This window comes from Salvelinus namaycush, chromosome 25 (genome assembly GCF_016432855.1).
Source record: "Salvelinus namaycush isolate Seneca chromosome 25, SaNama_1.0, whole genome shotgun sequence".
In the NCBI taxonomy this organism is placed as follows: domain Eukaryota; kingdom Metazoa; phylum Chordata; class Actinopteri; order Salmoniformes; family Salmonidae; genus Salvelinus; species Salvelinus namaycush.
The window spans coordinates 22,507,182-22,568,129 of record NC_052331.1 but is presented as its reverse complement, the minus strand read 5'-3'; the positions used below and the strand labels follow the sequence as shown (position 1 = coordinate 22,568,129).

The 60,948-nt window shown below is 44.0% G+C and overlaps 2 protein-coding genes across 2 annotated transcripts in view; one reads left to right on the top strand and one right to left on the bottom strand.

The window, feature by feature from the left end:
* The first annotated feature begins 921 nt into the window (after positions 1 to 921).
* On the top strand, positions 922 to 30,463 carry LOC120020082 (protein patched homolog 1-like). Its single transcript, XM_038963520.1, has 20 exons — positions 922 to 1,290; positions 3,212 to 3,404; positions 12,430 to 12,619; positions 12,721 to 12,790; positions 12,929 to 13,020; positions 16,512 to 16,707; positions 16,887 to 17,008; positions 18,346 to 18,493; positions 19,349 to 19,480; positions 19,616 to 19,864; positions 20,111 to 20,236; positions 21,377 to 22,265; positions 23,235 to 23,377; positions 23,543 to 23,723; positions 23,907 to 24,187; positions 25,408 to 25,545; positions 25,721 to 25,863; positions 29,086 to 29,464; positions 29,603 to 30,128; positions 30,330 to 30,463. The coding sequence occupies exons 1-20, from the start codon at positions 1,144 to 1,146 to the stop codon at positions 30,362 to 30,364; spliced, it is 4,380 nt and encodes a 1,459-aa protein (XP_038819448.1). The 5' UTR covers positions 922 to 1,143; the 3' UTR covers positions 30,365 to 30,463.
* A 15,776-nt stretch (positions 30,464 to 46,239) lies between these two features.
* LOC120020361 (kinesin-like protein KIF2C) overlaps positions 46,240 to 60,948 on the bottom strand; it is a 21,023-nt gene continuing 6,314 nt past the window's right edge. Inside the window, exons 5-21 of the mRNA XM_038963957.1 lie at positions 60,493 to 60,621; positions 60,158 to 60,250; positions 59,840 to 59,940; positions 56,099 to 56,194; positions 55,949 to 56,003; positions 55,680 to 55,842; positions 55,412 to 55,502; positions 55,265 to 55,328; positions 54,925 to 55,016; positions 54,586 to 54,728; positions 53,996 to 54,200; positions 52,815 to 52,925; positions 50,577 to 50,644; positions 50,394 to 50,487; positions 49,380 to 49,463; positions 46,755 to 46,848; positions 46,240 to 46,623 (exon numbers count right to left, since the gene is read on the bottom strand). Coding sequence (XP_038819885.1) covers positions 46,547 to 46,623; positions 46,755 to 46,848; positions 49,380 to 49,463; positions 50,394 to 50,487; positions 50,577 to 50,644; positions 52,815 to 52,925; positions 53,996 to 54,200; positions 54,586 to 54,728; positions 54,925 to 55,016; positions 55,265 to 55,328; positions 55,412 to 55,502; positions 55,680 to 55,842; positions 55,949 to 56,003; positions 56,099 to 56,194; positions 59,840 to 59,940; positions 60,158 to 60,250; positions 60,493 to 60,621 — 1,760 coding nt within the window. The 3' untranslated portion in view covers positions 46,240 to 46,546. The remainder of the gene's footprint in view (positions 46,624 to 46,754; positions 46,849 to 49,379; positions 49,464 to 50,393; positions 50,488 to 50,576; positions 50,645 to 52,814; positions 52,926 to 53,995; positions 54,201 to 54,585; positions 54,729 to 54,924; positions 55,017 to 55,264; positions 55,329 to 55,411; positions 55,503 to 55,679; positions 55,843 to 55,948; positions 56,004 to 56,098; positions 56,195 to 59,839; positions 59,941 to 60,157; positions 60,251 to 60,492; positions 60,622 to 60,948) is intronic.

The following is a 60,948-nucleotide window of genomic DNA, read 5'->3' as shown; positions in this document are numbered from 1 at the left end:
ATAGTAGGAGGGTCTGCTCAAACCCCATTAGAAGTGAAATGCCCTACACCAGGGCTAGTAGGCCTACAGCTGTCAATGTTGAAGACCAACACCACACACACTCATCACAGCTGTTTGGTAAACTGCACAGCACAGTGGAATTAAACATGTCAGTAAATCCTTAGCAATTAAGTGTAAATAGACACAACCACTGCACACATACAGTACCAAACAAAGTATATCTTGTTTAATGAAATAGTGAGATTTATATAGGCCAAAGTCAAGCAAATGAATTCACTTTGAAGGTGTGAACCATAGTCTGAGAGTTAGAATTGGTTTGAACCTACTTTGAAAGTAACCTTGAATGTTTTACAGTTAATAATACTTGGTTTACTTTATAGAGTTAAAAACTCTCATGCCAATAAATAAGGCTAGTTTAGTACACAATTTAGACTATTCAGTCCCTTGTGTTTATGTGTGAGAAACTACTCGATTAATTTCTACTTTTATTTATATCCGACTCTGGATTAAAAAATAAATGGTCTGTTTTATCAATAGATGGCATGTGTGATTGCTTCTTATAACCGAGATAAGGCAATTGGGAGTGTGCAGAACAGGGCAGGCAGCAGTGTGCTGAGTTTATTGAAAGAGTTCCTCTCTCTGACGCCCCCTCGCTCTCCCCCCTCCCCTCGATTTGAAGGGCTGCCTGGGTGGTCTCCCCCTCTCTCCACTTTGGTGAGCTGTTGCTTAGCAGCTAATAATAGGAGATGTTTGCAAAGTAATTTGCCTCTTCCTTGGCCAATGAGAACCAGAGCACTTTTCCATCAAACCACCCTTTTCAGGATTTGCAGAGGGGCTAACTTCTCCAAATGTTACTGCTACGGGATCAGAGGCAGACTTAGAGATCTGATCGAGACGTTACTACTTCGAAACGTTGTTTTATAAGCTATTAGGACGGATGAAGACTGGAGGATCTATACGGATTTGGGCACATAATGTTGGGATGGAGTTGCAAGACTTTGGCTCAAGGAAAGACTAGAATATATTATCCAAACTTTTACCCGGTGGATGCGCTAGTATTCTATCTTGGATTATTGTCGCGTTTGCTATACTCGCACTGTTTCTCTCTTGCTTTGCTCTGTGCTTTGTTTTCTTGTTTGGACTATGGCCTCGGATCCCAGAGTCCCAGGGTCCGGTGTTTTTGGAGATTTACCCCCAAATTATATGCGTTCTCCGCCGCCAGTAAACTCAGATCTTCTCCGGAGACCCAGCTACTGCCATGCTGCTTTCGCATTAAAACAGATTTCTAAGGTGATGAAATGCTTTCGATGGAATATGCTTACTGTTTCATTCATCGTCTCTGTGAATGAGTGTTATGTTTTGGTACTTTTGCGGAAACTGATGTTACTACTACTCGAATGGAGGAATATCAATTGAGGGAGTTTTATGTCAAAATGTCATACAATGTGATATACACGGTGATATTACACTCTAGTGATATTTCGGTATTACATTGTAACATTTACTGGCACGCACTGATTTTACACTTCCAGCCCCGATCCCCCTATGAATGAGAATAACTTTATCCATTCATTTTTAGAAGCAATACAACTCCAAATAGTTATTTATGCGTGTGTGGGATCTGTTCAACTCTGTTTGTAAGAAGTTAGACTCAGGGTCCCCGTTGTGGGCTAGTTTGTTTGAAAATGCAGTGGGTCTTACAGAGGAATTCACTGATTACGTTTTATCTGACAAAGCATTACTGGACCGCATGAACGCTTGGAAATGTGTCAAAACTCCTAAGTGAAACCAAAACATCTGTCCAGTGTCTGTACTAGACCGGTGACATTGTTTGTAAAGTTTGAAAGGGTATAGTAGAAGGTCTTCAGACAGTGTTTTCATTTTAAATTATAGGAGTAGGGATTTTTGGTAGAGTAACTGCTTATTGTCAAATCCTTGCATAGCCTGTAAGAAGGTATGTAGCCTATAAAGGAAAGTACGGTATAGTCTACATCACTCCTGACTCAAATATGTGCAATCTTGTAATCTTTCAACTTCCATTTAAAACTAGAAGTTGCGTTAGTGCACAACAGCATTAGGTTTCATATTTTTTTACCAGGAGGTTGTTAGGGGCAGCTGGCTGAGTGTTTATAAAATGAAATATAGTAAGATTGGACAAAAATGGAAGTCCTAGTCCAAGTACACAAAAGTGTTCAAATCAAATTGTTTTGGTCACATACACATATCTAGCAGATGTTATTGCTGGTGGAGCAAAATGCTGTTCCTAGCTCCAACAGAGTAGTAATATTTAACAGTGCAGTACTATCTAAAATGATTCACAACAATAAACACACATCTAAAAGTAAAAGAATGGAATTAAGAAATATATAAATATTAGATTGAGCAATGTCGGAGTGGCATTGACTAAAATACAGTAGAATAGAATACAGTATATACATATGAAATGAGTAAGGCAGTATGTAAACATGATAGCCTCTAGTAGATGCTTATTTAATCCTAGTTGATAAGTAGGTAATTGAGGGCCCAACATAAAAAAGGGTAAAGCAATGGCCAGTCTTTGGATTGGAATTGTCCCTCACAGTTGGCACAAGCGAGGTCAGGGTGCCACTCATCACCAGAGGCATGGGGGTTTGCTATGGAATCAAAACCCATGACATCACAATTATGGTTACATGGTTTGTACTTAACAAAAATAAACAGCATAGTTGTCAAATGGGATATCAGGTTCTCTATGCTGTTCTTGTGTAGCCTACTACACATGAATAATACACTATTATCAATTAGGGTTCTGTCTGGTTATATTCTGATATTCACATGGTCTCTAGATCTGACATTAGCTCAGTGATGTATTTCACATAGATATGATTTGCTTACAGGACAACTGACATGAAGACTCTCAAGTAGCTGACTAATACAGTAATGTTGAACATGCCCTTAAGTATGTCACGTTATCACAATGAAAGTCATACTCAAGTTAGCTATCTTATTAGCATAGCCTTCTCTGCCCTTGTACTTGATTCTTAGTAATACTAGAAAGACTACTATATTGAGTTTTTTTAATCTTACAGTTAGATACAATGTAGTCTTCCATTAGTGAGTACTTGTCTATGCCATAGCCATACATTCCATGTAATGCAATATGTTGTTATTAATGTGTAATAACAATGTAATAACACTTTTCTCTCCCTCCATGTTCCTCCTGTCTCTTTAGGGGAAGGCTGTGGGTCAGAAAGCCCCATTGTGGGTTCGGGCGAGGTTCCAGGCTCTTCTATTTTCTTTGGGCTGTCACATCCAGCGACATTGTGGAAAAGTCCTTTTCATTGGACTGCTTGTGTTCGGTGCCTTGTCTGTGGGTTTGCGGGTCGCTGCCATTGAGACGGACATTGAGCAACTATGGGTTGAAGGTGAGTCTGGCGTTTCAGTTTCGGGGTATGGTTTGGGGGGTTGTCTGGGAAGGGGAGAAAGGGGTCGTTTTTTCCCCCAAATGAACTTGTTGTAGACATTTTGCCATCTAAACTACTGAAGGGGGGACAGGAAACTGTATGGGTGCTGTCTGACTGATTTGTCGATCAGTAGTTGAGATGGCTGTTTTCTTTTAGAGACGATCCTCTACAGTTGTTATTCATGATTGTGTGATATATAAAAATATGTTTTTTTTTTCTTTGTAAGTTATCGTAAAATTGAAAGTTGTGATACTTTGTAAGCTCTGCACTTTTGAGTGTGCTGTTTGCTGATGCCAAAGTTGTTTTGCATTGGGAATGGAGAATGGGTCAAGATATTCCTACTTTATTGCACACAAGGAGCTAGCATTGTTGTTCCCTACATATGCAGGCCTTCTCTTGTTCTTCTCATCAGCCTTGTATTGTTTGCCATGGTGGTTCCATGATCCATGTTTTATTTGCCGTCCTTTCTGTGTGCAGGCTGGGTTATCTGTGCATATTCGGGCAGCTTTATTTGGTTTTCACACTGCCAAATTCCTTTTAAGCCCCCTAGGCTTTTGCCGCACTCCTGATCCCAAGAGCAGATGGGCTGTGTGAATCGTTAGCCATCTTTGAGGAGCTGACCCTCCCCCCTAGCTCCCTGTGTGGTCCTTAACTATTCTTGGATTCCATTCAACAATAAAGGCACCCCCTTTCCTACAAAAATATGTTCATACAACTGAAGATTTCCCACCTGTTTTGCACATTCTAAAAAGAGTCACAGCAGTTGTAGTATAAACACTCCCTAAAGGTTGTATCTTTCAGTATCTGTGTATTTTATTCCTTACCAACACTTTGGCTGGGAAGGGGACTACTCACTCGTTGTCAATGAAATGCCTGTGGTCTGACACACTGTGTTTGAGTTTTTTCAGATTGGTGAAGCCAAAGATTTTCAGATTTACTTGTCAGATTGTAGTTGAGTTGTCTGAGTCTGACTCACAAACAAGATGTGAAGTTATCGCAGTGTAATTTGTCATGATCACAGTATTTTGGTAATGTACTGGTGTGTATTTCATACACATTAAATAAGCTAACCGTTTGTCTTCTGAAAGGAGGTTGTTAGATGTAGCCATAGGGTTTGTTATGCCTAATCATGGAGTCATTCTGAGAGTGAAATGCCCGAATGCTGAAAAGGAATGCTGTTCCTTTAAGAGGCAGTGGCCATGTTTCTAAAGTTTCTGCCTGTGTTGTTTCCCCCAATAGCCCATTGACAAAGCTGCTCAGAGTTGAATGAAAAGTAAGTGGTTTGGTAACAAGGAGAGGTTAGATCTTCTCACACACACACACACGCGCACACGCACACACACACACACACACACACACACACACTCACACTCACAAAAGGGAGGAAATATTTCCTAATAGAACAGAGAAGTTCATTGCTCTCTTAGAAAAGATGAGTGTCCAAAGAGCATTATTTTATTCATCAACAACTTACAGTCTGGACTCAAACTTTAAAAATAGCAAGTGTAGAAGGCTTAATATTTTCTCAATACAGAACGTACGTCTATAGGGTCTTCTTGTCAACACATGCAGAGGTGTATTCTGACCGCATATGAGGGATGAGGGTGCTGATATGAGGCCTCCTGGGCTCACACTTGGCCAGCTGGGAGTTCCTGAGAGCATATGCCCCCCATCATATATCCTCAGGCCATATCTGTCCCCAACTCAACCCCCACCCAAATGTCACGTTTGCCACCGTGCTAGTGTAGATGTCCGGCTGCTTGTGAAGTCAGACCACCAGGCTCCTTACCTTAGCATACCCTATACCCTACCTGGCCTACCCCATTCTACCCAACCCTAACCTAGCCCAGGATAATGTGCTAACACTTGTGCCATAGGACAGTAGAAAATAGTGTTTGGGAGAGAATTTGTTTTCTGACCCTGATAATGCAAATCCCTGCTGTACACTGTCACTGCAGCCTCAGCTGGGACTAGTATGTCTGTTCTGAATGTTGATATACTATTGGTGGTATATAAACCAGTAGTTGGTGCTAGTCAGAAACATATGGGAGTAGGTTTCTTCAAACTGAGGAAAGGTGTGGTAGTTAAACATATGGTACCTGTTAAGGTGTACATATGGGGTTTTGACAGATACAAGCCTAAACGGTTCTTTCTCTAGGTGGACAGACTACTTCCACTGGTTGGCTAATATAGACAGAGTGCTGACTAATAATGCACACAAAATTCAGCTACGGAACCTTTTTTTGTTAGTCATATGTTGTTTTCTTTTGGAAATTTTTTGCTACTGCAGAAGCAATGAAGAGCAAGCAACAACACAGGAAAGGGGGCTAGCAGTCATGGGTGGGACCTGGGGAGAATGTGACCTAGCGTGTATTGTCTGTAGGAAGAAAAGGGGAATAATAAAGTGAAGTGTAGGGAGATGAGATGGGGGTGGGGGTGGGGGAGCATTGGGGTTGAAGGTTTTAGGGGTATACACTTCAACATTTTCCCATTCCCTAAAAACAACAGTATGGCTTCTCTCTCAGGACACATTTCTCTCACCAGTTCAAGCAGGACTTAGAAGAAAAAGTATATTGCCTGGGTAGGGAGTTGTTTTTGCTGGATGTAATATATGTTTAGCTATAGCGTTATTACTATGGCAACAGTAGATTACCCAAAAGGTTTGATATTTTGTCGTGGGTAAAATATACCACCAAAGAGCAGCAAAACGTTTTGAATAGAGCATTTAGAGTGGAAAATAAATGTTTACATGTAATGTACAAGTATGTACTGGTAGCCCACATGAACTAAACCCATCCTTCTTGACACAGTTTTGATGATCTTGACAGACATGTACACACAGACAAGCTGTGCAAGTATTAGGAAGTGACTTGGGATTTGTGTTTTAAAAAGAGACTGTGGGGAAAATAACATATACAGAGAGCATGAATGACCTACTCCACATGGCGAACAGTAGGTACCTTCTAGAGCCCTAGTAGCACAAGGGGAACAGTAGGTACCTTCTAGAGCCCTAGCAGTACGAGGAGAACAGTAGGTACCTTCTAGAGCCCTAGCAGCACGAGGGGAACAGTAGGTACCTTCTAGAGCCCTAGTAGCACGAGGGGAACAGTAGGTACCTTCTAGAGCCCTAGCAGCACGAGGGGAACAGCAGGTACCTTCTAGAGCCCTAGTAGCATGAGGGGAACAGTAGGTACCTTCTAGAGCCCTAGCAGCACGAGGGGAACAGTAGGTACCTTCTAGAGCCCTAGCAGCACGAGGGGAACAGTAGGTACCTTCTAGAGCCCTAGCAGCACGAGGGGAACATGTGGACGTTTCAGTGTTTGGAACAGTTATCTAAACAAAAATGCAAGGTAAATGCTATAATTAATCAGAAAATACACAGTCTTCCAGTTCAGGGTCTGCTGCAAGAGAATGAAAGGTCTATGAGGCATTATTGGAGGTGAATGGCAAGCCACAGTGCCCCAGCTAGATAAATAAACTCGAACTGCTGAGCCTCAGACCTCACCAGTAGAAAGAACAAACAAGGCCAGAGTCAACCTGGGTCAGTTGAAAATGTTTATTTCACCCCCCCAACCCTCTGCCTCCCTTCCTTCGTTCCCCCCACACCTCCCACCACTCTGCAATCCTCCAGCCTCAGTCCTCTCCTCAAGGGGCAGACACAAGAGCTGAATGCAAAACCTCACCAGCTCCCTCAATTATGGAAGTCGCCATTAACCGTCCACTGTGGACAGAATTATAATATACAGTGCTAAGTTATATCCTTTTTGGATATTTACAGTATTAAAGCGGTGACTCATAGCTGTGTATCTTTTCAAGTTATGTAGTGTTTATGGGACTTGGCTTTTTTACATGTATAATTACATTTCAGCACTATATGTAACTGTAGACCTGTTTAGCATCCTGTATTTTATGTTGCTTGAAAGTCATTGCAGACACTGGTGTGCATTTTTGGGAGTGCTGAAGGCCTATCTCTGTTACAGAGCTGCAAGCTCAGTCTCACACATCTCCTGTATAATCTCTATTTCATTCACTTGGACAGTTTCTTAAATCCTGCCAAAAGAGATTGTTCTCCTTGGTCAACTTTAAATACAGTGACATCAGTCACCTTTTTGGGTAGAGTTTGCCCATTTTCCTCTCCGCTTGTCCCCTCTGGAAAAAGAAGAATGGAGAAAAACATTTTCTTTGTACTTGGTGTGGGGGGGGGGGATGGTCCTTGGGCTCAATAAATGTATTTCTAGGCTGAATGAGACCAGCAATTTGGGACATTTTTGCCTTTCACCGTGGGATGAATGTATGTTTCAACCACACATTAAGCTGCATTAGCAGCCAGTGGAGTGCCTAATGTGACTATTTTTCGCAGCAGCCAACACTAGGGATGATTAGCATAATTAGTACAGGCAAGCCTATACATATGGAAATGGAAAGTGCCTAAATGCCAACACCAGTGGAAATTTATGTCAATGCTGACAGAAGTATCAAGATCTGAATAGATTGTAACTGAAACTGATTATTTTTGCCTTTCACTTTCAATGGTATTTTTTCAGTTCTTCCTCTCAAATTGAACTTCATTTCTCATCCTCTCACTTTTTTGGGGGGAAGGAATACCTCAGTGTCCTCTCCTTTTACCACCTTGTCCAATTCAGACACTTCCCCCCCAAACACACACACACACACACACACACACACACACACACACACACACACACAGACCGACACACACTGTATTTCTATAGTTAAGGTAGAAAGCCAAGCGCCCCATGCCTGCATTGTTTTATTTGCTGGGAAAAAGTCTTGGTCCATTTGCTTTTGTTGTGAAAGTTCCCTCTTTATTTTTTCATGTTTGTTTGGAAACATCTGAAAGAAATTCAGGAGGGGAGTGACAAAAGCCTGCATTCAATTTCTGCTGCCCTGCCTGGTTTCTCTCTGAATTAGGAGCCTCTCTATCTGCTAAGTAACACATTGAACTGGGATGGGGAGGTGCTACTGAACTTGTAAAAGGATGGCAGTAGAACTAAAGCTTGATTTCAGCAAAGACTTGTTTCGCTCTCTGCCAGCCAGGGCCAAATCTATCCCTCTGGTTTTATACTGCATGCTTTTTTAATGGATAACAAAGAGCGGGGAATGGGCAAGATGACGGACTGACAGTTCCTAAACAGAACCATTCCAGCAAAGTCTATTTTCTATGTGAATGTATTTAAGTGAGGGAGTGAGTGAGTGGCAAGGCTGTGTGCACATTTGAGTTTGTACATCTGTGACTTTGTATCCTAGAAGGTCTAATCTGTGCTACAGTACAACACCGTATATTCTTTGTTTTATTCCTTTGGCGGCTGAGGCAGGTAAAGCATGTCTCTTCCAGCATGTCTCTTCCTTGTGGGACTTCCTCCAAAGCAGCATGGGTCCTTTCAGTGGCCTCCTAATCCAGCTAATCTGGCCCACAACACTTTGAAGGTGGTCTCCGCTAATGGAGACTGGAATTGGACCTAGAGCTTGCATGCGAATGGTGCTGCTGCTGGCTCAGTCCTAATTGTTAACTGGGTTAATAATTGGGTTTTTGTGATGGCGCCTAAAAGTCTCTGAGTGGAGCTGGAGAAGTAGCTCGGCTTCTTGTGTGGGACTTCTTCCTCATTTGATTGGATACATTGTGTTGCCTTTGACAAACACTTTTTGAGTTTGATCTCCACTGTTTACAATCACTTAACCTGTGCAGATGTATAGGCAGACAACATAACAGACAGGCATGGAGAGGATATACATTGATACAGTACAGTATGGTACGGGTGTCTCCTGTAAGGTCTGTGGGGCTGGTCTTTTCCTGGGTGGTGGTGGGCTGGACATGAGGGAGATTGGAGCTGACAGGGTCCATCAGTGGTCTGACACCAAGGAGCAGGGGGCTTCATCTCCTTGGTTAATTACATGCCACTTTCCATACTGCCCACTGATAGGGGAGCTAACATACACACACACACACACACACACACACACACACACACACACACACACACACACACACACACACACACACACACACACAAACAAACAAACAAACAAACAAACAAACAAACAAACAAACAAACAAACAAACAAACAAACAAACAAACAAACACACACGCCAGGCCTGCCTGGCTCTGGGTGGGAGGCCTTCTCCCTGAAACTTGCTACCATTGTCTGTCTGTCTCTGGCCAGCCCCAACCCCCAGCCTTCTTCTGAGAAGAAGTGAGAACCCCATCTGGATGGAGATTAGCTTCAGCTTTAGCATAGGAATGGCTATGGTAGGCAGTCCTCGCTCCACTATGTCTGTGATATAAACACGTTTGACTGATGGATAGTATCCCTGCATATGCTTGCAAGATGAGATGGACCATAACTGGGGATTAATTGGTCTGTAAAGGGGGTGTCACCTCCGGGGGTTGAAGTGAAAAATGGAACAGAGGGAGAACAAATGGAGGTGCTTTTCTTGGAGCGCAGCATCTTGACTGGAGTGGCTTTGTGAAGAAGTATGAGCTCCCTGATCTCTTCAACCATGTTATGTTGATATGATTTACTGTTATCTTATTTCCCCATCCAATATGGGATTGTTGAAGGACACTGAGAGCTACATGTCTTAGGTCTTGACAACTGTCTCTTAATTAAAAGTTTTTTTGGCTTAATGCTAACCCTTCACATGGGTTTCTGCAGGTTTTCAAAGGACCCCAAATCCATAAACTTCTCTATAAATTTCCTGACTGCTTTGGGAAAAGTATTTGGGCGCCTGTCTTTTTAACGGCTCCTGGTTGCAGGCTAAGTGGATCAGAGCAAAGAGTGAAGCAGAGCAGAGAGTGGAGCAGAGAGTGAAGCAGAGCAGAGAGTGGCGCAGAGAGTGGAGCAGAGAGTGGAGCAGAGAGTGAAGCAGAGCAGAGAGTGGAGCAGAGAGTGAAGCAGAGCAGAGAGTGAAGCAGAGCAGAGAGTGGAGCAGAGAGTGAAGCAGAGCAGAGAGTGGAGCAGAGCTAGTGAAGCCTCCATCTGGTGAGTGGTTGAGCTCTCTCTCACAGAGCAGAGCAGTGACTGAGTGTTGGGCCGGAGCCGCAACCAGGGTTCTAGCTGGGTGGTCCAGATGGGCGGAACGAGACACAAATAGCTATAATTTACTTCAGGATCCCTGTAATTACAGGCCCAAAGCTTGAAAGTCAGTTCCTGTAGATGCCCCAATGTATTAAATATGAGCACAATGTCTCAAGTCAAACAAGTGTCTATTCTTAAGTCTGGTTTGATTTTAATCAGAGTTCGAAAACAAGTTAACACGTACTAGTGTGTATGTAACCTGGGTGTTTCAGGTTGTTGTTCATTGGATAGGACAGTTTGTTCATGAGTGGCACCAAGGCTGACTTCAAAAGTGATGGCTTCACGAACTTAAAGCACTTTACTTTTGATTATTTGGTGCATGGGCACATTCTGCTTGATCACAAATTACATTAGCTTACCTTCTTTTATGAATTCACAAGTAGGCTATGAAGGCAAGAAGAAAGGTGTGAAAGATTGTGATGTGTTTCCAAGCCAGTTATAACTTGATCTTACACTTCGAGACCCGTTTTTCTCCTCCCTCAATTAGAGGAGCTGGCTCGGGATTGGGGGAGGTGGTGCGAGGAAGACAGACAGAGGACGAGAGAGAGAGAACGAGAGAGAGACATAGAGAAGCGGAGAGGCGAGGTGGCCACAGCGAGAGCCAGCCTCTGCAGGATTGTCATGTAGTGGAACACGGAGGGGCAGACGAGCCCACTCTGATCCAGAGCGGTGTGTTTCATGTGCCCTTGGCATGGCCACAGATACCCTGCTCACTCTTTTCAGGGCAGCCTCTGGTAATTAGGGGGCTGGACTCCAGAGTTTCCTCTTGGGGCTTTGATGCTTTCATCCCGGCTCTGCATACCACATCAACAGAATTTCTGCCTCGTTGTTCTCCCTCATCCAACCCTGGCACCACCTTTTGTTCTTTCTCTCTCCTAGTTTCTCCCTCTCCTTCTCTGATGGGTTAGTTCTGGTATGGTGGAAGTTTGCTGTAAAGAATGGATAGCATATCGTGCCTTCGTTTTTTACTGAAACCGACTGTCTAGGCTAGAGGCTGTGTTTTTGGCTGTTTCAGTTTCTTACACATTCAAGCCCCAGGTGAAACAGACTGTGAAACTGGGGATGGTGGTGCTGCCATTCTGTGTCGTGCCATGTTGTTAGTGATGGGGTTTGGGCACAGTGAGGAGGATTTCCCTAACAGGACACATCTGCTTCACAGAGGGAGCCAATGAGAAGCTTTGACTCATTTCTCTTGGCTAGACGTTTTGTGTCTGAAGTGCCTTCAAAACCAACATTGGCAAGGGTGTTGGCCAATCTGTGTTCATGTGTATGTACTGCATTCACTACACTCACGCAACACTCATTTCAATGCAGGGAGCCAACTCTGAACTTGTTTGTGTGTGTCTGCAATGCTTGTTGCACTAGTCTGATAATAATATGAGCTGTGCATAGTCATAATCAGCAGATTTCTCCCCGTCTCTCTCTCTCCATTTCTCCACCCCTCTCTCTCGCTCTGCTGTGGTCTCTGTATCACTTGGACCCATGCCAAGGACTCTGGTTTGAACTACACATCTATTTAGAATCTAAGTCTTGGAGAGTCGGGAGGGGTAGGCAGAAAGTTGAAAATGTGAAACTCAGCCTAATTGATGACTTTTTTCCCACTACCCTGGTTGCTATTAAATTAAACTGTGAATCTTAAAACTGTGAGTCTTTAAAAGGGTATATTTCTAGAACTGTACAATCTGTGGACCTTTCTGTTCTTCACTCTCTCTGTTGATTGACGTGTCAACTTGCGTCATGCTTCCTCTGCAGTGGTAATGAGGCTCAGCTGTCTTGCCACATTGCAGCGCAATGAACATAAATAACCCGATAGCTCTTATATACGTGGGAGATGAGATGAGTCTATAACCCAATCCCCCCTCTCCATCTCTCTTCTTCTCTCTTCTAGCCGGTAGCCGAGTGAGTCGGGAGCTGCGCTACACCAAGGAGAAACAGGGAGAGGAGTCTGTGTTCACATCACAGATGCTCATACAAACCCCCAAACAGGAAGGGACTAACATTCTGACCCAGGGTGCTTTGCTGCTTCACCTGGAGGCAGCGCTCTCGGCCAGCAAGGTCCAGGTGTCTCTGTTTGGAAAGTAGGTAGACCCATGGGATCACTGGGGATTACGTCACAGCTAAAGAAAAGGGGGTTGTCTGGGCTCATATATTTCATGTTCTGTATGTCTTCTCTCCTCAGATCATGGGATCTCAATAAAATCTGCTACAAATCTGGTGTCCCTATCATAGAAAATGTCATGATTGAAAGGGTAAGCCGATATTTTTTTAAAGGAAATATCCCGGTCTGTAATTTTTTGTCCATGACTATTAACATGTATGTTTTTATTCTGTATTATGTACTCTTGATAGTTTGCATAATAACTGATGAATGTATCCATGGTTTGCAGATGATTGACAAGCTGTTCCCCTGTATGATTGTTACCCCACTGGACTGTTTCTGGGAAGGTGCAAAGCTCCAGGGGGGGTCAGCATACTTACCGTAAGTTCCAGAATAATTGTTCTTCAAATGATGCAAATTGTTTTCTTCCATATTGCTTGGAAATACAGAATGTGTTTTAGTGTTTATACGAGTCAGCTATTTTGAATCCCAGTATTAGAGTTACGTTAGGGCCCGTGCCCAGCTAGCTTGGCCTCTTTCACCTTATTCATACGTTGGGTTTGGCAGGGGCCAGGGAATGTGACTTGGCTACAAAATCTCAATTGACCTCCTGGTTCTCCCACACTCTTCATAACAAGAGGCTTTAGTTTGGATCCAATACAGTGGCGGCAGCAATAACCTACAGTGGTGGCGGTAATAACCTAACATTAAGCTTTGACTAAAGAGCCGGTTAGCCCTGTTGTTAGGAAGAGGCCTACTTCAGTCGTCACCTATGCTTTTCCTGTCGTCGTAGCCGTGAGGGGGCTAACCCCAGCACACACGCACACACACACACACACTGACACGCACACACAGTCCCCCAGCCGAGCAGGGGAAGGCCCTCATGGAAAGGGGACAGAGGGAGGGAGGGAGGGGATGGCTGCGACTGGGTGGGTTGGTAAAGGGGACAGTGAGGGAGGGAGGAGATGGCTGCTACTGGGTGGGTTGGTAAAGGGGGGCAGGGAGAGGGAGGGAGGAGATGGCTGCTACTGGGTGGGTTGGTAAAGGGGAGGGAGGGAGGGGATGGCTGATACTGGGTGGGTTGGTAAAGGGGAGGGAGGGAGGGGATGGCTGATACTGGGTGGGTTGGTAAAGGGGGGCAGGGAGAGGGAGGGAGGGAGGAGATGGCTGCTACTGGGTGGGTTGGTAAAGGGGGGCAGGGAGAGGGAGGGAGGAGATGGCTGCTACTGGGTGGGTTGGTAAAGGGGGGCAGGGAGAAGGAGGGAGGGAGGAGATGGCTGCTACTGGGTGGGTTGGTAAAGGGGGGCAGGGAGAAGGAGGGAGGGAGGAGATGGCTGCTACTGGGTGGGTTGGTAAAGGGGGGCAGGGAGAGGGAGAGAGGAGATGGCTGCTACTGGGTGGGTTGGTAAAGGGGACAGGGAGAAGGAGGGAGGGAGAGATGGCTGCTACTGGGTGGGTTGGTAAAGGGGGGCAGGGGAGCCTTTGGGTCAGACAATGGTAAGCATTCTTTCCGTTTACAAGTGAGTGTCCATCAGTGAGGGGGCCCTGGAGGGGGGCTCAGCTTTGTCAGCAACGAGTAACACTGTGCATTCTCATGGTAATCGCCCGGGCTCCGAGCTGTAAGTTGTCCAACAAATAAAAAGTGCATTATTCAAGTCTTGGTCCCCAAAGAGCGTATAATAAATTAACAGTGGTTTGGTTATTTTACGATGCTTTTTATCATATTCCTTGCTAATTCTCTCTAAATTGATAGTAAAATTACTTAATTTTCTTTCACTTTCTGCGTATCAAAAAGTTTGATTATAAATTCTACTAAAACCAATAGTTCAATTTGAGAGTCTGGTTTTGAAACTAGTTTTCTGCAGCCACATGCCTGCACATTGAGCAACAAACAGTGTTTTCTCCTGTTTTCACCCAGCAAGCAGCTCTCTCTCGCTCTCTCTCTCTCTCTCTCTCTGTCTCTGTCTCTCTCTCTCTCTCTCTCGCGCTTTCTCTCGTGTAGTGTGAGAGGAGAGAGTAGGGAAGAGCCTTTGATGATCACAGATCCACAAGTATTCCCCTAAATCACAGTGTTGAAATATGTTCTTAAAAATGTCTTTGTTGTTATTTATTTGCTGTTTCTTTTTGCTGCTCTGAAGAGAGCTGGGGGTGGCCTGGCCACTGAGGCTAATGTCCCCTCTAGCTTCCGCTTCAGTTCAGCCGAGTTTAATGCAAAAAGAGGGAGAGGGAGAGAGAGAGGGAGAGGGAGAGAGAGAAAAAAATCTTTAGAGAACAAAGAGCAGCAATCTATGGAAAAACAAAAGGGCCTAGGCCGGTTCACTCAAGCAAAAAATAGCAGATAAAGGAGCCTCTCTTTGCAAGCAGGAGCAAAGGCGCTTGGTATGTGGGAATGGGAGACTAGCAGCTTTATTTGAAGCCACTCTCTTCATGAATCATTGGAGTGAGGTTGGGCCCAGAGTTAGGACACTTCGGGGATTCCTTTCTCTCTCTCTACCAAAAAAGTAAAGTAAATGGCCTCGAAGTATCTAGATAAAAAAAAAATATATATACTTTTTATATGATTGGTACAACATTATTTTATGACTTGTAATGTTCTGAGTTCTAGTTTTTGTGTTCACATTTTTTAATATAGTTTGATTATTGGATTTTTTGGAGGTGCGAGAATGTCAAATTAGAACATAATATCGACCAAGTGGGTTATATATTTGCCATGAGACATCTTTAGATTATTGTAAGAAATAAATGGTACAATTTTAACACAGGACAAAGTCAAAAAGATTTTGATGATCATCTACAGCACCTGACTACTCCAGAAAACGGAGACATTACGACCTATGCAGCCGAGGCCATTTCCCGTTGTCTGGTGTATTATGGGTAATGTGATATGATATAGATGTCACAAGGGCAATCTTGTAAAGCAGAGGGTGCTTCCTCTTGACAAGTACTCTCCTTGTATTGGTGGGAGCCACTGAGTTAGCGCACTGTACAAAGTTGACTTTGTCTTGGCCTCGGCTGCATAGGTCGTAATGTCTCCATTTTCTGGAGTAGTCAGGTGCTGTAGATGATCATCAAAATCTTTTTGACTTTGTCCTGTGTTAAAATTGTACCATTTATTTGTTACAATAATCTAAAGATGTCTCATGGCAAATATATAACCCACTTGGTGAAGCATTATCCCTCAGGCCATATAATTGCCTGCTCTTTGGGGCAAATTATAAATTTTGCATGGGAGGAGGACCCAAAGGCAGCAGCAGCGAAAGGCCTCAGGATTAGGCCTTTTGAAAGGCTCTGTGAACATCACACCACTAAACAGTGTGAGAGGCAGGCAGGCAATCAGCCCGGCCTCCCAGCAGAGAGAGCACACAGACAGGCTCCCTGCTCAGCTCAGCCACCAGCCAGCCAGCCCTCTCACTGCTCCACTGCAGCCTTATCAAGATGTCTGCGAGACAGAGGTAATTGTTATGACTTGATGCACAAAGTTAAGAAATAGGAGCGAGCAGCCTGCCGCCGTGCCTTTCCCTCTGCATTGTGGCCCCGTGTAACAGGATAATAAACGCTACTTTATAAACGCAGCATCTGCAGCTCCTCGCCACCAGGGAGAGTCCGGCAGAGGCAGGGCAAGACCAGAACCAGCCAATGGCATACAGGAAGGCAGGGAAGTCTGGAGGTGTAGGAACGGTGGCATGGGGTGCAGCTGGAGGAGGAAAGGAAAAGGAAGATGGAGAAGGTTCTGCAGAAAGAGCACAGCTGAACTGCACTGGATAGGACTGTATATAAAGACATGCAGTGATGCAGATTGCTATGTCCATGGCATCTCTCTACTGTGCCCTGCGACTCCTTCTGAGCCTGTATGTTTCTCTGTTCCTCTACAGGGGGATGCCTGACATCCAGTGGATGAACCTGGACCCTCTGAAGCTGATGGAGGAGCTCAGCCAGTTCACCAGTCTGGAGGGCTTCAGGGAAATGCTGGACAAGGCCCAGGTGGGTCACGCTTACATGAACCGCCCCTGCCTGGACCCCAACGACCCCGAGTGCCCCCTCAGCGCCCCCAACAAGGACCTGAGAGAGGTAAGCTTGCGCCACAGTACCCCTATCTCCCTTCCACCTCTCCATCTCTGCGTCTCTATCTCCTTCCACCACCACTCTCCCTCTCTTTTAAAGAAGAGGGTATTTTAGTGAGCCCAATGTGCCTGGTTGTTAAATAAGCTAACTGTTGGCCCTGCCTGCCTGTCTGTCTCCCTCCACAGAGTCCTGACATTGCCGGGCGGCTCCAAGGCGGTTGCCACGGCTTCTCCAAAAAGTTCATGCACTGGCAGGAGGAGCTTATCCTGGGCGGCCGGGTCAAGGACACCCAGAATGCTTTGCAGAGGTAAGAGGGGGAGGGGGTGTACACCAGGGCCAGGGGAGGATTGAGGGCGAGTGAATGAAGTGGAGCCAGTGCAGGGAGGGCCTAGCTAGCAGTGAGGAATCCCTCTGACTCCTAAAAACCTCATACAGCCGTGGAATGCCTCGGACTCCTAAGAACCTCACACAGCCGAGGAATGCCTCGGACTCCTAAGAACCTCACACAGCCGAGGAATGCCTCGGACTCCTAAGAACCTCATACATCCGAGGAATCCCTCTGACTCCTAAGAACCTCAAACATCCGAGGAATGCCTCTGACTCCCTAAGAACCTCACACACACAGCCGTGGAATGCCTCGGACTCCTAAGAACCTCACACAGCCGAGGAATCCCTCTGACTCCTAAGAACCTCACACATCTGAGGAATCCCTCTGACTCCTAAGAACCTCACACATCTGAGGAATCCCTCTGACTCCTAAGAACCTCACACATCCGAGGAATGCCTCTGACTCCTAAGAACCTCACACATCCGAGGAATGCCTCGCATGAAGCAGGATCAGTTTCCTCCTCTGACCCCTGCGTAGGACAGATCAATCAAACATGATCGACAGCCACATAAACTAAAGACAGATTTGTTGTGGAGAGGAGTGGGAAAAAATGGCAGCATCTCCTTTAAGTCAGAGAATGAAAAAGGGGACGCCAAAGATAATTCCAAATACAAGAGTATACTACCACACATTTCTAATGCTAAGGATATGTAAAACATCTTGATATACTGCCATATGTATGTAAGACACGTTTCCTGGGCTCTGTTATGTATTATGAAGGATTTATTTTATTTCAATTGAATTTAAAACCACAGCACAAATATGAATGGATTGACAGTGTTGGGCCTCTGCCCAGATGACGACCCTGGCAAATCTGGAGGGAGGGATACATTCATTTAAAGCCACAGAGTTTTTTCTATGATATGATTTACGATAATCTCATTCACATTTTTAACACCACAACTCTCACATCGGTGCCAAGTTGCCTTCAGGGCCATCTGTGCTCGCTGTGAAAAAAGGCATCAAGACACCTGCTTTCACCCGTTCAGGCAATAGAGCCTGTATCTGCATTCAGAAACACTAGCCAACAGCTGAATTCTCCACCCGTTTCTCCACGTACGCTGTATACAACCACCTTTTGGTTTATATGCCACAGATCAGAGTATGTAATATCTATGACAGCCGAGACAAGAGGACTCATAACATTTTTCTGTACTATTTGGGGGGTTTTGAATGTGGGGAACATGACTCGGTGTGGCCTGAGCTCACTTGGCTGCAGGCGTTTGACGGAGTCTCTCTCTCTCTGCCTCCTGCAGTGCGGAGGCCCTCCAGACCATGTTTCTCCTGATGAGCCCCAAGCAGCTCTACGAGCACTTTAAGGACGACTATGAGATCCATGACATCAACTGGAACGAGGACAAGGCCACCGCCATCCTGGAGTCCTGGCAAAGGAAGTTTGTAGAGGTATGTATGGGTCAAAAGTGTTACACTCATTAGTGCACTACACCTGGTCAAAAGTATCAAACTATATAGGGAATAGGATGCCATTTGGTATGAAGCCTATGTTTCTGGACCCTAGCGCCCCGCCTCTGCCGCCTGCACCTTTCACCAACCTGTCTTGACCCGTTTGAGTAATATGCCGGCAAATAAGAAATCAGAGAACAAATCATAGAGCGTTCTTTAGGTTGGCCTCAGGTTGGCTTGTTTTTCCCTACACCTTTAAATTTGAGTCATGCTGTTTACCTACCACATGCGTAGAGGACTGGCTTTGGCCCAGGGACTGCAACCTCTACCTGAATTCCATCAATCCTCAACTGCCTAGTAAACAGAGTCCTCCAAGGAGGCCACTGACAGACTACCAGTTATAGGAACAAGCTGTTTTTGTGATAGCTGACATCCAGCATGCTGACTGAAGGAGTGGGAGGGTCATGCTTCCACCAATGCCCGCTCGCAAGAGAGGAGAAGAGGGAGAGAGTGAACGGGAGATGAGGAGAGGGTCACTGTAAAAACAAAGTGCAGGGTGTTGGGTTCCCCTAAGGTTGTCGGCCATTCATGGTGCTGATGGAGTAGCTTGAGAGACCACGTGATCTCATTTGATCCCCTTGACCCTTGCTCTCTGGCATCTGTAGTCCTTATTTATCAAGCTTCATAGGGGCTCACCTATATCTTGTTTGTGTGTTGTTGGCCCAAAATAGGAAGTTATGGGTATGCCCTGATCAAACTAGATCACTACTACTGGCTTATAATATAAATTAATTAATTCTATAATTCACCCTCACCTCATTTAAAATAAAGTTATTTGATTTTTCTTCCCCCCAGGTGGCTCATGGCAGTATCCCCCAGAATTCCACTTCAGAGATCCACGCATTCTCCACCACCACCCTCAACGACATCATGAAGTCCTTCTCTGATATCAGTGTCATCCGGGTGGCTGGAGGCTACCTGCTCATGGTAAGAAGTAGTAACCGACTCTCTCTACTGTAGGTTCATCATTGATATCAGTGGTTCAGTTCGGATGCCTAATCGCCTGTGCTGAGTTCAAAGTTCAAATCCTCACCCTCTCTCTTCTCTCCCGTCCTATTCTAGCTGGCCTATGCCTGTGTGACCATGCTCCGTTGGGACTGTGCCAAGTCCCAGGGGGCCGTGGGGCTGGCTGGCGTGCTCCTGGTGGCTCTGTCTGTGGCAGCTGGCCTGGGGCTGTGCTCTCTGTTGGGCCTGTCCTTTAACGCTGCCACCACACAGGTTCTCCCCTTCCTGGCTCTGGGGATCGGTGTGGATGACATGTTCCTTCTGGCCCACTCCTTCACTGAGACTGGCATCAACATCCCCTTTAAGGTAAGCTAGCTACCTCCACTCCCCAAGCCCCCTAGTTCAATCACCTGTAGATCCACTGTAACCTCATACTTAGTCTCTGTCCCAAAATCATGGCTCTGGTCAACATTAGTGTACTATATAGGGAATAGGGTGCCATTTGTGACACATACTTAGTTATATTAGTTAGAATGACAACAAATACTTATATTCTTGTACTCTGGCTGGCCTGGCACTAACCGTTGGCTGTGTTTTGGTTTACCCCTGCAGGAGAGGACAGGGGACTGCCTGAGGAGGACTGGCACCAGTGTAGCGCTCACCTCCATCAACAACATGATCGCCTTCTTCATGGCAGCCCTGGTCCCCATCCCAGCACTGCGTGCCTTCTCTCTGCAGGTACTAGACTGTGCTGTATGCCCCACTGTTTACACTGCCTAGCTCTGCCATGGAACCAGGAGTGCCAAGCACCCCGCTGAAGGAGACACACATAAAAAAAATTGGGCTACAGGCTTTTTTAGAAGTGACATTTATTAAGGGGGGCTGTCTTTGTTCTTTTCTCTTCCTCTTTTTATTGCTCACTGCACCCTTTATCTCACTCTCTCTCTCTTTCTCCCTTTCTCCCTCCCTCTCTCTCCCTTTCTCTCTCTCTCTTTCTTTCTCCCTTTCTCCCTCTCTCTCTTTCTCCTGTTCTCTCGCTCTCTCTCTCTTTCTCCTGTTCTCTCTCTCTCGCTCTCTCTCTCAGGTGGGGAGGGTGGAAATAATCAGAGGAGGGAGTGGATCAGTATATCACTGGGCCGTCAGCCTCTAGCTCTGTGATCTACCCGCCTCCCCCTGGGTGGTCTGTGGTGCAGTGAAACCATACCAACTATAATGTCAGCCCCAGGGTGATAGAGTAGGGAGGTAGGAGGGGTTCTGCACAGACACGCAGAGGGAAAGGGGGATACCTAATCAGTTGCACAACTGAATGCATTCAACCAAAACGTGTCTTCCCGCATTTAACCCAACCCTTCTGAATCAGAGAGGTGTGGGGGGCTGTCTTAATCGATGTCCAACTGCCTTGCTCATGGGCAGAATGGCACATTTTTCCAACTTGCCGGCTCTGGGATTCGAATCAGCGACCTTTCGGTTTCTAGCCCAATGCTCTTAAAAGCAGCAGCGGCCTTGGGAGTCCCCTTTCCTCTCCCTCAGTTCCCTGGCTTGTTGACTATTTTCGCTGGTGATTTAGGGAGCGTTTTTTTAACTTTGTTTGTTTTCTTTTACTTTCTGGGACTGAATCCGAGGCACTAAAACAGCAAGAGAGCTTGAATGTAGAGCCCTTTTTTGTGGAGCTCAAGAAGGCAGCTGTGGAGTCGGGTGGCAGCATTGGAGCAAAGTCATGAACAGGGTTGGCCCCTCTCCTAAACAGTATCTCTCTCTCTCTCTCTCTCTCTCTCTCTCTCTCTCTCTCTCTCTCTCTCTCTCTCCCTCTCCCTCTCCCTCTCCCTCTCCCTCTCTCTCTCTCTCTCTCTCTCTCTCTCTCTCTCTCTCTTTCCCTAGGCGGCCATTATTGTGGTGTTCAACTTCGCCATGGTGCTCCTCATCTTCCCGGCCATTCTGAGTTTGGACCTGCACCGTCGGGAGGACAAGCGTCTGGACATCCTGTGTTGTTTCTACAGCCCCTGCTCCTCCCGGGTCATCCAGATCCAACCCCAGGAGTTCTCCGATGCCAACGACAACACCACCACCACCCACAGCCATGCGCCTGGCACCCAGACTACAACAACCTACACAGGCTCCACCATCATTACCAGCACCCAGATCACCACCACCGTCCAGGCCTTCACCCAGTGTGACGCGGCAGGCCAGCACATAGTCACCATCCTGCCCCCCACCTCCCAGATCTCCACCAGCCCTCCCTCTGTGGTGGTGGCCTCCTCCCCTGTTCCCCCCTCCCCCACCGACTCCTACGGCTCCCAGCTCTTCAGCCCATCCAGCTCCACCCGGGACCTCCTGGCCCAGATGGATGAGTCCAAGGAGGCCAGGGAGTGTGTTCCACTCCCCTTCTTCCGCTGGAACCTGTCAAGCTTCGCCCGGGACAAGTACGCTCCTCTTCTCCTAAAGCCAGAGAGCAAGGTGGTGGTCGTGGTCCTCTTCGTGGCCCTCCTGGGACTCAGCCTGTACGGAACCACCATGGTCCATGACGGACTCTACCTGACCGACATTGTGCCCCGCGACACCAAGGAGTACGACTTCATCAACGCCCAGTTCAAGTACTTCTCTTTCTACAACATGTACCTGGTGACCATGGACGGCTTTGACTACGCATGCTCCCAGCGTCTCCTCATACAGCTGCATAACTCCTTCATCTCGGTCAAGTACGTGGTGAAGGACAGCGACCAGCAGCTGCCCCGGATGTGGCTGCACTATTTCCAAGACTGGCTCAGAGGTAAATACAGTTTAATTAAAGGAGACCTTGTTTTATTTCATTCCAGAAGCCCCATAGTGATTCTAGTGTTAGTCAGTGTGTGTTTGAAATGGAACTCCGTCTGCGGTGGCTTCTTGCCCTTGAGGTAGAGAGTTTGGGGATGTCACGTCCTTTGGAGTGACAGGCTGGGGTTTGATGTTTATCTTTAGTCTAAGGACAAAGGTGGAGGATGGGAGGTGGATGGGAGGTGAGTTAAAGCCTGTGGCGGTGAAAGTTCACCCCCATCCAGCAGGGCTGGAGGGCAGATGATATCGTAGGAAGGCCAAAGGTTACCTTTTGGCCTCTTCCATCCGGCTTAATGTTGTTGGAGGTCCTAGACTAGTCATGAGGAAGTATTACGGTACAGGATATTAAGCTATTACGCTAATATTAAGCTATCGAGGGTCGGCCGTGGGTAACCAGGCTTGCCGTTCCAAAACATGAGGAACTGAACTCTTCAATCGATGGAGAACTGGAGTGGCATAAAAGACTCTCTCTCTCCACTCCTCCCTCTATGCTATTCCTTTCTAGTCAGAATCTCCCTGTAATTAGAGAAAGGTTGTGTGGAACTGGTTTTTAGCTGCAGCGCCAGACTTTGTCATTTAGAAAACACGAAAGGCTTTGCTGGTTAGTTTATTCAGCCCATACACATGAGGAACAGAGCTGCTGTTTTTGGATGTGTGTGTGTGATTGTAGGAGGTTGATATTCAGAACACTCTGTAAAACGTCTTATTTTAATTTGATGACTCATTCTAAATGTGCCAGTCTACCATCATGTTTTCACTACTCTAAAATATAACTCCTAGCATAGTACTCAAAACATATCGGCGTATGTTGTGGCCCCGTCAATAGCTATATGATATAATAACCATGAGAATGTAGTGGTAAAAGTAGATCCGACAGAGATGGCTAACCCTGTGCTGTCCTGTGTTCTTTTTCTCTCTCCTTTAGGACTGCAGGCTGCCTTCGATGCAGACTGGGAGGCAGGCAGAATCACCTGGGATAACTACCGTAACGGCACTGAGGATGGTGTTCTGGCCTACAAGCTGCTCATCCAGACAGGCTCCAAGAAGGACCCCTTCAACTACAACCAGGTGTGTACAGTGCCATGCCCCTACTGATGTCAATAGAACTCCGTTTCCCAGCTCTGACCTCAATGGGATTTCCTGGTTAGGTTGAATCACCCCTCAATATGTTAGAAGGTATAGTCCTGCTACTGCGAATGCTAAACCCAGTCTCTCTCTGTCTGTCTACTCCAGCTGACTTCTCGTCGTCTGATGAATGAGGAGGGTCTGATTCACCCAGAGGTCTTCTATATCTACCTGACTGTGTGGGTGAGCAATGACCCTCTGGGCTATGCTGCCTCTCAGGGTAACTTCTACCCTCAGCCTCGCGAGTGGATCCACGACAAGTATGACACCACCGGAGAGAATCTGCGCAGTAAGTAGGCGTCTCTTTAAAATCATATTAGTCATTTTTAATCAAGTTGCTACCATGATCCAAGTTCATAATGGTCTAGGACATGTGTATCTTTCCTTCAATGTAAAGGTATTGTTGATACTAACAACAGATTGTAAAATATGTGAGAACCTGAGTGTCTAACCTCTCCTTCATCTGTCACAGTCCCTGCCGCGGAGCCCCTGGAGTTTGCTCAGTTCCCTTTCTATCTGAACGGCCTGAGGCAGGCGTCCGACTTCATCGAGAGCATCGAGAGTGTGCGCACCATCTGCGAGGAGTTCACCCGTAAAGGTGTTCTCAACTACCCCAACGGTTACCCCTTCCTGTTCTGGGAGCAGTACATCGGCCTGCGACACTGGTTCCTCCTGGCGGTCAGCGTGGTGCTAGCCTGCACCTTCCTGGTCTGTGCCATCCTCCTGCTCAACCCCTGGACTGCTGGCATCATTGTAGGTCCACTCAGCTCAGCATCCCTCCTCCTCTTTCTCCTCCTCTTCTTTCTCCTCCTCCTCCTTCTTCCAGGCCTCCCTCCCTCAGCACAGCTCAATAACCCTGCCACAGAGGGAGCGGAGGCCCCATCTCTGGGGAGGGCCCATGGCGGGTTGGCCTGGGGGGTGCTACTCACACCCCCCAGGCCTTTGTCATTCTAATCTGGCCCGGCCGGTCTTAGAAAAGGAAATGCAAAGCCTCTGCTGAAGACTTTACCTCCAGCTCCCTTTGTCAAAAATTGGGGACAGGACGGATCTGCCCAGTCGCGACCTTGGCCTGCTAAACCCATCCATCAGGCCTGGGGGGAGATGGCCTGTCAGCTCAGCGGCTGGGAAACATTTCACACAGCCTGGTCGTGAGGGGAGGGTCCCTGGGCCGCCCGCCTGGTCAGACCGCACTGAAGGGTGACTCTCGTGACCGACCGTTGGGGCTGTAGTGGCGTGGTTCAGTCAGTGTGGCACAGCTTTCAGTTGGAATTTAAATGTATTTCATTTCACTATTTAAGTAGTCAGTCCTACTGAAAGACAGACGGCACAATCTTCCCAAACACAGAGGGGGGGGCGTCCTTTCAGACCAACATGTGCACAGTCACATTGTCTCTCTTTAAGCTGGAGCTTCTATAGTTTCACTGCCTATATGTGGCCGTGCAATAAAACAGGGTTTTATCATTTCCAATTTAACCCTGACCAAATTGGGACCCCTGCAAATATCATAGGTTCACGAGGCTAAGGATTTTTAAAGTCTCTCTCTCTCTATCTTATTAAAAATAATGTTTTTCTAGAGAAGTAAATTAGTGGTGAAATTGTGTCAGGAGGAATGACAAGCAGTAGAAGGGGAACGGTGAGAGTCCATATTGTATTTTGTCTGACACTGTCACTCATCTCAGCAACCTTGAAAGAGGGAGCAGCCAGGGAGGGAGAGTGAGACTAGGGCCTAAGTGTAATTCAATGCCGTGCAGATGACAGTGAAAACCTTCCGAATGTAGGGTCAAAAATTATGTGGGGTGAAGACCTAACTCTTATCTAATAGTATTATGGAAATAGGCACTGAGAGTTGTGGGTGCAAGACATAACTTTGTCTCTCTTCATCTCTAACACGTTTACCTACACTTCAATGGTTGTGTTTCATTGTGACTCCAGAGTTTGAGACAGTGTCTAACCAACCTTGCTCCTCTCCTCAGGTCTTCATCCTGGCCATGATGACGGTGGAGCTGTTTGGTATCATGGGCCTGATCGGCATCAAGCTCAGTGCCATCCCAGTGGTCATCCTCATCGCCTCTGTGGGCATCGGCGTCGAGTTCACTGTCCATATCGCACTGGTAAAAAACCTTCCTGACTCTATTGGGCAGGGTACAAAACAAAGTCAATGAAGATAAGAAGTGTTGTCAGGGATGGAATGATGATGTAGCCACTAGTTACTACTTTTTCCCCATGAGTCTGTTCTACTGGAGAGCCTGACCCTAACCCTGTCTCTGTCCGCTCTCCTGTCCCCAGGCCTTTCTGACGGCCATAGGCAATAGGAACAGGCGTTCTGCGGTGGCCCTGGAGCACATGTTTGCCCCTGTGATTGACGGGGCCATCTCTACTCTGTTAGGGGTCCTCATGCTGGCTGGCTCCGAGTTTGACTTCATCCTGAGGTGAGTGTGAGAGACTTCACTTCTGCCAGGGCAGATTCCCCCATTCCCCCCAGTCCATATGTTGCCTTACGGAGGAAGTGGTGCTGTTGTGTTTATGTTGCTGAGGGGTAGGCCGAGGGGGCTGATGCATGGAGACAATTGTCTGTTTCCCCCTGGGCGAGGGAGTGTGGGTGGGGGGTCAGGGGTGCATGCAGGTGGGAATGCGGACCCCCACCTGGTCCTGTCTGTCAGTCCTTTGTGCTGCTGCCTGCCTGCCTCCCCCAGCGCCCTAATGGCCCCACCCTAATAGCACAACAAATGGAGAAAACATCAAGGGTGTGGAACAGCTGCTTGTAAACATGTAAATGTTTGACTACCCACTGGGTGGTGGTGACTCGCACACATGCATACACCACACATACGAGCACACACACACGCATGTAAACACACACACATACTATTTCCATACAGAATCTGTGAACATGCCAATCATCTGGTTGAAAGCTTTTGTGCCCAAATAGGGCACCACAATAGAAAACGGGTTTGAACTGGTCAGTTGTACCCCTACCAGAAGTCACCACCACAACCCTCACTCCCAACCAAGACCTCTGGCTTCTGTTGGATGGTCATTTTTTCTCTGCCAAAATGCATCAGTGGAAAAAAGCGAATAGCAATGTTTTCAGCTGAATCTGGCCTCAGCTGAAACTAAACCACAGCCTTGACAACAGCCTCAAACAGGCCCATGACATAAAAATCGCTAACTGAGAAAGCAGGGCAGCACATTGAAAATATAAATACGCTCAGGGTGGCTTTTTGGCAGAAACGCTCCAAGCTTTCTCTAAGTGTTTGAGTCAAGCAACATGGTGGTACTGGGAAGGATTGTTTTCCCACCAAAAATGGAGAGAAGGAAAAAGAGACGAGAGAAGGACAAGAACAACAGGGTGGGGAAGAAAGAGGAGTGAGGAATAGAGAGTTGGGAGGAGGGTGGCTGGTGGCTGGTTCTAGGATAGTGGTGGAGCTTGGATGTTTGGTTGGAGAACTAAGTGTTGTGGTGGTGGTGGGCTAGCAGGCAGCACGAGGAGGGCATTCACACTAGGAGGTCCTGTTTAGATGTAGCAGAGGAGAGCAGAGCCGTCCCTCTAGCTGGGGAGTAGCATAAATACATTGCTGTAAACATCTCCTGGCGGTGGTACCGTGGATAAACAGCCCAGCGAGCTCAGCGGCCCCTCTCCAAAGGAGACACCCTTTCCAACCCCTGACACCGAATGGAAAAGATTACAGTTTATATAAACAACAGAATTCCTAACACTAGGTCTTCTCTGGAGGTCTAACCCAACCAGGCCCGTGGATAGTTTAGGTACTCTCTCTTTCTTTTACCCCTTAAATAAATCAAGCTCCACTTTTGGAATGTTGACTTAGTAAAATAAACAAGTTACTTTTTTTCTTGCCTTTTCCCAGATGCAGGATAGTTATTATAGTGAGTGGTTGTATCTAACGAGTATCTAACGAGTTGAGTTGGACGGTAACTAGAGGTGAACAGAGATGGTGGTTTCTGTTTCATCTGGTTTTCTACTCTTCCTTAGGGTATGTGTGTTTTCATTTGAAACTACTTTCAGGGGCATAAGAAGTGACCAGTCACGTGTGTGTCTTTTTGAAGTCGGTCATGGTTGAGAAGACTGAACTGAAATGTTTGGTGAAGTATTTGGTCATAACAAGTTAAGTTGAGGGATAGATTCTCAGAGTAAAACAGAGAGGCCTCCATTTGCCTTGTTAAAGATACAGACATAGGGATAGTAGAAGAGTAAATGGGAGAGTGCAATAGGAGCACAAGGTCAAATAAAGTCAAGTGCTATACCAAACTTTAAGAATGACCTTCCCTTCTGAGGTGTGACACGAACGAAGCCGGTGTGGTAGAGTCGGGGCGGGGATGAACGAAAGTTCCAGAATGCTATTATCCTTGTCCTTGTTTTTCATAATCCACTCTCTTTTTCTTACCTCTTTAAGTCTGGACCGCAGTTAAAAGAGCTGAGCTCTCTGTTTTCTGTTAGTGTTTAAGTGGAGTGCTCTCTAATTTTCTCATGCGCTCTTTCTTGTGGCAACCTCAGCCCTCCCTCAGAGCACAGAGAGGCTCACAGAAACCCAGGCAACCTCACAGCTCTGTAGCCCATTATAGAGTACCATTCACCACGCAACCATTTAGGGCAGAGCTAGGAACCACAACAGCTCCATACAATTCCAAGAGAGACAAAGACGAGGCTCTCAACAGCATTGGGAGCATCAAATGCTGTTTTAGTTGGAGCATGTTGAGAATCTGATTTACCCCCTGCCCTTAATACACAAACACCATTTTTTTCCAGAGCAGCTTCCCATCCACTCTGGTTCTCTTCAGATACCAGACTGAGTATATGGTTTCCTCTCTGTTCTTATTACAAAGGGACACTGACTGTATGTACACTACCTGTATCTCTACTATCATGTGTGGCCCACTCCACACACTAATCAGCAGTGACGTTGAATACAAAACAGGATAGGAAGAATAGTAGCTCTGGGACACATCCAAACAGCAGGCCTTGTCTATCTCTCTCATGTAGTGTCTGTGAGGTGTAATGTGATTTGGCTGACGTAGGCAGGCGGCTCGGCAGGCAGGAAGAGCAGGCAGGCTCCACTGGCCAGCCCAGTATAAACATAGAGGTGCCTTGCCCTCGCCACACTGAAATTGGAGCTCAATGACTTTGGATATTAAGTTGTTAAAGGGAAAATGACATTAGCAGCAGCGGCAGCAGCAGCTCGGAGGCCAGGAGGGGCACGTTTCTTCTCCCCAGCCTGCAGTCAGACAGGGGAGGGAGGGCCCTAGCGTTTCTGACGTGTAGGATCTGCTGGCTAATGTAAACACATATTTTCAGGAAGTGGCAGTGCTGTAGATAGATGAGGGCTCCCAGAGGGAGAAGATGGAGCCCAGGAATTTTCTTCCAACTTGTCAAGTTGCCAGTAGTAAAGAGGGACGGACAGAGGGAGAGAGGAAATCGAGGGGAAGGGGGGGAAAGGGAATGAAAAATAATGAGGAAAGTAGAGGCAAACATAGGGCTTGAGGGACATGGTCTGATTCTATCTACCCCCAGTTCTGCAATGTTCTCCCTTCCAGTGTGTCCTCATGTCACCTGTTTACTATTGTTCCTGAGTGCTGGTGGCGCTGAGAAGGAGCCTTGGTGACTAAATGTTCTTTCTGTGTTGGTTGTGTTCCAGGTACTTCTTCGCGGTGCTGGCTATTCTGACCGTGCTGGGGATCCTGAATGGACTGGTGCTGCTGCCCGTGCTGCTCTCCCTCATGGGCCCACCCCCGGAGGTCACCCCGGCCGACAACGGCAGCCGCCTGCCCACCCCATCGCCGGAGCCCCTCCCCCCTCCCATGACCCACCACGGCTACTACGGAGGACACGGTCCACAGGGCCCACGACAACAGGCCTTCTCAGAGTCGTCGGACTCTGAGTATTACTCTGAAACGACTACCACATCAGGAATTGGGGAGGAGTATAAGTACTGTGACTGCAGTCCTTACATCACCCCTCCTACCTCTCATATACTACTGGAGGACAGCAAGAACCCCAGCTTCCCCAAACTCACGGTACGATAGCACCACTGTATAGTTGCTACTTCATACATGATACTGCCCAAGTACAGTATGATATGTGCATTGCATTGTTATTAACAATGAAAATCATGATTGTAATCTATCATGCCTATTATCGTTCTGCTCTTCCAGGTGGTGAAACCGTTCAAAGAGGGCCCGACCGTAACCCCTCAGAAAGATCTCTTAAATGAGTCTTCTCTGAATGTGGTGACTTCGGTCAGCTCTCAACTCACGCAGTGGGATAACAAACATGATTACAAATCTGACCAGGGACCCAGGAGGCAACATTTACCCAGTGACAGGACCCAGGGTCCTGAGAGGACTAATCACTGTGGTCCCAGGTCTCAGACCAACAGAGGGCCTCATCAGAACAGGACTAAGATGCCGGCCTATAATGGCGGTACCGCGCCCAGTAGTGCTGTTACTACCATGGTTACGGCCACAGCCTCTGTGACTGTGGCTGTGCACCCCAGCTTGCCGGGGGCCTACCATGGGTACATGCACGAGGGCTACGTGGACAGTGAATCAGACTGTTTTGAGGACATTAAGAGGACTTCACAATCTTGTGGGAAAGCTACCCAATCTTCCAAGCGTGAATCCTTGGAGGTTGAAGACCTGGAATCTGTACAGAACCAGCATCAGGCGAACCAGGCACAAGGTGAGTCTCATGCTGAAGCTAAAACACCATTTTACATACTTGGACTTTTAATTTTATGGTAGATCAACATTAGGCTATATTAGCACATTTTTACATTAGCATTCTGTTCATACACTGTCTGTGTATGTCTCTGTGTGTGCAGTTATGACTGCTGTTCAACAATGGTTCTCACTGTCCTCTTTCTTCATTCTTGTGTTCCAGTTGGCCCACGGATCCAGGCAGCCAAAGATTACTAGACACCCTGCTACCCCACCCTGCCCCCTATGTCTGGAATCCATCTCTGGCTGGCAGCCTCTCACTTGGGAGCTCCCGATACCCAGCCCTTTCACTTTCAACTGTACATAGACCTCACACAGATGAGGTTTTTTTTTTTAAAGATATTAAAAAAGGTCATTTTAAGAATATATAAATTTATGAATATATATTTTAATACTAAATAGAGGGAAACAACTATTTAAAAGAGTACTGTATAACTTGGGTATTCTCTTGTGTAAAACTTGGATGTACAACATGATTTGGGGGGGGGTTTCCTCCCTTTGTATAGATTAAGAAGATGTGCTATATGTAAAAAAGTTCAGAAAAGTGAGACGTTAAGATATTAGGTTATTGTGTTTGTTTTTTTGCTGCTACACTTCAAAAAATGGAAATGATTTGCAGTACCCCCCTCCCCCGATCTAAGTTGAGAAATCATTTTAGATGTTCTAGATGTTCTTACGCTGAGGGTGGAGGGCGTCTTATTGATTAAGCTCTGCAACACATAATGATCATAATGATTGCACTGTATAAATACAAACAAGCTCAGTAAATACTTTTTTCCTTCTAACAATAACCATTGTGCCTTCACAACACCTTCCCTCTTGAAATGCATAAGCGCAGTATATATATATTCAAAGTTAGACATAAATATGATATATGTCGTGTTTGTTTGAGAGCATAATTTCACTGTTTTTATTTTGCGTTTAGAATCCCCAGATATGTACTTCATTTACTAATGTGGCATGATGTACAGACTTAGCAAAACAATAGAATCTCCCACTTTGGCTTCTTCCATAATACATGGGCTGTTCATCCAGAATAATGCCTGTGTTCAGACAGTACATTAAGATATTACCATGTATTTGTCCATTTCAATTAACCTGTAGCTCTGTAAGTCTGTGTGCAGTCAGCAACTTGACTTGTGTCACTTTGGGTTGAAGTTTCTTGAGCATCATTCATTGTGTCCCAGCTCACTGGCATGTTACATTATGTTCATTGTGTCCCAGCTCACTGGCATGTTACATTATGTTCATTGTGTCCCAGCTCACTGGCATGTTGCATTATGTTCATTGTGTCCCAGCTCACTGGCATGTTACATTATGTTCATTGTGTCCCAGCTCACTGGCATGTTGCATTATGTTCATTGTGTCCCAGCTCACTGGCATGTTACATTATGTTCATTGTGTCCCAGCTCACTGGCATGTTACATTATGTTCATTGTGTCCCAGCTCACTGGCATGTTACATTATGTTCATTGTGTCCCAGCTCACTGGCATGTTACATTATGTTCATTGTGTCCCAGCTCACTGGCATGTTACATTATGTTCATTGTGTCCCAGCTCACTGGCATGTTGCATTATGTTCATTGTCTCGTTGATATTTTGCAGTCTACATGTTTTATTACTTGAAGGAGCTGTTAAGTGTTTTATTTCTTTCCTGAGTTTATCTAAGCTGTACATTGGGTAAGGTCAACTTTGTCACCCCCCTTGTCCTCCAACTTAACTGGGGTCTAGGGGGTAATATTTGACAAATGCTGGTTGTTTCCCCAATCTTATTCTGAAAGGGAATTTAAATCAAATGCAAAGGGAAAAAAAGATATGTTTTACATTTTTTGGGCTGCTTTATGGTTGTGGTAGACATTATTTCAACCTTGTGCAATTGTTGACTAGGTAGTGCATTTTGAACAGGACAACTACTCCAAGACCCACTTCCTGTGTCATGGAGGAAGTCTGTGCAGTCACATGCTCTTCCCCTGTCTCTCTCTCGCTCTCTCTCTCTAGTTTGTGTAGGCCTCATGCAAGCCAGCATTTCAGTGATTTTGTTATTTCATTTTTTACCTTTGTATTATGGTCAAAGTTGGTCGTTCAGTTGGTCACATCACTGCCAATTTAAATGCAGGGAACTGTAATAGATTTAAGTGTCAGCTTGGGTTTCTTTTGTACATAGAGTTATGAAAGAAAAATAAAGTAGCTACTGTGCATTCTGGAAGTAAACAAAAAAATATATGTTTCAAGTACAACCGACATTCATTCACTGCTTCAATACAGAAATAGATGAGGGTGTAAGTTATAGGAGTGCTAGGGTAGGGGTTGGGGGTTCTGCATAGTGTTGTAGTTTTATTTCAAATGTATGACATGCCATATAAATTATTTATATACAAATTTTATTTTTGTAGTTTGTACAGATGTTAGTCACTAGACTGAAGTTCTATTTTTAAAGAGTAAATATATATTATATATAATTATATCTATTGTTGCAGTTGTTTTTGTTTGTTTGCTTTTATTTTTGGGAGGGGGGGTTGTCCACAATGAGTAGAGGGGGTTTCAGACAGACCCTATGTTTTATTTTTGGGAAGGGGGAGGGGGTTGTCCACAATGAGTAGAGGGGGTTTCAGACAGACCCTATGTTTTTTTTTGGGGAGGGGGGGGGGGGTTGTCCACAATGAGTAGAGGGGGTTTCAGACAGCCTATGTTTTATTTTTGGGAGGGGGGGGGTGTTGTCCACAATGAGTAGAGGGGGTTTCAGACAGACCCTATGTTTTATTTTTGTTTTTTGGAGAGAAGGGTTCACTTGAAAATGAAGGAGAGGTGTGGCAGACACTGTCCACCATATTTAGTTTCCTCGCCTTTCCTTCTTCATGTAATGAATTGAAGTGTTATTACTCTTTTTGTCGATGTCTAAAACACTGTGACTTCCGAAAACTATGCTCAAGAAAACCCTTGTGTGACCATTATTTTCCCTCACCTTCTATAGGAATTGAACTAACAAAATAAATTCAAATGAAAAAAAAAAAGTATTTTCTAAATGAACTCGGTGTGTTTTTTTCTGTTATTATCTATTAACACAGTCAACAGCTTTATCACCTCCCTATGTCATCTTACAACTTGTTGGTGACAGATCTGTTTGCTGGGTAAATACACAGTCCTGTTTAATAGCCCTGCTGACCTCCACAAGTTCTCCAGGGCGCATTGTTGAGAAGCTCATCAAATAACAAATATTTAAGATTGTGTCTCCAAAACTCATTCCATCAACCTTATTGTGACACAAGTAGTGGACACAATCCTGACCTGCCGTCTTATCTTTAGTCAATAATTTTCTTTCCGGCACTCCAGCCTCCTTTTCACCTTTTCATTCGCGATGACATCACAAATTTCCATAGGACCAACTCCTTCAATGCCCTACTCCTTGAAGTTTGCAGTTCTCAAAAAAAACATTATTTTCCTCAAAACATATTTTCTTTACCCTTTAGTGTGTACTTTACTGTATTTATATTTGGGATATCACTTTTTAAGAGGAAAAGTTCAAAAATCACTGGAGGACGTTTTTAACCTCAAGCCAAGTTATATACAAATTATGATTTGGTCATGGAGGAAGGGCTCTGTTAAATCTGTATCGCTGAAGCATTTAATTGTGTGATAGAAATGTAAAGGTAAATTCCAATTGAGTCTATGCAGCGTTCCAATTGAGCCTATGCAGAGTCTATGCAGCGTTCCAATTGAGCCTATGCAGCGTTCCAATTGAGCCTATGCAGCGTTCCAATTGAGCCTATGCAGCGTACCAATTGAGCCTATGCAGCGTTCCAATTGAGCCTATGCAGCGTTCCAATTGAGCCTATGCAGCGTTCCAATTGAGTCTATGCAGCATTTCAATTGAGTCTATGCAGCGTTCCAATTGAGTCTATGCAGCGTTCCAATTGAGCCTATGCAGCGTTCCAATTGAGTCTATGCAGCATTTCAATTGAGTCTATGCAGCGTTCCAATTGAGTCTATGCAGCGTTCCAATTGAGTCTATGCAGCGTTTACCCTGATTGCCGTCTCCGCTTACATGGGAACATTGCCTTTAAATTTCAATCAAGCTGTAATCTGGAATTTCCGTCATACAGATTGAACAGAGCCTTCACACTATTTCCCCCTTCTGTTGCGCTGACAAATACTCAAACTTCAGCTAGCCAATCTTTGCTGCTAGCTTGCTGATGCTTGGAGGAATAATAAGGGTGATCAATCATTAATTTAAAAGCAACAACATGCTGCTATGTTCCAATTTAGAGCCATAATTTCAAGGCCTATAGCCTACCTATGAAGGTGATTCTATTTTACAGTTACAGATACTATGTTTGTGTTATCTACTTTCTATTCCCCATTTAAAAAAAGTGGTAGTCAATATTTGGAGCTGCACAGAAGAAGCGCAGTAGGTGGTATTCAGACTTACCTTATGCAGGTGGATAACAGGCTTTGCAGGCGTGGTTCCCTTGCGTGCTGAATCAATTTAATTAAACCGCTGAAAAACCTCCCTAGCGATCCTTACAAACAACCACACGAACATGACAGAGAAATGAACTAGTTGCTGACCGACCAATTTTCTCGTGGAGATTTCATTCAATAGTGTTTTCAGTACATTTCTATAAAGCCATCTCTTTAAATTTGGTGTACCTTTAATTTGAGTTTCCTCCACAGACTCACTAAAATATATGGAGAGAATGGTTCAGAATATTAGGGATCAATTTGGAAAGCGTTTATGCACAAAATATATTGGTGATGAAAAAATCCTGAAAGATGCCATATTCAGTTGTTCAATGCCTGAAATATTGGAAGGTGAGAAAAGTGTACAATAGGGGTTGAACAGTAGTCCTATAAATCTCCCCTAATCAATCTCACTAATCATGGAACTGTGACGATAACGGTCCAGTCATTGTGAATCATGCGCCAGGCTCCAGGTTTATACTGGTCTGCGTTCCCTAATTATTCAAATAGGCTACATGTCCCAAATTATTGCACAACTTGTAATACGTTAGCCTAATATGATCTACTGCGGCTAGCGATCCGTACAAACAACCACACGAACATGACAGAGGAATGAAAGGTAAACTAACAATGTAATGTAATGATGCAATAAGGAAACTAACACTAAAGTGACAGTTATAAATGTATGAGGGCAAAATTTACGGTGGCTACAGATAGTGGCTAATATTTAACATGATACAAATTGTAAACAATACAGTGAAAAGTTGGGGAATATAATTAAAACATTCTAGGAATCATAAATCAACTCGGTAGTTTTAGCACTATATTTGCGCATGGCTACAGAGGCCTATAACTTGGGTCTCCAAATTTCATCCCGGCCAGCATTTCATAAACTTTACAGTGAAAAGTTGATATGCTTCAGTTTGCTGCCATGTGACTGGTTTCACATGTCTCCAGCGATCATAAGGTAAAATGAAAAACAATTGTAATTTATATCTATCCTTATCCAAACGGCTAACTAATGTATGTAGATCTTATCAATAGCTCTTATAAAGTAAATTACAGTGTTATTTCTATTTGAAAAAATAAAGTAGATGTTGTTCCACTTGGAACCAACAGGTTGCTCGACCTTATTCATCGTTTGATCGCGTGTAAAACTGGTCGAATTATGAGGGAATTGAGTGTAGGTCAGAATATGGCGTATCTGTAGACCAGGGTTTCCGTTAGCCGGTAATAGCTGGCTTTTGGCTGATAGAAAATAGAAAAGCGAAAAATAAAATTGGCGCTGGTCTATTGTCCGGGAGAAGAAGAAATAATGTTTTTTAGCCTATTCGTTGATGGAAATACCAGTCGATGTAAATCATTTGACTCGTCATGCTGATTGGTCTATAGGTACATTTGCATAATTTAGTGGAATTAAATTGTCGAGTGTTGACAGTATATTCGTTATGTATGGTATTGATCACTTGTACAGCATATAGGTACAGAGCCTTTGAGCGGAAAATCTTTCAGAGAGCGCGAGAGCTGCTGCTACAGCATTTAAAACAGCGACTGCAAGACAGGTTTTATCAGCGCGTCACACACCACTTTGCAATGAGCTGGAGGCAGTATGCATTTTGAAAACATATACTTAATTGTTTGAAATCTGAATGTTTTACTACATATTATGAGGCATGTCTTACCTTGCTTCAAAGTAGGCTAAGAAAAATCAGAATACAGTATCCGTGGAGGCAATTATTTTATATCAACTTTCTTTCATTGTCCAGTAGCCAATGTCAGAATCTTAGTCATATTAGCAACCCTTGCTAGTTGTTGCATAATGCATATTAGAGCTTCCCTCTTTCTAAATTTCTAAAATATATTTTCATCTCTGTCACATGAAACTGCTTGGATGTGTGGTGCCCTTTTGAATCCCTGTCACATGAAACAGCTTGCATGTGCAGTGCGCTTTTGAAAATCCCGCTAATTCAATTATGAAAATAACATTTGTGCGTAGCCTACTGCCTTGTGCGCATTGCTGTGCTTATAATGTGAAGAAATAATAACGTTTTTTTATGTAGCCTAGGCCTACTGGTTGTATGAATTTGGGATCTATCAACCCACAACTGTCCCAGAGTGTTTGGAATACTATATTTCTTTCTCGACATGTACAAGCTGACCAATAGAATAGGTAAACTTGCGGGATAGTAGATTGACATAGGCTAGTGATTTTGCTGAGTAAAGGTACATGTGGACAGCTATTCTAACATCTTCAACGTGTGCATCATAATTAGGTAAAAAGGACCGCATCCTCGACTTGCATGTTCTGTTAATATGAATTATCATAATCTAAATGTGATTTATGTCATTCTGACCATTGTGGGTGGATGCCCAAATCAGGTTATATGGGTCCGGTACATTTTTCAAATGTCTGGTAAATTAAAATGCTGCCGGTCAAATGTCCAGTGACATCATAATGGAAACCCTGTAGTAGACGCATCTCTGCCACGCCTTCATTTCTGTGATCTCCAACCGAAAGAATAGCTGGCTGAAACATGCGTTACCTCATGCCTAAATTGAAGGTCAGAATACGAATAGAGAGAAAAGTGCATCAAAAGGGAATTAAGTCGGGTCTCAATCGGCCCAATGGAGGGCTCAGGGCTGTGTGACTGTGTGACTGCATCACAGTTTGGTTTACCTCAAATCCTGGTTTACAATTCTCCTCCAAACAGTGTCCAGGCAGCCTGTAACCTAAGGGGCTCTCTCTCCAACCCAGGATTCAGTCTCACCCTCACAAATCTAGCTTCACCTGATGGTTGACGTGAACCTGGATTTTCCCACAGGAATTATTACATTGTAATTGTGTTTGTGATGACACAAGTAGTTGAGATATTACTCATAAAGATAATGCTGCAAACATTACAACTTTGTTTTAAAGTAATCTGACATCAGTTTAAACACAGTCCTTGAAAATGATTGTTTTTGTTTTACGGGTTAATGAACTATAACGCATGGCATAAGTGATGCTTAAAAAATGCATGGCTGGATGCATTTAGAACTACTGTATGTGTTTCTAACAATCCAAACTAGGGGATAAAAGATAAACATGTTTTGATTTTTACGGGTTTCGATGGCATTGGTTTTAACAAGTTAATTTAGATACAACGTTTTTCCAGACAACTTCAAAGCCTAGTTATTTTTGTTTAGTTTTTTTAACGACACTGGAGGTCTAGGGGACATGTTTCACAGCTTCCGTTGGGAAGCCCGGAAACTTTTGGTACTGACGTAACCTTAACTGCCTCTTACTGTGGACCTCCGTGACGTATGCTTCAACAGAAAGCAGCAGGCTGATGGTGGGGGTTGATATGGCACTGCTCATTCATGCCTGCTCCCTGCCTGGCACAGCTCTGACTACATGGGCACTGAAGCCAAGAATCAGACTGAGTGGCACTTTGCGCAGCAGCAGAATCATGGGGGAGCTCTATTCTGTGAGTGTGAACTGTTCCTTCTCCTCTCTTTATCCCACCCGCTTCTATGAACTTTATCAAGACAGATTAGTGCTGTAGTTTGAAAAGGGGTGGAAGGGAAAGAGAGCATGGGGGAGAAACATGTGTGTGTGGGGGGGGGGGGGGGGGGGGGACTGTGGAGAAGTGTGTGTGTCTGTGGCATGGGGATGTGTGGAGGCTGGCAGTAGCTGAAAGACCTTATCCACTTTAAATAGCTAGCAATATACAGTATGGGTGAGATAACAGCTGACATCTTTAACAACAGATAACTAGATCTTGGAGGCAAAAGTCAGGACCAACCAGTCTCTGTAAAGAATTAGCAAAGGAGAAAAAACTGAGGGGGACAAAAGAGCTAACACATGACCTGCTGTGCATCTTGGGTGGCCTGAGTATGAGTGCCCATTGTTGTTAGAATTCAATAGGGCTGATTAGTAAGAAGTGTATGTGTGTGTGTGTGTGTGTGTGTGTGTGTGTGTGTGTGTGTGTGTGTGTGTGTGTGTGTGCACAGCGCACTGGAATGCTTGTTTGAGTTTGTGTGAGGGGGTGTTCTGTGTTTGCACATTTGCAGCAACAGTGGAAAAAGTAAAAGAATTAATAGAAATTTAAAAAAGTACTAGCTGACAACAACATACCTCCTAAAATGTTCTTCCTTCTGGAGTCTTCAGTTGGAGTAATCCCTCTAAAGCACTGTGAAACATTTTAAACTGGGTATATAACATAGCTTTAGAGATGTATAACATAAATAACTAATGCCATAGTTCTCAATGGCAATCATTATCTTACATAAATGTATAATAAGCCACATAGTTTACTAACTTAGAACTAATAGTCAGTTACTCTTTTACTACTCATTTACTACAAACACAATGTAAAACTTGATGCAATGTGCATTGTATTTGTGCAGGCATGCACCAATAGAATATTGCTCCTATAGAATGTTGCTCCCTCCATTTTGTTTCTTATAATCAGTCGTCTGACTACACTCCATCACGCAGAGACGAGATCAATATTTACTAAATCTATGTCAAGCTAACAAATGTGTTTGCAATTTATACATTCTCTCTGACTGGAGGAGCAATATGAATTTCCAGGCCGGCCCCTGCAGTGTAAACATTTTTTAAATAAACAGGAACCAACGTAATGCCCTTTTAATTGATTCTTTCTGGCCTGCCGTGTTTACAGAAGGGCCTAAATATAAACTCGTAATGCAAACTAGTGTATAGAAGTGGTTTGTTTGGTTAAAACAATAACAATTTGAATGCCAGCAACATCAGGGTTGGTTGCGTTGTGTTTCCATGATTGGGGCTCCGTTTGGGGACGAAAGACCAGTGAATCCATGCTGGCTGTTCTTTTACAAATTACACACACCACAGCACAGTGTGAATGCGAAAAAGACTCAAGACTGGTTTCTAAATTCTAAATTGGAAGGGAGAATAATCATACACTCTTAGAAAAGGGGTGCTATCCAGAACCTAAAAGGGTTCTTCAGTTGTCCCCATAGGATAACCCTTTGAAGAACCCTTTTGAGTTCCATGTAGAACTCTTTCCACAGAGGGTTCTACCTGGAACCAAACAGTGTTCTCCTATGGGGACAGCCGAAGAACCCTTTTGTAAACCCTTTTTTCTAAGAGTGGAAGGTGGCATTGTAGAGCAATCTGGAGAGGAAGAGAAGCAGAGGATTATAATTAAACACATAATAATTAATTAAACACATGCAAGTGGCAATAAAAGCTAATGAAGGCATAGTGCAGACCGGCAGGCATTTAATGTGGCCGGCTCAACATGGCGTATAGCTGTGGGAGTTGCACCGTATGCCCCTCGCTCTGCGCAGACATCTCAGGTCTGTCCATAAAAAGGATGCTTGAAACCAATGCTAACAGCACATTGATATGTTTCTGCACCAGGCTATTTATGTTCCTTTTTATGTTCTCCCTAGACTAACATACCTCTCTCTCTCTCTCTGTTCGGAATCTGAAAGTGAATAGGACACTTTATTAGCCAAAATAGCATATCATAGCATATGTTAGGCCCTATATCTTGATCCTAACCATGATTTTCTATAGCCTACAACTGTAAAAACGGCGTGGTTAAAAGTATAGCACTAAATACATAATAAAGTGCCATTTGGGATGCATCCCAGGGCTTTGGCTTGCTGTTCTGTTCTATTCCAGACCAGAAGCCTGTCTGTTCTCTGCTCTACAGTACACTGAAGTACTTCTCCACAGGGTGGAGTATTGCAGTGCGACTGAGCACCAACGGGGAAATTGTGAAAGACAGAGTGGCCCTACGGACTACTTACCACATGTAGAAACGAGGAAAACTCTGCTCAAGCATAACAGCTGCTCCAGGAAAGGGCTCTGAAGAAAGACTGTTCCCATGGGGACCTGCATTACTTACTACTCTAATACTGAGTGGAGGACTGACTGTCATCAAAGCTACAAGTCTAACTGTAGTTATTTGATTAAGGCACGTTTTATGTCTGTTATAGTTTAACTCTACACTACAGTGCTTAGGTAATTATGTTGGACACTGTAAACATAATTTCTAAAGGCTGACACTGTTTAAGTGCTAAGGACTAAGAAATGTTTTCAGCTACAGTGTAATGGTTTGACTTGGAGGTGGTCGAGTATACTTGCCTGGCTACCCATCCACATTGCTCCGGCCAAACGGACGTTTCTTTTCCACGATGATTCTGGATTTACCTCCCTCCCCTACGATTTCTAGAAGGCGAACACATTCTGGCCATTCTGATTGGTCCCGGAAACCGATGGGTTGGGCCAGAGCCAGCCTACATGATGACGTTATCAACTTTGATACTCTGATTGGTTAGATTTGTTAGAGACAATCCAATCCCTGATGAATTTGTTTTGTACAACGCCATTCATTTTGAAGTCAAACAAATGACTTCTAGGATGGCAGATTCAGACGTGTGTAGTGATCAACAGAGCAGCAGAATTCAAAGACTAAGAGCATGCTAGATGATGTTACAAATCCCTAATCAAATTACTCTCATCACCTAAGTACATCAGTGGTGGGTTGAGCTCTTCTAGGAGCCCGGCCCTAGCCCACCTAGCCCCAGCTCTAGCCCAAATCCCACCCAGCCCAAACTAGCCCCAATCCCACCCTGCCGAGCTCCAGCCCAAACTAGCCACAGCCCACCCATCCCTTGCCCAGATTGCATGCTGCATGTCCCAGAGCTGACTCACTGTGGGCCCACAGGGCCTCACCACATGAAACAGGGGTTTGGGCCAAAGGCCTGTCTACAAAGATACATATGCTTTTGCTATTAACCATATTTAAGATTAATGGAGGGAATGCCCTTTCAAATGGGGTAAGACACATTTTTGTTTCCCTTTTGAGCATGACAACTAACAACCCAAACTAGAAACCTTATGTAACTCCAAATCTATAGCAGACAACTAGATACTTCACTTCTGTAAATATATCTTTAGCAAGTGTTACATTTGTTGCATGTATGGAAGACAAAGTACTATCTACTGAATTGGGTAGTGTAATTCAGTAATTTCTGTATGAAATGTGAGATCACTATCTGTGCTTGTTGTAATGGTTGGTGGTAACAACTGGTCAAACGAATAGTATGTAGTTACACCTGTGTGTACCAAGCTGGCTATTAAGTCATTACTGACCAAACAAGAAAATAAATAAAAACAAACAAACATAGCCAGCTGAACAAACCTACACTTACATGGGGTGGTGTTGAGCAAATGTGGACGGGTGGTGGTAACATAATTTTTTTAAATAATCACTAGGTTGTGCAAACAGTGTAGCATTGTGAGGGTATACAGTGCCTTCGGAAAGTATTCAGACCCATTGACTTTTTCCACATTTTGTTAGAACCATATTCTAAAATTGATTAAATTGTTGTTTTTTCTCCTCATCAATCTATACACAATACCCCACAATGACAAATCAAAAACAGGTTTTTAGAAATGTTTAGAATTGTTTAGAATTTCACATTTATTAAAAATAAACTTTATTACATAAGTACTTTGTTGAAGCACCTTTGGCAGCGATTATGGCTTGAGTCTTCTTGGGTATGACACTACAAGCTTGGCACACCTGTATTTGGGGAGTTTCCCCCATTCTTCTCTGCATGGCCTCTCAAGCTCTGTCAGGTTGGATGGGGAGTGTCACTGCAGAGCTATTTTCAGGTCTCTCCAGAGATGTTAGATCGGGTTCAAGTCCGGGCTCTGGCTGGGACACTCAAGGAAATTCAGAGACTTGTCTCGAAGCCACTCCTGCGTTGTCTTGGCTGTGTGCTTAGGGGCATTGTCCTGTTGGAAGGTTAACCGTCACCTCAGTCTGAGAGCTCTGGAACAGGTTTTAATCAAGGATCGCTCTGTACTTTGCTATGTTAATCTTTGCCTCAATCCTGACTATTCTCCCAGTCCCTGCTGCTGAAAAACATCCCCATAGCATGATTCTGCCACCACCGTAGGGATGGTGCCAAGTTTCCTCCAGACGTGACACTTGGCATTCAGGCCAAAGACTTCAATCTTGTTCATCAGACCAGAGAATCTTGTTTCTCATGGTCTGAGTCTTTAGGTGAATTTTGGCAAACTCCAAGCGGGCAGTCATGTGCCTTTTACTGAGGAGTGGCTTCTGTCTGGCCACGCTACCATAAAGGCCTTAATGGTGGAGTGCTGCAGAGATGGTTGTCCTTCTAGAAGATTCTCCCATCTCCACAGAGGAACTCTGGTGCTCGGTCAGAGTGACCATCGGGTTCTTGGTCACCTCCCTGACCAAGGTCCTTCTCCCCCGATTGCTCAGTTTGGCCGGGCGGCCAGCTCTAGAAAGAGTCTTGGTGGTTCCAAACTTCTTCCATTCAAGATTGTTGGAGGCCACTGTGCCTTTGGGGTCCTTCAACACTACAAACATTTTGGTACCCTTCCCCTATCCTGTCTCAGAGCTCTATGGACAATTCTTTCAACTTCATGGCTTTGATTTTGTTGTGACATGCACTGTCAGTTGTGGGACCTTATATAGACAGGGGTGTGCCTTTCCAAATCATGTCCAATCAATTGAATTTACCACAGGTGGACTCCAATCAAGTTGTAGACACATCTCAAGGATGATCAATGTAAAACAGAATGCTCCTCAGCTCAATTTCAATTCTCATAGCAAAGGGTCTGAATACTTATTTAAATAAGGTATGTTTTTTTTTTTTTACATAATTACATTTGCAAAAATGTTTAAAAACCTGTTTTTGCTTTGTCATTATGGGGTATTGTGTGTAGATTGCTGAGGATTTTTTGTATTTAATCCATTTTAAAACAATGCAAAATTTGGAAAAAGTCAAGGAGTCTGAATACTTTACGAAGGCACTGCATACATCTAACAGAATGTATATCTATATAGATTGGAGTCTTCAGGCAAAGCATTACAAATGCAATTGTATAAAAAAATATTTAAAAAAACACAATTATTTTTGAGTATGAACTACAAGTATACACTAATGTTCTTACATACAGGTCTCACAGATTGACCAAAGAAACATTTAAATGATGTTCCCTCCCATCATTTTTGTGATTTAATCCCACTGAAAGACTGTAGGAGTACTGTATTGAGTGGCCCATGTAGCAGCCCTCGTATGGCTCCCCCGGTTGCAGTTAGACTGACCTCTGCTGGTTAAACTGTAGAATACATTATTAAACTCATACAGCACTGTTTTCCCCAAAACAGAAGCAATATTATATTCAGCCAGGCAATAGCAATAAATGAACAAAAAGTTAGTCACATTCTCTTTTAGTGAAAAAAACATGTAAACTAAGGTAAAAACAGTTTTAATCAACCAAATAAAACGTTTAAAACTTAATTTCATTGCAAAAGAAGACAAACACCTACAGGAATTCAAACTATGCTTTCTATCCCATGTTTGGCTGATGTATCCATAACTGTCTCCATTAAAAATATAATCTTGGTGTGTTTAGTGATACACACACAGGACTCATGTTGATAGACACATACAGGCTGTTCAGATAACGAACACCACAGAGACAGACAGAGCAGTCCTGAGAGGAGAGTGCAAGAGGAGACGGTCAGAGGGAACGGGGCAGAAAAGAAAAAAAAACAGGACCGGCCGGGGCTCCGCTCTCCTCCGATGGACTGACTCGCTGGGTGGTTAGTCTATTTATTTAGTCTGTGGAGGTGATGGGAACAGAGTAACAGCCACTGCCAATTTTCTTTACACAGAGAAAATATTCATGTGGACAGCTGGAATCCAGGGCAGTCAAAATGTGCATCCCAAACGGCACCCTATTCCTTTCATAGTGCACTACTTTTGACCAGGGCATTTTGTAGTGCACTATAAAGGGAATGGGGTTCTATTTGGGATGCATACGAAGTCTCAGGGCCAAGATACAAGACCAAGCTCACATGAAAACACAGCTCCAGATTCAAATCCCAGCACCATTCAAAAGGAATTTGAGATGAGATAAGGGGATTTGGCAAGGCGATTAACAATTCAGAAATGATCAGTGTTGTGAAATAGTAGATATGGGTGAATTAATCTGTCTGAAACATGAGCCTATTACCGGTTCAAAATGACAACGAATAAAAGATAAGTACCGCAACTGCTAGTCACATATCTAATTGTGTGAATAACGTAGTAGGTCGAGGTTCTCTGCTAATCCACTATACAAAACATTAGAAACACCTGCTCTTTCTACAACAGAGTGACCAGGTGAATGTTTTGATCCCTTATTGGATGAAGGGGAGGAATCAGGTTAAAGAAGGATTTTAAAGCCTTGAGACAAGGATTGTGTATGTGTTCCATTCAGAGGTTGAATAAGCAAGAAAAAAGGTTTAAGTGCCTTTGAACAGGATGTTAGTAGGTGCCAGGCACACCAGTTTTAGAGTGTCAAAAACTGCAACACTGCAGGGATTTTCACGCTCAACCGTTTCCCGTGTGTATCAAGAATGGTCCATCACCCAAAGGACATCTAGCCAACTTGACAACTGTGGGAAGCATTGGAGTCAATATGGGCCAGCATCCATGTGGAATGCTTGACACCTTGTAGAGTCCATGTCCAGACAAATTGAAGCTGTTCTAAGGGAAACGGGGGGGGGGGGGGGGGGTAAGACTCAATATTAGGAAGGTATATAACTGAATAAATGTGCCTTTATAAAACCGACTACACTTATCACTATAGGAAAGTACCAATCACACTGTTGGGAGTGCTGTTTCTGATCTCTATTTTATAGTAAAAAGGGAGCTGCCAAATGACCGAGGCAAGCAGGTGAAAAGGGCGCAAAGAAATGGGAAATTTAATTCTGAAACTAGTGTAGTGTTGCAACACAACACTAGATGGACATCAAGAATGAGGCTGATAATAGATATGGCCATGAGCCATAGTTGATGTGGTTACGTGCGGTCCGGGTAACAAATTATTTTCTATCAACAAAAAAACAAACCCAAAAAGCAGAGCAGCATGTCATCACAAATAAGGAAAGAATAACCAAAAACCGACGTGCTCTTGTTAACCATTATTGAGATGCCGAGTTCAAAGAAAAAAGTTTACGTTTGTGGTATACAAGGCCATTGGAAAGTGTTTCGCATTGCGCTTGCCTGTGAAAATGAGCAGACAGACTGCTGGTTGGGGGAGGGTTGGTTGGGAGAAGGGAGGAGAATACCACCCAGTGAGATGGGGGCTGGGGTTGTGCTCATAGGAAACAGTTGTGCTGACTACAAGGCCTCACACCATGCAGTAGGGCCACCCAGTTGCAGGCAGAATTTGTTTATTTTTATCCTTTGGGGAAAATTGTTCAGTGTGAGCTGTTTATTAGGGCTTTGATTTGTCATGTATCAACTTTTGCTTGCAGGGTGTGTGTATACACAAGATGGACTTGTGTATAGTGGAGGTTTGGGGTCAAGAAGGAGAAAAGGGGCGAAAAGCCCCCGCACTGAGTGCTAGGCAGAGGTGCATGGGTCATCCTCCAGCTGCCTCTTGATGTCATGGGGCTAGAATGCAGCTCGGGGGTAAGCATGTGTACAAACACAGGGAAACATTTAAAATACTTTAACAAAATAAACATTAGAACACAAGCATCAGGCAAATGGTTGGTTGGTAAATGCAACAAAATAACATTACCTTAAGGATGACATATCAATAGAATTCATAAAAAAAACTTTAATCAAATCATTTTAAAAACAGGACAAAATTCCATTTTGTATACAAATACATTGAAAACATGAATTGTTAACATTCTTTCATGGACATCTATGGTATGTAGTGAGAGGCTTTAAATGTTAGAGGTAATGTTTTATTTCTTTTGCTATTAATTAAAGTTAGCAGAAATGAATTTATGTCCAATTGAACCCTTGCACAATAGTAACTGCATGATAAAACATTCACAACTCAATGGTACTTTTAATAGCACCATATTTCCAAGTGAACAAGTCGAGTGGCTGTCCCTCTCAGCAATAACCTGAATTGGGGGTCATCCTTGCCAGTCGCTCGCCATCGATGGCATATTGCAATGCCAGGACTGTGTCTGTCAAGAGTAAACCAAGGCCACAAAGTTAGAACATCTAGAGGGCACACTTGGGATCAACATTGGCTTTAGATATCAGGTTAGGCAAATGGAACTAGAAAAGTAACTGGTTACTCAACACATTCACATACCCAGTAATTTTCTTGCATAGTCCACAATATCTGTCACCCCAGCCTCAATGTCATATGATGGCATCTCCATTGGCTTGAGAAAATCACTGGCCCTCTGGACAACACATAAGAAAAAAGACATATGGAACTTACTCATGCAATACAAAGTCATTTGATGTGTCAAATCTTTGATTATATTTCAATCTAAGCCAAAATTGGTGCAGTTACAGGTTCAGAATGTTTAAAAGCTGCCCACTCAAGAAAAAACTTCAAACTGTAACCAGTGCCTGCAACCTGGTTCAGGTTGTCAGTCAACCTAACAGGGTATTTAAAAACAGCACAGGAATGAAATCATCAACATGTATTGATCACATCTTTACTAATGCTGCAGAAATTAGCTTTAAAGCAGTATCCAAATCCATGGATGTAGTGATCACAACATAGTAGCCATATCTAGGAAAACCAAAGTTCCAAAGGTTGGGCCTAATGTAGCGTATAAGAGGTCATACAATAAGTTTTGTCGTGATTCATATGTAGATGTAAAGAATATTTGCTGGTCTGTGGTGTGTAATGAGAAGCAACCAGACGCTGAACTTGACATTTATGAAATTGCTTATTCCAGTTACTAATAAGCACGCACCCATTAAGAAAATGACTGAAACTGTTAAATCCCCTTGGATTGATGAGGAATTTAAAAAATTGTATGGTTGAGAGGGATGAGGCAAAAGGTATGGCAAATAACTCTGGCAGCCCAACTGATTGGCAAACGTACTGCAAATTAAGAAATCATGTGACTAAATAAAAACTATACTATGAAGCGAAAATAAATTATATAGAAGAATGATAGTAAAAATCTTTGGAGCACCTTAGAAAGACATTTTGGGGAAAAAAGGCAAACTCCATTCCATCATTCATTGAATCAAATGGCTCATTGGTCACAAAACCCACTGGATGAAAAATGACTGAGGATAATAGAGGATGATATTGCCACATCTTCAATTTAAGCCTACTACAAAGTGTTTGCCCGCAGGCCTGGAGGGAAGCAACGGTCATTCCCCTACCCAAGAATAGTAAAGCCCCCTTTACTGGCTCAAATAGCCAACCAATCAGCCTGTTACTAACACTTAGTAAACTTCTGGGAAAAATGGTGTTTGACCAGATATAATGCTATTTCACAGTAAACAAATTGACAGACTTTCAGCACACTTATAGGGAAGGACACGCAACAAGCACAGCACTTACACAAATGACTGATTGGCTTCAGTGCAGCTTTTGACATTATCGATCATAGTCTGCTGCTGGAAAAACATGTGTGTTATGGCTTTACACCCCCTGCTATAATGTGGATAAAGAGTTACTTGTCTAACAGAACACAGAGGGTGTTCTTTAATGGAAGCCTCTCAAACATAATCAGGAATTCTCCAGGGTAGCTGTTTAGGCCTCTTAATGTTCCAATCTTTACTAACGACATGCTTTAAGTAAAGCCAGTGTATCTATGTATGCGGATGACTCAACACTAAACGCGTCAGCTACTACAGCGACTGAAATGACTGCAACACTTAAAGACCTGCAGTTAGTTTCAGAATGGTTAGCAAGGAATAAATTAGTCCTAAATATTTCCAAACTAAAAATCTTGTATTGAATCATGTGGAAATTGAGCAAGTTGAGTTGACTACACTGCTTGGAGTAACCCTGGATTGTAAACTGTCCTGGTCAAAACATATTGATACAACAGTAACTAAGATGGGAAGAAGTCTGTCCATAATAAAGAGCTGCTGTGCCTTCTTAACAACGCTATCAACAAGGCAGGTCCTACAGGCCCTAGTTTTGTAGCACCTGGACTACTGTTCAGTCGTGTGGTCAGGTGCCACAAAGAGGGACTTGGGAAAATTGCAGTTGGCTCAGAACAGGGCAGCACGGCTGGCCCTTAAAAGTTCACGCAGAGTTAACATTAATGGCATGCATGTCAATCTCGCATGGCTCAAAGTGGAAGAGAGATTGACTTCATCACGACTTGTTTTTGTAAGAGGTGTTGACAAGCTGAATGTACCGAGCTGTCTGTTTAAACTACTAGCACACAACTCAGACACCCATGCATACCCCACAACAACGGGGGACTGTGAAGAGACACACACAAAAAGGTACAGACGCATGCATTGTGATATTGTTGCATTAAACATTTTGTATTGTAGATATGTAGTGGTTTAATGTTGTATGATGTACTATTTTAGCTTTTGTTTTATATGTAATGTAAGTGGTTTAATATGTTTGGACCCCAGGAAGAGTAGCTGCTGCCTTGGCAGTAGCTAATGGGGATCCCTAATAAATACAAAATGGAAATTTCACATTCTCAACTTCATATTCATCTGCAGCACAATGTGAAAATGGCGCATTGCTTTTTTTGTCAAAAAAAGATAAGCGTTTCCAATGACAACCATTTAGTAGGCAATACTTACTCTCCATTGGTTAAAATCACGATGCACACCAGTGATGACATTGGAAAAACATCTCTTTTTTTACTACAAACATAGAAATGCACCATTTTCACATACATTGATGTTGGGGTGGTGCTAGAGATGATGAATATGAAGTAGAACAATTGTGTAATTTCCCTTTAAGACGAGGTGAGAAAAAAGACAGGTATACCGTCAACTCCTCATGCACTAACTCCTCCAGCTCAGACACCTGGGAGATGGCCTCATACATGTCGGTCATGGGCACAATGGAGTCCTGCAAACAAGACTGCGAGTTAATATTCTTGAACACATCACTAATGTCCACTTGATACTATGTCAGACTAAAGACCAGGAAGTATCTAGTATCATCTCTTTAAAAAGTACATTTTCTTGTGACAAGCAACTTAATAGGATGTATCTGAAATGGCACCCCACTTCCTAGTCAGGGTCTAAAATTAACAAACGCCACTGCAAAATGCAGGTAAAATTTGGCATTGGTGGGTAAGGTGGTCAGGGCTCCACTGTGTGAGCACTTCACTCGCTTTTGTGAATAAAAACAACATCACATTTATAGTCAAATAAATGCTGCAGTAGCTGTATTCAAAGTATATCTGCAGTTGTGTGTCATAGCTGATCAAATAAAATCGCACAAAGCCAAAATACGAATCCTATAGCCTATCCCACCTCGCACTGCAACACTGCCTGGGGGCCGTGAGCATGTTTAGAGCTGCGCAGAGGCATAAAAGCTGAAAACTTACTTGAAATGAAAGTCTACTGAACTGAGACTTTGTATTGTGTTTCCTGGCTATTTAAAATAGTTTCGTTCACAAGCGAGGTTGTTTTTCAACTGCTAGGGAAGAGAAGACAACGCTGCTCCTAATCAGACAATCTCACAGGCACAAACATGTCTAACCATGGTAACCTCCCAACCTTAAAGGAGCAGGTGAACAGTTGTCTCATCTTTGATATTTTGGTTAAGAGTCACATCACAAAAAATATGAAATGAAAACAATATACAACATTACTTCTTAGTAGTAATACATTTGTTTTAGAAACATTACAAAGCATCCTCGTCCGTTTGTGTTTTGTAGGTGTCATTTTAGTTGCATTTTATTGAGTGGTGAGTCGATGTTTTAAACTACCTGCCAGTGGCTGGTGGACCAAAAAGTACTATTTTATCACAGCCAAGGTATTTTGATCTCACCTCCTCTGAGGAGCTGTTCTCCACTTCCATCTCATCAATCTTCTTGGGAAGATCAGCATCATTCACCCTGGATGTCCCATTCAGTTCCTTTGCTCTATGACAAGGACCAAAATACATAAGAAACATTTACCACTGAAAATCAATAACAAGATACTTACTATCCATTCATGGGTTTGAGTGTACCTGTCTGCATAGCGTAGTGTGTTGAGAGTGTAATCGCATGAGGCCATTCCAGGAGACACCATAGCAATCTGGAACATAAGAAAACATTACAGCCGATATTAAGTTACAGGAACAAAGTGGAAGAGCAATTCAGCGGGTCGGACACGAGTCGTATGTGGCAGGGGCTCCTAACGATCACAGATTACAAAAAGAATGCCAGCCACGTCACGGACACCAACGCCACCCTACCGGATGAGCTAGACACTCTTTTCCCCACGCTTTGAGCACAATGATGACTAAGACGACAAGGAGAGTGCCTGAGGACAACGAGGGCTACATATTTACGGGCTTCACAGAGGATGTCTAAGTCATTCAAACGTGTTAACCCTCGCAAAGCTGCCAGCACAGGCAGCATCCCTATCCGCACCCTCAGAGCATTTACAGACTAGCTGGCTGTTGTGTTTTTGGACATTTTCAATCTCTCTAACTCAGGCCGCTATCCCCACCTGCTTCAAGATGTCCACTATCATCCCCGTGCCCAAGAAAGGGAAAGTAACTGAATGACTAGCGACCCGTAGCACTCACTTCCATCATGAAGTGCTTCAAGAGGCTAGTTAAGACCACGTCACCTCTTCCCTCCCCAATTCGCCAACCACCCGACAGATTCACTGACAATGCAAATGCCATTGCACTGCACACGGCCCTAACCCACCTGGACAAAAGGAATGAATATGTGAGGATTCTGTTCATCGACTACAGCTCGGCATTCAATACCATAGTGCCCTCTTAAGTTTCCCACAAAGCTCACAGCCCTGAGACAGAACTCCTCCCTATGCAACTGGGTCCTGGACTTCCTGACGTGCCACTCCCAGGTGGTGAAGGTAGTCAACATTCTCTCTTCGACACTGATCCTTAACACGGGGGTCCCACAAGGTGCAACCTTAGTCCCCTCCTGTACACCCACGACTGAGTGGCCTCACACAGTTCCAACTCCATCAAGTTAGCTGACGACGGCCTCCCGGGTGGCGCAGTGGTCTAGGGCACTGCATCGCAGTGCTAACTGCGCCACCAGAGTCTCTGGGTTCGCGCCCAGGCTCTGTCGCAGCCGGCCGCGACCGGGAGGTCCGTGGGGCGACGCACAATTGGCATAGCGTCGTCCGGGTTAGGGAGGGTTTGGCCGGTAGGGATATCCTTGTCTCATCGCGCTCCAGCGACTCCTGTGGCGGGCCGGGCGCAGTGCGCGCTAACCAAGGGGGCCAGGTACACAGTGTTTCCTCCGACACATTGGTGCGGCTGGCTTCCGGGTTAGAGGCGCGCTGTGTTAAGAAGCAGTGCGGCTTGGTTGGGTTGTGCTTCGGAGGACGCATGGCTTTCAACCTTCGTCTCTCCCGAGCCCGTACGGGAGTTGTAGCGATGAGACAAGATAGTAATTACTAGCGATTGGATACCACGAACATTGGGGAGAAAATGGGATAAAATTTATAAAAAAAAAAAAAAAAATTAGCTGACGACCCGACAGTAGTAGGCCTGATTACCAACAGCGACAACACTGCCTACAGGGAGGATGTGAGTACTCTGACGGCGTGGTGCCAGGTAAACAATATCTACTCAACATCAGAAAAACAAACAGGAGTCGATTGTGGACAAGAGAAACAAGGCTAGGCACGCCCCCTTCCTCATCAATGGAGCCACCATGGAGACTATCAAAAATGTGTACGCCGAGGAACTTGACATCTCCGAGGAGCTGAAATGGTCAAACCACACAGACACCGTGGTGAAGGCAAGACTCGTCAATCTCAGGATGCTGGGGGGAAAAATGTGGCCTGTCTCCATGGGCCCTCGCAGTGTTCTACAGGAGCACCATCGAGAGCATACTGTCGGGCTGCATCACACTGGTACGGCAACTCCACCGGCGCGGACTGCAAGGTGCTACAGAGGATAGTATGCTCAACCGAACGCACCCTTGGGTGCACACTGCCTACCCTCCAGGACACCTGCAACGCCATGGGGGGGGGGGGCAAAAAGATCATCAGGGACCCCAGCCACGGCCTGTTCCCATCACTTAGATGTGGACAGTATAGGAGCATCATGGCAAAAAGTGTAAGACTGGCCAATAGCTTGTACCCCCAAATCAGACTGCTGTGAATAAACACCACTAGTCAGCTACCTGCTCCCCATAACCATTAGTAGCTAATAATAAGCCATTTTTCAGATTGTGCCTCTAAAACTAAAGCCCAGAGAGGAGGAGTTAAGCCTTACCATGCATGTCCTGGAGTTCTCTCCGATGAAGGAGTCTCGGAGCACCTGTGTCAGCTTGCTCATCCTGAAGGGTATGTGGTGGCTGTCCATCCCCAAGGAGCGAATACATTCCTACAGGGAGAGGGAGAAAGTAGGGTTTAAACCAGCATTTTGCAAACTAGGGGTCGCGACCCCCCACAAGAGAAACGGAAATTTAAAAAAAATAAAGCTTTGTCCATAGAACCAGGGTTACGTCAGTAACCTCTGGTAGCCACTAGATGCGGTTGTAATAAACAGTGATTTTCTTCCTACAAAATGTGGCTCTATCCTTTGAACAGCTTAAACTACAAAGTATTATGACCCCCACCACTGAAAGACACGACTCTCAGGAACACGTAGAAGTCTGCTTTTTCCTTCCACAATGCCCACAAGCCAAAGGATTCATGAGAACAGAGTGGACAAGACCAGGCACTAAATCAGACAGGGTAAAAAAAAAAAAAAAAAAAAAATCTTTTCTACACATTATTGCCTGACGATCCCAATACCTTTCTGATGCATTTCAGTCACTTCAAACCATACCTCCTTCAGATTGAAATACTGTCAAAAGTACTGTCAGACTGATTTGTAATAGAATAATAGCACCAATTTAAAAAAGTAAACATTGATTACTTTATTTATTATTATACATTCATTGATTGATTGAGATATATATATAAATAAAATGGGGTCGCGGGCCCAAAAAGCTTGGAAACCCCTGGCTTAGAATGAGTGAGGAGCTGCAGCTCACAGCTCTAAACTTAGTTACATTTAGAAAGAAACCCCCTGCAGAATAAGCTGCTCAGTGTATATTCTCAAATAATAATTTTATTTTGAAGTCACAAGATATTGTTACATTGATAATCTTGACATTGCCTACACATTTATGAGGGCTTTTGCTGTATATACAGGTGGTATGCATGTGGTTCATACCTGCTATATGATCATGGTCATATTCACTAGGCACAAAACAGAAGAAAACAGACTGCAACAGAGGGACTAACTGAACATGTCCAATTAGAAACACCTGCTCCCATTTTCTGATGCAAAACATTTTGCTACGGTGTGTACACAAATGAATACATCAGGTAAAAGGATTTCTAAAGAGTGAAAAATAGAAGAACAGTGGGCTAGTAGTTGTAGTAGTAGACAGTAGATGTATTCACCTTCAGAGCCAGCAGGCTGCGGTTGATCTCGGCCGTCTCTACCAGGGTCTGTCTGTCGTTGCTGCTGACGTCTGTGCCCCTCTCGTTCCCCGCCAGGTCCACCAGGGAGAACTTCCCGTGCAGCTGGTTTCTCCTCCGCAGGATCACCTGCAGGATGGCGTGGGAGCGAGACGAGTTGGCGTTGGCGGACGTCTGGCCGGACGTCCTGAGAAAGATGCAGCAAATCATCGTCACAAATAAATCACTACACACTTACTTTAGTTGCTAACACATTAAAATAAGTTGCATCCTGAAGGACTCTATAGGGCTTTAGTATGCTAAAGTTAGATGAGATATTCATATTTGTCAAAATACAAAACAGGAACGGAAGACAACACACATGCTAGACAGAGCGAGGGAAAACCAGGGGTCTGTTCAGGAGGGCGCAATGTTCCAGAACATTCAGGTGGAAATGTGTAGTGTTGACAAGATATGATTGTGCGTCAAGAAGAATAGGGAATCCTGTCAGCTCTATTCATTCCATGTATATCTAACATTTTGAATGTTTCACCTCACTGAACATACTCCGGGTGGAGTCAAAACATATGTACCTGCATGCACTGCCCATCTCAATCATCTTGATGACGTCTTCCGCACACGACACGTACATCTCCTGCAGGCCGACCACCTGGACCTGTTGTTTCTCATCCTCTAGCACTCGCAGCTTGGCCTTCTTGTTCAGCAGATCAAACACCTGCATATGGGAAGCCAAGTGTGTTAGTAGTGCTCTGGTCAAAAGTAGTTCACTATATGGGTTGCCATTTGGGACACAGCCTTAGTCATATCTAAAATGAGTCTAAACATTTGTTCCAATTATGATGGATTCTCCACCAACAACAAAACCAAATCCCCAAGCTGCTTGAGGAGTACTACGAGCGCTTCCTTCTCACCTTGCCATTGTAGATCTCAAAAAAGGTCACATAGGGGCACAGGTCCTGACTGGAATATCTCCTCTGCTTCAGAAGGGTGAACACATCCTGAGCTAAACAACAAGTAAGAGGAACAAGGAGTTACAAGACACTGAAAGACATCATGGAAGTATGGCCTAAGTAAAGGTCATGTATAACATTTACGTACACAAAAAAAACATCTAAAATGTGAAGTGGAAAGATCTATTCTTTAGTAGTGACCTCAGAAATATCTATCAAAATATTTCCAGAAAACAATCAAAAAGGATAACTAAGCCAATATTGTAATGTTGATGCTGATAGAAAGTAGTCAATCATTTACCTGCCAAGGCATAGATCCCTTTGGAACTGTTCTGGCTCTTCCCTGAAAAGTCTCCTCCCATTGTCTGAATAGGGTAAAAGATGGGCACAAATTTTACATGAGAAAAAATTGCTAGTGTCAACCTGACAGGTAAAGGGAAAGACTTACGTGAGTTTTACCACTTCCAGTTTGGCCGTAAGCAAAACAAGTTGCCATTCCTCCGTCGAAGATGGTCTGGACAAGAGGCTTGGCGGTAAACCTATCATTAAGAAATACAAGTATGTGATTGTCTTGCAAAAACAAGTAATGTTGATACACCCAAAAAACTTCATAACGAGAACATACATGCAAACGGTATTTGAACAGAACGTTTTGAAATCGGCAAATAATTGTAAAATAAACTGAACATAATATTGTTTAGAAAACAAATTAATACCTGTACACTAAGTCATTGGTGGATGACTCGTCAAAGGAGTAGTCAAAATGGAAGACCTGGTTGTCCAGGTATTTGGTCAGGTCCACTTTCTGCTTGGGTTCATGAACAAGCAGCGTTCCATTACCAGGGATAGTCACCACATCAATTTCTTTCTTGGTCACCTCTAAGACAATCACACATAGAAACTCAACATTAGAATGGACCAAAGATGCAGCGTGATGATACAAGGAGTGAGTTAAAACGTACTTATTTCAGACAATTAAGCATACCTTTATTGTTGAGAGGACGCTTGCGAACACACACACAAATTCTATGAGCTTCAACCTGTTGACCAAAAATAATAATTTAAGATACATTCTCTAATATAAGCAATAATTATAAATGACCTTCCACATTTCAACACCTGTTCTTCATCTTACCGTATCCGATGGAGATAAAGGAAATACTTCCAAGGTCTCTCTGAAGTCTTCAATCATCTGGTAAAACTGCTTGTTCGGTCGGTTTGTGTCTCCAAACTACAGGAAGCAGAACTACATGTTTAAGAAAAGTGATAAACTGGTGTGTCTGTAGTATTTAAAAATATTTTAGTAAATGCTTTCACTAGTTTAAAACCGATGTGGAAAACTGATGTCAAAGCTGACGTGCATACCTATTTAATGTAGGCATATGACGTAATGACACCACGTAAAATTTTGCGCAACACAGCTTTCCTAACCTAGCCCACAATGTCTGATGTGTGCATCGAGCAGCCAACAAGTCGAGCAGTCATTTGAAAGAGTAAGAACATTTAAGCGAGACAACTCAAAGGCGAAATCCATTAACCAAGATAATGGAATTCATTGCCCTTGACAATCAACCGTTCTCGGTCATGAGTGATATTGGCTTTCGCGACTGGTCGAGCACCGGTACACACTAGGAGGAGGGAGGTGGTGAGTGTGGTGTCAGGAAAACAACCTCTCGCTCAACATCAAAAAAATTAAAAGGAGATGATCACGGACTTCAGGAAAACGCAGAGCGAGCACCCCCCATCCACATTGAAAGAAAAGCATGGGGAGAAGGTGGAAAGTTAAGTTCCTCAGCATACACATCACAGACAAATTGAAATGGTCCACCCACACACACAGTGTGGTGAAGAAGGCGCAACAGCACCTCTTCAACCTCTGAAGGCTGAAGAAATTTGGCTTGTCACCCAGAACCCTGAAACTTTTATAGATGCACAATCGAGAGCATCCTGTCAGGCTGTATCACCGCCTGGTAATGCAACTGCATTGACTCATATCACATGTATATACTGTATTATATACCATCTATTGCACCTTGCCTATGCCGCTCGGCCATCCATATACATATTTTCATTCACCCCTTTAGATTTGTGTGTATTAGGCAGTTGTTGGGGATTGTTAGATTACCTGTTAGATATTACTGCACTGTCGGAACTAGAAGGACAAGCATTTCGCTACACTCGCATTAACATCTACTAACCATGTGTGTGACAAATAAAAATTGATTAGACTACCAAGTGTGCTATTTTTCCAGATGTTTTCCTACTGGAGTTACACAGTAATAGCGTCACTGCTATTAGCTTCACACCATATGGAACGCCGTTTGGGTCTTTGCGTGTCAAAAAATATACACGTCAAATAACACAGTTCTATTATTGAATGTTGTGTGTTCTGAATTGGCACGTGCAAGCCAAGCGCCACCACTACTATCAGTAGCACTGTCAAAGCTGTACAAAGCCTGCAAACAAGCAAATACCGGCCACGAATGATGTGTTTACAACACTGTGTTGGTAATAAAGCATTATTTGCTCGACTGCAACTTCTGGGGTAGCTAGCTAGCTTTAGCTCGGTACCTAGCTAGCACCAATACAACCAGCCTGAAAACAATGACCAGTAGAAACTGCAGTCATTTTCATTATTCTTAGCAATGATTTAGGAATCCTTGTGAGTAAGTATTAGCTAGGTAGCCACTTGTCTGCCTATTGAAATTGAACTTCAGTTCATGAAAATATATAGCTAGCCAGCTACTTAACCCGATTGCCCAAAGCTAACGTTATAAGCAGCCAGCTAGCTTCACCTGGCTAGTGAGGCTCAACCAGACCGTGTTGTATAGCTAGCCACAATAAGGATTAGGCACAATAGTTTCGTTTGCGGTTTGTCTTCAAAATAAAAAAGTACCTATTTGAAAGTGATGCAGAAGGTTACAATTGGTGGAATCATGCCATATTTAGACTAGATAATGTTAAACAAGGTTTGAATGTGAAGCAATGAAATGGGGTATCAGTCTACTCAGTGACACCCACAGAACACTAATGTGAAGAGTTTACACAAATATTAGCGTTGTAGCTCTTATCGCGAGACTGTGACTGTGTGAAATCACCTCCCCAGTCAGCCTATTGTGTGTATTGACATTCATATTGCACTGTACAGCTTTACCTAAGGATTGGGGATCAATGAAATGAGGTATCAGTCTAGTCCATACCCAATATATTTTTTCCCAACGTACTCCTCTGAGTTATCAGGCTCCAAAACATCCACACAGTATTGTTTTTCCTCTGGAATAGTGTTCAATACACAAAGGTTGACAATAAATGTGGCTCCATTCACAGTTGTTTCAGAGTCCCGCAATAAGAGCTACGACGCTACTGTTCTCTGGGTGTCACGGAGTAGACTGATACCCCAGGTCATTATTACACAATCCATAGGTAAGGATGTACAGTGAAATAAGAATGCCCCCAATGCAATTCAAAAGTATAATACCCCAGTGGGCGGCAGGTAGTCTAGTGGTTAAAGCGTTGTGCCAGTAACCGAATGGTTGCTAGATCGAATCCACGAGCTGACAAGGTAAAGAACTGTCGTGCTGCCCCTGAAAAAGGCAGTTAACCCACTGTTCCTAGGCCGTCATTGTAAATAAGAATTAGTGCTTAACTGACTGGCCTCGTTAAATACATATATATTTTTTTAAATGTCATTGATCCACAATCCATAGGTAAGGCTGTACAGTGAAATAAGTATGCCCCCAATGCAAATCCAAAGTATAATACAACCAGCGTGATTTCAGATTTGTCAAATTAACAATGTGTCTTTTGCTGATTTTATACAACATTCCAACCTCGTTTAGCACGATCTATTCAATTATGGCATAATTATACTATTTGTATTCATTTGCATCACTGTCTCTGACATACTTTTATTTTGAAGGCTAACCGCAAAGTCCACATTGTGGCTAATTCTTATTGTGGGTAGCTTCACATAGATGGGTTTGACCACCATTAATCAAATAAGAAATCTTATAAATTAGGGTTATTTTAGATGATACCTAGCTAGATAGTTAGCTAGCTAACTATCGCTACTGAAACAGATTGTCGTTTTGCTATGTTTGAGGAAGAACATTGTTTGCATCCATGAGCTAGCTAGCTTTCTTTTTTTGACTAGCACTGATGGTGCGCGAGACAACTTTACCAGCATCATAGCATACGTATCGATGAATGATGTGACATGAAATGTGTAATCAATGTGTAATAACCACGTAAAAAAATGTATGAACGTGTTAAATTAGTATGTGATGTGCCGTCATATTCTGGACAAAACATTGTTGGTTGAGAATGTGAGAATGAAACAGCACAGCAAGTATGTGAAAGAAATAGGTCTTGATGATGCTTTACTGGTAATGGGGACATATGTAAATGCCAACAAAATAACTTTTTGGTCAGTGTGGTGTGTGTGTAACCTTTATTTAACTAGGCAAGTCAGTTAATAACAATTTCTTATTTACGGAGGACGCTGGGCCAATTGTGAGCCGCCCTATGGGACTCCCAATCACGGCCGGATGTGATACAGCCTGGATTCGAACCAGGGACTGTAGTGACGCCTCTTGCACTGAGATGCAGTGCTTTAGACCTCTGTGTCCATGTGCGTGTGTGTTAACTATTTAACGGTACTAGAATGCTTAAAAAAGCCGCTAATTTCTTGTTATCTGTTTTTTGGCAAGAAAAATTTCGGATATCGTTAAAAAATGTAATGCCGGTGCATCTCTAATAGAAATGAATTGCAGGAATTGACGGTAAGTTAGCTATAGACCTACTGGGTCTGCATCTTCACGAAAGCTAATTTCCACAGGACAATAGTACCATGTAAACATTATACAATGTCTCATACCTTTCCCTTCTTGGGCACCATGTCAGAACTCTTGACTGCATGGGACAATCTTTTGTTCACTGGTTTGCTCATGTCTGTGGGTACCACGGATCTCCGTTTGTCTGAAAGAGAGAAGATATCAAATGTGATGAATGATGCTCACGAAAATAGCGGGGCATCTCAGAGTCTAGAATCATGTCCCCCAGTCCATTTAATGTCCATTTAATTGTGATCTATAAGGCAAAACTAATCGTAGATCAGCACTCCTCTAAAACTATTTATGAATACATGTCCAGAGCGATAAACAGTGATGTGTGACTCAAAGTTCCTAAAGCTCACTTGAGGTGACTAAGACACTCTTGGTCTCGTTGACTGGTGGCAGGACAACAGTCTGTCTCTGATCGTTCCTCTTCCCCTCTCGGTTGGGCACACCTGGAAAATGAAGCATGTTGAATATCAAGAAGACAGAGGGGGAAAAAATTGAGGGTAATGGAATTCATTATTTGAATGAAAGTAAGAAACATAGCCTGAGCACGAGTCGGTTTGTGTCATGCCAACTCCCTGTCACTCGACAATGACAGCAATGGAGTTGGCAAGAGCACAAACAGATCTGGGGGCAGCATATAAGGGATAGGCAAGAAATCAGAAAGCACAAAATGAGAAGCAACCCCCACCAGAAGCTTTGAGGACAGAGGTTGGATACTCTGAAGACAGGAAATCTTGTTTAGTCTTAGCAGGTTCAGAGACTGGAGCAGGGGCCCGGAACAAGCATGTCTGCCGTATGGACTTTCTAGGAAGTGGAACTGAGTAGAAGAGTACAGTTAGCCTAACACCTTAACCACTACAGTTGAATTAAGTAGTCTTGGTATGATTAATAACTCTTGTTCATCATCCTGATTTTTTTTATTTCACCTTTATTTAACCAGGTAGGCAAGTTGAGAACAAGTTCTCATTTACAATTGCGATCTGGCCAAGATAAAGCAAAGCAGTTCAACACATATAACACTGAGTTACACATGTAGTAAAACAAACATACAGTCAATAATACAGTAGAAAAATAAGTCTATATACAATGTGAGCAAATGAGGTGAGATAAGGGAGGTAAAGGCAAAAAAAAGGCCATGGTGGCG

Excerpts from the sequence above, each read along its gene's own strand:
- LOC120020082 (XM_038963520.1), top strand. The coding sequence starts at position 1,144 with ATGGCCTCGGATCCCAGAGTCCCAGGGTCCGGTGTTTTTGGAGATTTA. Across the intron at positions 17,009-18,345 it reads ACCCAGAATGCTTTGCAGAG|TGCGGAGGCCCTCCAGACCA; the intron begins GTAAGAGGGGGA and ends TGCCTCCTGCAG. Across the intron at positions 24,188-25,407 it reads CCTGGACTGCTGGCATCATT|GTCTTCATCCTGGCCATGAT; the intron begins GTAGGTCCACTC and ends TCCTCTCCTCAG.